This window comes from Sceloporus undulatus, chromosome 2 (genome assembly GCF_019175285.1).
Source record: "Sceloporus undulatus isolate JIND9_A2432 ecotype Alabama chromosome 2, SceUnd_v1.1, whole genome shotgun sequence".
Classification (NCBI taxonomy): Eukaryota; Metazoa; Chordata; class Lepidosauria; order Squamata; family Phrynosomatidae; genus Sceloporus; species Sceloporus undulatus.
Window position 1 is genome coordinate 169,667,540 of NC_056523.1, and position 72,089 is coordinate 169,739,628.

The following is a 72,089-nucleotide window of genomic DNA, read 5'->3' on the forward strand; positions in this document are numbered from 1 at the left end:
ACCTTGGTCTTAGGTAGAATTCTCTGATTTGCTTTTTATCACTATTATTATTAGGATGTGAATTTTACATGTTAATTGTATTTTGTGTCACTTTGTATTTTATCCTACTTCGTAAAATTTTACTCCATGTGTTATTGTTTTTTTATGATAGCAACACCTGGTATAGCAATGGTCTATAGAAATAATGATCACATAATAATAAACTGCATGCAGTACTGTACAACTCTATAATCATGCACCTAGTATAATGGTTAGTGTAAACTACAAATGCATAAAATGAAACATTCTTATAACTAAGATATAAATAATAGATGTAGAAAAGGTAAACAAATATTTACAAAAGACAATATACAATATACAAAAAGTGTGGTAGTATCCAACTGTTAACTAATATGCAATACACCATACACTCTTAGTTCTTATTGGAGAAAAGAAACCCACTTCACAGTAGAATATAGTAGAATGTGCTCCTTGTGAGTAGAATATATACCTTGTAATTAGCCAGATGACAATAAAACATCCACAATTGTATCTTTCCAGGCAATATAAATGGACAGTACAAGGAGCAAAGGACATGTTTCTGAAGAGTGTTTAATCAATAGCCAATGGCTTATCTGAATCTGAAGGAATAATAATCAAGGTAAACATAGATATATTCCTAATGAATAAACCAAAGGTCATACAAAACGCTGTTTGGTTTCAACATGAAAAACACTGTTGAGTTCATGGGACTACTTATCAAAATGAATGTCTCTGATTCAACCCATCGGGCTTGAAGCAATTTCTATACCCAGAGCATATTCATAAATGCAAATCTGTACCTATTACCACATGATTTAATGTAAAAATAAGGAACTCTACATCTCAATACAAACAGTGGATCTCCATAAATAACTGACTCCCATCTCCAGGGCTCTGTGTTCTCTCTGATGAAAGTATCTTCAGTCCAACCCAAAGATGGAATGTCCGCAAATGAGTGTCTCAGCTATTGCTAATTCAACTAATTCAACTATTTCAATGGTTATTATCAGTAATGAATTAATTCCCCAAAGTCTAACAGTTATTGGAAAGTTTTGTTTGTTTGTTTTTACTTTACAAATATGTTCTTTATCCTGTAAGTAAGTGATTAGTGTGGTACAGGTATCTCAGAGTTACAACCTGGGTCTGGTGTTGTTCAACATCTGTGTAAATGACTTGGGTGGGTTACAGACTGCCCAAAAGAGGCGCCTCCTCAGCGCTTCACTTCGCTGCACAGCTGCGCCACAACATACAAATAGCGCGGTGCAGCTGCGCAGCGAAAAAGGAGCCCAAAAAAGCGGCTCCTTTTTGCGATGCCACAAAGTGCCAAAGGTGGGGCTGCTACGTCGCAGCTGCGCAGCTCCGTCTAGAAGCTGCGCAGCTGTGACGTGGCAGGTGCACACGCCGTATGGACGGTGCTGCGCAATTGCGGCGCATGCGTGACGTGCTTGGGTTGCGGGGCATGTGTATGCTCCGCCCCGAGGCCACCCTAGCACGTCGCGGACACGCTGCAAACGGCCCGTCTGTAACCCGCCCCAGAGACTGATGCCATGGGGGCAGTCTTAACAAACTTGCAGTGCTACATTTTGGATGGGAAAGGGGCAGCAAATATCCAGTACAGTCGGCCCTTCTTATACACTGATTTTTATACACAGATTCAAGCATACACGGGTTGAAAATGTTCAAAAAAAGTATATATTGCAAATATCAAACCTTAATTTTCCATTTTTTATAAGGGACACCATTTTGCTATGTCATTATATTTAATGGGACTTGAGCATACTGTATTCAAAAAACCTGGTTGGAGAGCTAACCAAATGAATTTCAATAGGGATAAATGTAAGGCACTACATCAAGGTAGGAAAAATTATATGCACAAATGTAGGAAGGATTACACCTCAATTGGATATATGTAAAGGATTTTGGGGTCTGGGTGTAGTTACAAAAAATGGCAGTGGATGAGCCTTTGGTTTGATTCAGTAGGGCTCCTTAAATTCCTACCAGCTGATGTGGAATAGACTCAGTATAAACATCACTTTTTCGTATAAAAAAGAAAGAAAAGAAAAAGACTTATGATCTACCTAAAATTCATCAAACATTATTGTAAACCAAGTTGAACACTGTCAGCACCACTACATTTTCTTCCCGCACTGAAAAGCACTTGGTAGATTCAGAAGAAACTGGAGACATGACTTGAAATTCAAAAAATGGTTGTTAAATTATTACTAAAAAAGCCCACCACATTTTGGCCTCTGTCTACTCTTAGGACCTATTTTTAGTGTGCTACACAAAATTATAAAAGGATGGCATGCAAACACATAGCATCATGTTGTATAAAATTATTATGCTGTCTACAGCCTGTACACACCTATTTAGAATCAAACTTAAGAAATTTCTGAACCAGGAATTCGCAAATCATTGATGGGATGTAAAGACATGTGAACACAGGCTGAAGCTATTTGGTTGGGTTTTTAAAAAAAAACTTGTAAGAAGATTGTAGAAAAAATATAGATAGAATTCAAATAGTATAAGATCCCTTTGCATGAGTGAATGTAGATAATTTTCAGATAACATTCACATAGATATACGTAGAAGTGTATAGGGAAAGAGACCATCAGAAAATTCTTAAACATTTTTGAAAAGTGGGAGGTCTAGATCCTCATTCAGGCTTGTATTGACCAAGGATTTTAATTTTAAAATCCACCTACAGTACTTCCTTTTTAAGCAGCATTTTCTCATTAGTGTTCACCTTCTCTATACCCCGAAATCGGAAGTCTGTTGCAAAATGTTGTCATTCCAAGAAATGATTCCTAGGGGAGCCGCTATTTAATTGTTGCTTATATCAGAAAGGTGAGCCTCTATATTTGCCAGATCTGTTTTTGTAATATATTTTAGAGATCACACCATGTAGCCTACTTGCATCTGAGATTTTCTCACTGATAGGAATTGCCAAGAAAGCGAAAAGCGTGCATTAGTGCTACTGAACTCAATGAGGAGGGTAGATAAGGGGGATGAGAATCTGGAAAATAACAAGTAAGAGACTGGAAGAAGAGTGGGGAAATCTAAGATGGTGTTGTAGAGAGACAAACAGGGAAAAGGCTAAGAGTAGATAAATGTAAACCGAAGAGAAAAGTGAGCAACAGAGATGTGGGTTCTGGCTTTTGGAGCTCATGGAAGAGAAAAGAACATACACTGTGGGGTACAAAGGGAGGGAGGGAGAGTTATTTATTTATTTATATATCACTGACAATCTAATTTTCAATAAAAACTATGATAATATACATTTTAAAAAAGATTTTTAAAAAGAGGAAGAAAAAGAAACCCCACAAAACATAGCATATGTCTATGCCCCCCAATCCTAGCTGTAATGAAAAGATAAATAAAAAAAGAAATATATTGTTCTACAATTACAAATCCAGCTAAATAATAAGCATAACCATACATTATTACGTAGGGTTTCTTATTGCTCAAAAAGTCCATAAAAGGTTTCCAATCTTTCAAGAAATCTTCAATTGGCCTATTCTTTAGAACCCCTATTACCAGGGAGATTGAGGAATGTGTAGCAGAGCAAGGTGAAACCATGTGCGCTGTGGTGCACAGAGAAAATAATGCATAGATTAAAAAGAGAAACATTGAGCTAGAGTTCTAAATAAGCTTTAAGATAGTTAACATAGCGGCATGGCCCTCTTTGTTTAATAAAAATGGTCCTCACAGTGATTACTGTTGTGCATTCCTGCTCTAATCCATACATTTGTTCACCCAACATTATTATCAATTGCACAAACTCAATTTTTTTTTCAAATCCATTGAAGGATATCAAACACCTATTTTATTATAGAAATATTACTTTCCAGAGGCAGTTTGAACAATAGATTTAGACAGAATATAATTTTAATATCCATTGCAGAACATTGAATACTATGACTGTATCTCCTTGCTCACAAACTTCTATGGGTTAGGAACGTCTAGGCGAGCTGTTTTTATGCCAGTAGGATTAGCCAAAAAAGTGAACATGAAACAGCAGACCAATGTAGAAGAAAGATTACCTCAAAAAACTGCAGTCATACATGAAGTAAATCAGCAAATAATATTTGTTGGACTAAGTTCTAAAGTTATATACATTAAGATAGCAATGTCCAGAGTTGCTATGTAACCCACACCAAATAATTCAAATCTGTGCAAACAAACAAAAATTGATTGCATATTCAGAATAAATTATCTCAAAATGTAGGGTTTTTCAAGAATTTGTGTGTTTTGGCAAGGAGTCTATGGTCCAAAACTCACTGCAGAATTAATCCAGTTTGAGATCGCTTTAACTGCCCTGGCTCAGTACTAGGGAATCCTGGGCATTATAGTTTATTGTGGCACCAGAGCTCTCCGACAGAGAAGATTAAATGTCTCATGAAATTACAGTTCCCAGAGTTCCCTAGCATTTGAGCTACGGCAATTAAAGCGGTCCCAAACTGGATTTTTTCAGCAGTGTGTTGTGGACCTCAGATACTACAGAAAAGCTGCAGACTCAACAGGACAGAAAAGGTACCAGACATGAAAAGTACAACTAGGAACCAAGAAGAAATGCATCCTTGGTTTCCAAAAGCAAGCAAAAATGTATCTTTATTAATACCTAAAGCCAAAAAACATGTTATAAGGAATTCTTAAAGACCATTTCAATAATGAAACGCTTTAACCCTTTGTCAATAACTTTAAGAATTCGAGACTTAAAAACATTTTTCTCTTCAATGAATTTTGTAAAAAGGAGAATCCCACCTCCACACCCAAAGTAATGTGCTTTGCTAGCCAAATAAACACAGCCATTTGGTCCCAGTAAATTTGAAAGTGTGTCATGCAAAACCTCATAGTAATCAGGATTGTAAACAGTCTCTGAAGTGAGTATGATATCATATTTTGCTAAAGGTTTATTACTATTTAAAAGGAGCTTGGTAAACTCTGACCATTCCCCAGAAAATAATCTGCATTTAGAGAGCATGTCTAGGTTGAAATCTTTTCCCCCACAATGTGTTAGAGAGAGCTCAATAATTCCTCCATCATCATCACTCTGATGAGCACAGTTGACCAGAACATTAGGTAGGGTTATTTCTTCAATCACTGAGCTGTTATAGTCCTGAAAGTGGACTTCTTCAGCATTTCTTTTTAATGCAGCTATTCCCAGCAGTCCAGCCCCACAGCCAAGGTCCAGAACCAATTTGTGTCCAAACTGAATCTCAGCTTCTGACAAGTAATTCAGGAGATCAAAGGTACACTCCCAGATCTTCAGACCACCTTCATAGACACCTGGGATTAGGTCAGAATGAGAGGAAATAGGATCTGGGAACGCTACTTCCACCACTGAAATATCTGGGCAGTGAGTTCCCGGTAGAGTCCCCATAATTTTGTTTTCCAACACTTTGCTGACATCTGTAGGCATAGCATGCTCTTTGGCAGACTGAGGATCAGAAGGTTTCTTTGGCAGAGTCACCTCCCTGCTTTGACTCAGAGCAGAGCAGTCTGAGAGAGACTTCTGGCTTATTTGTTTTTCTTCTGAGGAAACCTCCTTGTGCTTTGTGCTTTCATTCTCTTGAACCACCTCCGGTGCCATTTTCCCAATCCCAGCAGTATCTTCTACTGCATTGTTTATGGAGAAGTTGAACTGAAATTCCATTTTCGTCTGAAGCAGGCCTGAGAAAGCAATATATGTCCAAAATATCAATATGGAGACATGATACTACATACCATCTTTTAAAAAAGGCCAAAGTTATATACAACACACTGCAGAAATAATCCAGTTTGACATGACTTTAACTGCTATGGGATTCTGGGTATTGTAGTTTGTTGTGGCACCAGAGCTCTCTGACAAAGAAGGCTAAATGCCTCACAAAACTACAAACCAAACCCCAGAATTCCATAGCACTGAGCCAGAGTAGTAAAAGTGGTATTAAACTGCATTATTTCTGCAGTGCATCTGGAACAATTGTGCCCGTTAAATCTGTTGCTGTTTGCTGTCTCAACCCACAGGGATTGCTAGGTAAGAAATACATGTCATTTCTGAGGAAGTGGGCTGAAGTCTAGGAAAGCTCATGCTACCAACTTCTCTCTTTCAGTTTGTTTCAAAGGCGCTGCAAGATTGCTTGGCATATTGTTTATCCAGATCAACACAGCTATGTCTTTGTATTATTATTATTATTATTATTATTATCATCATTACTAATTTCTATTTGCTTAACCCTTTATTTCTATATGTAGTTTTTAATGTAAAATGGATTTTTTTAAAAAGGCAATTAAAAAAAAGAGCAAAGAAACAACGCTTTTAAAAACTAAAAAACGGAAAAGCAAAACGCGGGTAAAGAGCCTGTCTATTGCTGCGTCCACACTTTGGAAACCATGCGGTTTGACACCACTTGAACTGCCCTGACAGATATGATGATGAGTCTGTCCCTGTCTTCCCACTCCACTAAATGCACCTGAGGAGGAAGTAGAGTTAAGTCTAGGAAAGCGCCTGCTGCCCCCTCCTTTCTTTCAGTGAGTCTCAAAGGTGCTGCAAGGACCCTCTATACACTGATGCCACATGCCTTTGAATTCCTGGCTGGATGCTATGGGATTCTGGGGGAGAGAGAGAGAGAGAGCGCTGTGGTGCCACAACAAACTACAACTCCCAGGATTCCCTCGCAGTGAAAGTGATGCCAAGATGGCCTCTTCCCCAGCAGGGTTCCCCCTAGGCTAGCCCTGGGCCAGGGCAGCCAAAGCAGGGTCAGCCTGGGCGAGAGGAGGAGGAGGAGGAGGCCGGCTTCCTGAGTCCCATTCCTCTCTCCGCAGAGGCCCCAAAACGGGAAGGGAAGAGCAGGGCAGGGGGAAGGCCCCAGGAGGGGCCCCACTCACCTCAGCCTTAATAGTAGTGGCGCTTATTCTTCTTCTCTCGGCGGCGGGCGCGGTGCCTGACGGGAGAGGCCTGGGCGCCGCCTCCTCCTCCTCCTCCTCTCTCCGTCCGAGGCGCCAGATTCGGAAGTAGGCCGCTACTGAGGGGAGCCATGGCCCAGGCTGAGCCCGAGGCGCTGTCGCTGCTGGCCCAGGTGGAGGCCTGGGGGCCTCAGGAGTGCCGGCGCCGGCTCCCCACTGCCCTGCCCCGGCTCCTCATATCCTTTGCCCGAAGGAGGAGGAGGAGGAGGAGGGGCACTAGTGGAAAAGGAAATGGCAGCCTTGTGGGGGCATAACAGCCAGGGTTCTTCTTTGTGGGAAGGGTGGCCTCCTTCTTCTCCAGCAGGAGTTTCCAAAAGGTCCTCCATTCTGGGCGGCTTCCTGGTCTCTTCCAGTTCTATGATTCTGGGGCCACACAGTGAGTGTATGCTTATGCACGCGCCCCTCTCTCTTCCATGCCACCCTTCTCTGAAGATGCCAGCCACAGATGCGGGAGAAACGTCGTCGGGAAGAAGGCAGTGACATTTATGTTAGAGTTTCTAGCGTTTGCAGTTGTTGGGGTTTTTTTTTGGGGGGGGGGTCTGGAAGGGTTTGTTCCTGATGTTTCACCTCCATCTGTGGCTGGCATCTTGAGAGGACGCTGGCAAGGAAGAGAGCGGGGTACGTGATTGTGTGGCCCTAAGTTGGGAGGAGTGATTGACATGTGCAGACTCAAAGGCTTTCATGGCCAGCATCCATAGTTTTTTGTGGGTTATTCAGGCCATGAGGCCATGTTCTGGAAGACTTTATTCCTGATGTTTCACCAGCATCTGTGCTTGGCATCTTCAGAGAATGATGGCATGGAAGGGAGTGGGGTATATATATATAAGTATAGGCCTTGACATTCAAGAACAGATCAACACAGAGATTAACATGTTAAACCACTTCCTCCCATAGCCCTGTTTAAATACTTGAAGGGGTGTCATATTGAGGAGGGAGCAAGCTTGTTTCCTGCTGCTCTAGAGACTAGGACCCAATGGAGCAATGGATGCAAGCTGCAGGAAAAGAGATTCCACCTCAACATTAGGAGGAACTTCCTGACATTAAGGGCTGTCTGACAGTGGAATACATGGAATACACTCCTTCTTCGGAGGGTAGTGGAGTCTCCTTCCCTGGAGGTCTTTAAACAGAGGCTGGATGGCCATCTGTCAAAGGGGATGCTTTGACTGAGAGTTCCTGCATGGCAGAAGGGGCTTGGACTGGATGGCCCTTGTAGTCTATTCAGACTCTATGATTATATTCTACGATTCTAGGGTCACACAGTATATATATATATATATATATATATATATATACACACACACACACACACACACACACACCACTCTTCTATGCCACCATTCTGTGATGATGCCAGCAACAGATACTGGTGAAACACCAGGAATAAACTCTTCTATAACATGGCCTAATAGCCCTAAAACCCACAAAAAAAAACTATGGATGCTGGAAATGAAAGCCTTTGACTTCACATTTCTAGCTTTTTGTTTTTAATGTTGTACATTTTTCTTGCATGTCTTACATTTTGCGATGCCTTGTCCTTCTTGGTGATGAGGATATCTGGTCACCTTCATAGTGTGGGTGTGGGTGTCCCAAAAGTATTAATAGAAGGTGCATCTACACTGTAGAACTAATATAGTTTGACATCACTTTTAAGTGCTATGGCTCCATCTTATGGGATGCTAGGGTTTCTAGTTTTACAAGGTCTTTAGCCTTCTTTACTAAAAGAACGCTGACGCCTCACAAAACTACAAATCCCAGGATTCTATAGGATGGAGGTAAGGCTGTTAAAGTGGTGTCAAACTGCATTACTTCTACAGTGTAGACGCACCCAGAGTGGCAGAATGGTTTCAGTGGAGTGAACTTGTTCTTATCCTCTCCATAAAACTTCACTGAGGGGAATCCAGTCTGATTGAAAAGTCCCAGATTTTATTCTTGTTCTTTCCAATTTTACATTGAAGAGCTATACATGTTAGACTTTATACAAGCTCCCCAGGCAGGTTTATTTTAAGCCAGTACAAAATTGGAAAGAAGAATAAAATCAGACTTTTCAATCAGTATGGATGAGAGTACCAGTCACCCTCAGGCTAATAACACCTAGACAGTATATTGAAGGAATTGGCTTCTGAATCTTCCTTGCCTATTAAAATCCTATGACATTCAATGGGGTCACCATACGTTGACAGGCAACTTGGTTGCATATACACACATGCATTATAAGAATAAAGGGAAATGGGGCAGAGAACCATGTGAAGCAAGGTTGGCTATTAATGAGAAATATTTGATTACATCAACAAGCAGATCCAATGGAAAATAAATTTAATAAATCCTACTCTAAACAGTTTTTTGGCAGTCTCTGTTGACAGATATATGTATTATTTGTTTTCCTTAGTCTTGTACTCTGTTTATCAGTTGGCTAACAATTGGAGCCAGCGTATTTGTAAGTAATTTAAATGCTAACTCTAGTGTGTACTTTCAAATGCTTGTCTGGTTGCAGTTATTGTACAAGTATTCATATGTGTAATGTATTCTGTCTTGCTTTTCTAAGTTGTTTTATGAATTTGCATGAGAAATACTAGCATTACATACAGTTGGCCCTTCTTATCTGCAAAGGATACATTCCAGACTTCCCCTGCAGATAAGAAAAAACATGTGACCTCTAGTCTCATTGTCCTCAATGGTGGCACAATGTGCATGCACCACCACTGAGAATGCTCCAACCCTGCATTCTGGCAACACCACATAAGGGGTGGGATGAGATTGTTCTTTGCTACTGCCAGGCTTCCACTGCTTCCTCCTCCGCCAGGGAGGTCAGGCTTTGCTGGTGCGGCAAGTCCCAGCCTCCAGAGACCACTCCCGGGCCGGGCTTGACTAGGACAGGCAGGGTGACAAACAAACAAAACAAACAGCTTCATTTATATACCGTTTCATACTGAACTAACAGTGTCTAAGCGTTTTACAACTGTAAGCTATTTGCCCCCAACAATCTGGGTATTCATTTTAGCGACCTTGGAAGGATGCAAGCCTGAGTCGAGCCTTATGGTTTTGAGTGAGTGGCTGCAGTACAGGCATTTATCCACTGCGCCACCAGGGCACCAGTGACCATCCCAACTTTCTTAATTCACAATCCTCTTAGTATTTCAGTAAGTATTTAGGAATGGATTTTGAGAGAGGAAAATTGTTGGAATTGAAAAGACTTAAGCATCCATCCTCACTTCTCAAGATTATTATGTTGTTATGGACTCTCAGGTGGGTTTCAATCCTGCCAGTAAGAGACACGTAAGAGGGTCTTGAAAACTCTGGATTGTGGCTTGCTTTATTGAATAAATCCATCTGTAAAGTCTTCCTCTTTTCCTATTGCTTACTGTAAACAAGTAATAGGCATTACCAATTTTTCTACTGACTTATTGTTGTTATAATTATATAACTTCCCCACACATTTGGCACTAGACCTATTCTCAAAAGAAACTGCAGTCCATCATATCTTGTGGATAAGCATACCTGTGTTTCTATACGTCGGTCTGTCCCAGTTAGAGTTTCTGTTTTCAGATGCCATCTTTTTAAAAGTTCTTTTAAGCACACAGCTCAAGTATGTTCTAAGACCCTTTGAGAAGATATTCCACTAAAATTTGAAGGAGAGTTCCAAAAACTGATACAAAGGTAATCCACTTGATTAATGTTGAGACTGAATTAAATATTTGAGGTGAGGATCCAAAAAAAACCTTGAAGGGTGTGAAAGGCAGGGCGTGACATTTGCAGGAAATAACATGGGGACAGGGAACTAAAAATGATAAGACAGGACACTGAACAGGAAGGAGGAGGGGATTTTTTAAAATTTGGAAGACCAGAAAAAAAAGTCATGCCCTGTCTCCCATTTTGGGAATGAGATACAAAACCTGTCCTCGGGCACACAGATACACCATCCATCTACCACCTGTTGCTGAATCCTGCAACATCCCCTACACCAGCTGGCCTGATCATTACTTCCAGATGGGGTTGGGACCTTGGAGCTGCATAGGAATTTGGCAACATGAAGGAGAAAATATGCAACTTTCCAGAAAAACCATGCTCATGGTGTTTTCATTATGTGCACAAAATTTATGCCAATATCAAAAATTAATATTCCCGGCTGAGTGACAGCTCTATAGTGTTAGATCCAAGCTTCTGATGCTGGCCCCAATGTGCTTAAACTTGCAGTCTTTCAAAATGTTATCCTACATCTTTCTCGAAGTGACCACTGAGCATAGGTTACTTATTTACTCCAAAAGTTAATCCTAGATGAAAATGCCAAAATAATACTTTCATATGTATTTGATCACTTATTTATGGTAAAAGGTTGCATTAATATACACAAGCATACAGTATAAGCTTCAGGTTTATTAAGCGTATCCAGAGGAGGGTGACCAAAATGGTGAGGGGTCTAGAAACCATGCTCTGTGAGGAGAGACTTAGGGAGCTGGGTTTGTTTAGCCTGGAGAAGAGAAGGTTAAGAGGTGATATGATAGCCCTGTTTAAATATTTGAAGATGTGTCACATTGAGGATGGGGCAAGCTTATTTTCTGCTGCTCGAGAAAATAGGACCCAGAGCAATGCAATCTACAGGAAAAGAGATTCCAGCTCAACATTAGGAAGAACTTGCTGACAGTAAGAGCTGTTTGACAGTGGTTTTTAAACAGAGGCTGGATGGCCATCAGTTGTGGGTGTTTTTATTCACATGCATGGCAGCTTTATAATTCTATGATTCTAAATAATGGTTTTCCTAAACTTACTTATTTACAGGTGTTTTAAGGACCTTGATGGAGAGATTTCTACCACAAATTAATCTTACTGATTTAGAGCAAACATTTTCATCTATAATATTGCCAAAGGTATGGCACTGTATTTTATGTACTTTTGTGCAAATTGAGAGACATCATCGGGGGGGGGGTTTACGGAGCCACCAGGTGACACTCTAAGAGAGGGTCACTCTCCACTGCTCCTCAAACCTGATGTTTGATAGAAATGGGCTGTGGCATTTGTCTGCATCCTTTTAAAACACTGAAGAGATGGTGTGAGTGGACGAGGCTCAGTGGGAGGAGAATGGAGAGGAGCCAGTGGCATAGAAAGCATTCATTTGTACTTAGAAGACTTTACTAGAGACAGTACTTACTACTTTAGCTTGGTAGTTCAGGTCTGAGAACAGACCAAAGGCTGGACTGACCAAAGGAGTAAACTTTCCCTTATTTATACAATTATACAATCTGTTTATACAATTTTCCTAGCTGTTGGGAGATGGATCACAGCTGTACACTTCACATTTCTTTGCTGTGCTATATAACCCTTGGGAATCTATCTTCCATCAGCCTGTCCTGAGGTGTGTGTGTATCTTTGCATTGGGACCCCACTTTCAAGCCATGGGATGGTCTCAGGCTTGGGTCCAAAACACACTGCAGAAATAATCCAGTTTGAGACCGCCTTTAACTGCCCTGTCTCAATGCTAGGGCATTCTGTGAACTGTAATTTTGTGAGACATTTAGCCCTTTCTCTGCTTGTCAGAGAGCTTTGGTGCCTAAGTGAAGTACAAATCTCAGGATTCCCTAGCACTGAGCCAGGGCAAATAAAGCGGTCTCTGCAGAAATAATCCGGTTTGATATCATTTTAACTGCCCTGGTTCAGTGCTAGGGACTTCTGGGAATGGTAGTTTTGTGAGACATTTTAGCCTTCTCTTTCAGTGCCACAATAAACTACAATTCCCAGGATTCGCTAACACTGAGCCAGAGCAGTTAAAACAATCTCAGACTGGATTATTTCTGCAGTGTGTTTTCAACCTTGGTAGAATTATGTCGCTGAGGGGCCCATTGGTTATGAAAGAATGCTGGACCCCTTTACTGAACGGACCAGAACGTTTCTCTGTTGTAGACCAGCTGCTACATCAGTTACCATCAGTAAATCTTTTTTTCATGATATTAGTGGCTGAAGAAGGGGCAGAAATTGCAACCAAGGCTGTTGCCACCTACAAAATTAATGCAGTTTGATACTGCTTTAATAATAATAAAATAATAAAAAAATGATTTATTTGTATCCCACCCAATCACAAGGAATCCAGGCGGGTAACAACAATTAAAAATACATTAAAAATACAATAAAATTCAAAATAATCCCTTCTCAGTCCCCCATCCCAGCGCTAAAACAAACAATATCAATAAACAATATAAAAACATTAAAATGGGATTAGCTAAAAATTGGGGGGGGGGAATTGGGTGTACAGAGAGAAGGACAGTCAGCAATTGCATTCATATATTCTTGTTCAGGGAGGGGAAGCTAAGTTGGGAGGGCCTATTGGAAGAGATCTGTCTTAAGGGCCTTCTTGAAGGCTGTAAAAGTGGAAATGTGGCAAATCTCCTCCGGCAGGTCATTCCATAGCTTCGGAGCAGCGATGGAGAAAACCCCTTTAACAGTCATGGCTGCACTATATGGAGTCCTGGGATATATTGTGGCACCAGAGCTCTCTGACAGAGAAGGCTAAATATCTCACAGAATTACAAATTCCAGAATTTCATAGCATTGAGCCATGGCAGTTAAAGCAATGTTAAACTGCATTAATTCTGCAGTGTAGATGCAACTAAGTTCTATCTCAAGCAATAGTAAAGGAGAAGGTATCTCCATTAATTAAATTAAATAACCCATAAGAATTGTACATGGAATCACACAAGCCCTGCCTTGGCCAGCAGAGTCAAAGATCCAGAAGGCATATGTATGATGGCCTTCCTAATATCTGGGCTTCTTGAGCCTTCTCCTTTCTCATGGCTCATTTCCTCATTCCAAAGGTGCTTGTGCAGTTCAGGACAGCTGACCACAGTACTGTACTACTGGAAATTTACATGCGTATGCAAAGGTCTTTAACTCTTGGCCTTCTTCACTAGCTGGGTGCTCATCTGGATTCTTCTGAACGTTCTCAAGGAGGGCATCTGTAGCATCGAGTAAACATTTATATTATCTCTTAATATGAAGGTTTTGTGCTTAGTTGTGACGGTTAAAATCACAAATCAGTACTGGGTTTTACAACATTATCCTCAATTTTTTTATCCCAGATTTGTCTTGTACTTAGAAATCATAAGTACTGGCAGTCAGTATCAGTCCTATAATAATGCCCTGAATTATGGTTGCATTTAATATATAGAATACTGTACTCACATTTGGTTCTCTGCTTCTGTTGTTTTAATCATAATTCTCTTTGTTCTAACAGACAGTAGAGTTCTTTGATCTTTTGTTATATGAGATATCAAGCCAGGCTGAACCATTAACAAGCCAGAATGAAGAATTACACATGACAGTAAAGAACCATATACAGGTAAATATAACAAAATTAATTTTGATAAGGGGAATTGCACTTATTACATTTTTGCTATGTTGGCCAAATGTTTCTTTTGTCAATATACTAAATTTATAAAATTTAAATCCATTGGGAAATTTGCAAGTATTGGGTTGTTTTAGCTGTTTTGTACAACATTGGCCTGTTTCTGCTAAAGGAATTCTGTTAAAATGTATAGAACAATAGACTTATTTTCAGGAAAGCAAATTGAAGTTTGTCTCCTCTTTATGTTTGACATAATTCAGACAGCTGCTGAATTATGACTGGCCTACACATTTGTCTTACCTATGCCCATTCTTATCCATTCTGACAATACAGGATAAATATTACAGGCTGTGTTCTCAAGTAGTCAGTTATTAAGCTTGGAGCAAAAAAAAAAAAAAAAAGAAAGAAAGAAAGAAAGAACAGAGAGTGACATGAAATTGACACTTTTTGCAGTGCTGCTGGACTAATTCAGTGGGCTGTTGGCAGCCACATGTTTTAGGTAGCACATGTAATCACAGCTTGAGTCAGTTGTTTAAAACCACCTATGTTAACGCTGGGTCAGTTATTCATACCTATCAAAATATCGTGAAAAAAATGATTATTGCATTTGACTTCTCCTTAATGCATATTAGTTAGCAAGTGGTGGCATTTGTATAAGGGCTCTGCCCATGGCAGTTGTCTAAAATTTAACTTACAAGTTCATGTTCCAGGGACTGAAAGCAGAGAACATAGATATTTACTTTGGCCTGTTACAGACTGCCAAAATAAAGCTGCTTTGGGTCTCTTTGGAGGTATGCTGTTTAAATGATGCATGCATTCTAAGAATCCGGAAGCTGCACCAAAGCTGCACTCCAGTGCTTAGGAATGGAGTGTGGCTTTGGTGCGACCTCCGGACTCTTAGGACCCATGCATCATTTAAATAGCATACCTCCAAAGAGACCTGAAGCAGCTTTATTTTGGCAGTCTGTAACAGGCCTTTATGTTTTTTTTTACTTGACTTGAGACAGTAACCTAGCAAATAGATAAGTTTTAAAATTTATGTTAGACTGTTGTTTCTGCTTGATGCTTTTATTAATAAGATGCTTTCCTATGCAGACCCTGGTACTAGTGCTGGAAGTATTAACAGGGTGTGTGCGACACATCTGTACTTTGCAAGAAGCTTTGCCATTGGATTATGTTCACAGTCTTCCACTCTCTGTTCTTCATATAATCAAGAAGACATATATACACTGCAAGGTTGGTGAATTTAAACATTGAATTGGTCTTGCTGCGTGCCTTCAAGTTGTTTATGACTTATGGTGACCTTAAGGCAAATCTGTCATAGGTTTTCTTGAGAAGATTTATTCAGAGGGTTTGCCTTTGCCTCTCTCTGAGGCTGAGTGTGACTTGCCTAAAATTATCCTGTGGGTTTCCATGGCTGAGCAGAGATTCAAACCCTGGTCACTAGAGTCGTAGTCCAATGCTCAAACCGCTACACTTTTCTGGCTGGTGTAGAGGTGCAATATTCATGATATAACAGAAAATAAACAGTTGTAGGCTTTAAAAAAAGACAATGAAATTTTAGAATCAGTTTTCTAATCCCCAGTATTAGAAACTGAATCTGAATTTGTATTCTCACTTGCTCTTCATGGTCTCTGTGACTCATACATATGGGTAGTTCTGCACTTGTGCAGCTCCATGTGTGGAAAGTTCTAGAGTTAGTTAGTGCTTTTAGCAGGAAGTCTGCCCCCTCTTGCTTTCATCTAGTCCTAGAGCTTTCCAACCCAATCTGCTGAGTTCCTTTTCATCTGCTGTGCTAGCATCATCATAGGGAACTAAGTCCTTGGAGCTTAGACCTGTTTTGCTTCAAATCTTGTTCTTTTTTAATGCTTTTGGTGAATTTTGCTTTCTGTTCTTTTATTTTTCCTGTATTTCCTTTAGTTTTTCATCATGCATTTTTTTTAGAGCTGTAGGTTGGTTTTGTCTACCTTTTCCCCTCTCCTGTTTGCCAGTTTATGTCTTCTGTGGGCCTTTTTAAGAACTGCCTCAAGTGTTGCCAGAAGAGTCTCACTCTGTTGGTCATTTCTGTTGTCTCCTCTGTGTGCTGAGACTCACATCATTGATATCTACATTCACTGCCAGCTTTTTATACCCCAGGCCCACAGAAACTGAGCCTCTTGACAAAAGGCATTCTGGGAAGCTGCCATAAATACATGACTCAAAAAAAAAAAAGCTGAACTAAAAAAAATCTTAAGCAGATGTTTCTTCAAGCTGGAGAGCCATGGAACACCTTGCTGGGAATCCCTGTACTTTGCATTTGCAAGGATCTGTCTCTCACTCTGCTTCTACTGTTTCAGGTAGCCAGACCTATTCATATATTTGGTCAGGTCTTGGTTCTGAGAACTCATGGATTTTCATTCAGTACCACATGACCAAATTGTTAAATTGACCAAAAGTTCAATGTGGTCTGAATTTTCTGTTCTTTCTAGGAGACTTGGGACAATCAGATTCCTCATTTTGTATTTATGTGACATCTATTTCTGCTTATGTTCAACCTTTGTCTCACACCTCTTGGTTTACTCACCCTTTAATTCAAAGTTTTCTCAGGAGATTTTGGTATTTTCATCAAACAGTCTCACCAGTGATACCATCTTGAAGACTATCTGTTGTTTTGTTTCCACTCATCCCCCCCCCTCATTTAGACAGCTCACAATCTGTGACAATTGTCTCTTATATTTTAAAGTTGCCTTTCTAGTGGCAATCACATCTGGGAAAAGAGTGAGTGAACTTGTGGCCCTTTGATCATATTCTCTTTTCCTTCAGTTCCATCATGACTGACTGACCTTATGTCCAGGTATTTCCTTTTTGCCAAAGGTTGTTTTTTGCTTTCAAATATCAAGCTATTGAACCTTTTTCTACAACCTGTCTTCAGAAAAGGACAAGGCCCTAGCCTTTTCTGTTCAGTGTTCTTCATCTTTTGCCACACCCCTCAATTATTTGTCACTGATGGGTATTACAGGAAAGGCTCCACAGTTTCAGCTCATAAACTATGTTAAGTGGATACCTTACACCATTAAATTGACTTACCAACTAGCTGAATTTGAACTTCCCTCTGTTGGTCAGAATTCACTCCAGAAGAGTGTTTGCAGCTTCCTCTGCCTTTCTGGCAGGAATATCTCTGCAAGGCATCTGTAGAACTTCTACCTGGTCATAGCCATTCACATGTCTCTCTCTACAGACTAGATTTGTGCTCTTGTGACTATGCATTCTTTGGCAGAGCAGTGTTATCTCAGCTATGTCATAACCTTTCCCCTCCATTTTAATTAGTAGCTTGCCAGTCATCCATATTTATGAGTCACAAACCACAAAGAAGAAGAGGTTGTTTACTTGAAATTGGTTCTTTAAGTGATTATCTGTAAACTCATAACACTTCCATCCTCCTCTCTCATTGTCCTGCATTGCTTGATTCTAATTCTCGTATGCATGGTGGACTGGAACTATGGAGATTGAGTGGGAAGGACTAGTATTAGATACAACAGGGAGGTGGTAGGATTCCCGCCAAAAGCATTAACTAGCTCTAGAAGTTTCCAAATCTGCATGGGTGCAGAATTACTTGTAAGTGTAAATTTACAGATGACCATTTAACGAAGAGGACACATTGCTTACCTTTATCAAAACGGAGGTGCTTATTCAACACTGCATAGCATTCCCTTCATTTGCCTCTGAGAAGTGTAAATTGATTATGAAATTTCAACAGAATGTAAATCTCATGATGAAAAATATTACTGGAGAGTATAATCTTACTATAAAATTTGTACAGATAATTCTCATTATTGGTTTGTTTTTGCAAAAATCAGTATTAGGAAACCTTGAGTGCAGTTTTAGTTTAATAAATACCCCACTACTATACATTGATATTTTTCTGGGATAAATTGCCCTGGTTTATTTTGCAAAAGCCGGCTTTTATTCTTAGCAGCTATAGGTAATTGAGAAACAATCTGGGTTATAAATTAATGGAAACAGAGACTTGCTAGTTCTTTGAACTTGATTTCCTTCAGAGCACTCAGCTTTGTGTAACATGTTTCTTTTTGTTTCATCTTTGATATTCTATTTTGCTGCAGAATAGTGAGTCGTTGTACAGTGAGTGTTTCTGCTTGTTTTCCGATCTACTACAGTCTCTGTTTAAAGAGGCCTATGCTTTGCAAAAGCAGATTATGGAACTGATTGAGATGGTATCTGTGAACTCCTGTGCTACTGGAGAGAGTGTAGCAGTTATGGTATCAGGTGTGTAAAAGCCTCTTTACAAATGCAACATGCCATATCTTGGAAATTCACAACACTGTCATGTTATCCAGATGCATCTTAACCAATAAAATATCTAAATATACGTTTAGGATGTTTCATAAGTGGTGAAAATTGAAACATACTGACTTAAGATTTCTGTATCTGCTTTTTTGGAATTTCTAGTGCAACGCACCCACAGTGCCTTAAGAAAGAGATCACTACAAGTATTTCCTTCCTCACAAGCAAGACACCAGTCTCTCATCATATCCCCATGTACTAGTTCATCTCAGCCCATAGTCCTTTACTATCCCTTGTAGGACCTACATATGGTCCGAAATGCACTGACTGTCTTCCCCTTTGAACCTTGTGCAAAATGTTACTAAATTACAGTGGATCCTTGTTATACGCTGGGGTTTGGTTCCAAGATCCCCCGTGTATAACAAAATCCGTGTATGCTCAAGTCCCATTAAGTATAATGACATAGCAAAATGGTGTCCCTAATAAAAAATGGAACATCAAGGTAAATTTATACTTTTTTGGAACATTTTCAAACCGTGTATGCTTGAATCCGTGTATAAAAAATCCGTGTATAAGAAGGGCTGACTGTATTTTTCTTTGAAGGTTTTATTCCTAACTGCTCTAACTTCTGCCTGCAAGGTTTCAGAGCTGGGTGTTTTGTCAGCAAGAAAGGAGCTCTCTATCATTAGACCAGACTTCATCATGCTATGGCTTTTATTCCAAGGGCACAGGAGCTTATTCTTCCATCCTTTTGTCTTCACCCCATCTATTGGAAAAGATCTGGAACACATTGAATACCTGCAGTTATCTACATCTACATAAAAAGGAGAAAAGAGCTTCATTTGTCTGACTTTCTTTTTGTTTCTTTGATCTTTGTGGGAAAAGGATGTTTGTTTCCTTGCTCAGCAGATGGATTAGGCCTTGCATCTTAGACCCAAAACAGATGGCCCAAAAAGAGCAGCTTCAGGCTGCTTTGGGGGTGAGGTGTGCAGATGATGCAACCCCTCCCCCCCCAAGCAGTTGGAAGCTGCACTGAAGCTGCTGGCAAAAGGAGCTGTAAAAAACCGCTCCTTCCAGCAACTCATTTGGGATTGTGGCTGCTGTGGGTCCTGGGCCAATCCTAGCAGCTGGTCTGATTCGCCCTTTGTCTGCTATGAAGGGCTGCTACCAGGATCCCTTTCCTGTGGAGGTAGTCTCCCAGTCCACTAGGCGTTTTGCCATGTCTGCAAATTAAACCACCAATACTTCTCTGGTGAACACCTGCAGGGCAGCCAAATGGAAATCAGCCTCTTGTCTTTGTGAGACACTACAGATGGATGAATGAGATAGCTTTTCTTTTGCTGAAGCCTGATTCATCAGTTGGGTGCTCCAACATATATCGTATATACTTGACTATAAGCTGAGAAATGTATGCCCAAAAATTGACCCTAAAATCCTGTTATAGGGGTCAGTACAGTGATAGTGCTTAGAAAGATCCTGAAAGAAGCACCACCCCTTGTACCTCAGTGGTGATTTCAGAAAGAGTTGCCAGCAGGGAGTGTGTGTGTGTGTGTGTGAGAGAGAGAGAGAGAGAGTGTGAAAGAGATGGTTCTTTTCCAATCCAGTTAAAGGCTTCTCTCCCCACCAAACCCCACATTTAAATCCAGCTCCTTTCCAATTCAGTGTTAAAGACTTCACTCCCCACCAAACTTCATGTTTAAATCCGCTTCCTTTCCAATCCAGAGTTAAAGGCTTCTCTCCCCACCAAAACTCACATTTAAATCCACTTCTTTCCCTTTCCAATCCAGGGTTAAAGCCTTCTCCAGCACCAAAGAAAGACACCCAGAAGCCAGCTTCAAGCAGCTCAGCTGTTTACACGGAAGCTAGCTGAATTTACTGTGCATTTAATTTTGGTAGTTCTTTCTTTTGCAGTGATTCACATTCTGCTAGAGATCTGCTCTACTGTTTCCAGTATAGATCGTGCTCTTCATGCAAATACATGGAAATTCATCATCAGGTAGCTCTTTCGAGTAATAATACTAACTGTCATGATACAGAGTTATATATGTATTATATAGCTATCTCTTTATAGACAGATGGTCCAGTCTGCTGTTTAGTTCAGTTTCAGTTTTTTGAATTTGAAGCAGTGTTGCTGTGTTGACCAAAGACTAAACTGCCTAAAAGCCAAGTAGTTCAATTAAACTGGATTGTTGATTAGAGGAGTAATTTAAATCATATTGTTGGAAGGACCCTGAAGATCATCTAGTACAACTCCCTGCCATGCAGGACTATTCAGCTGAAGCATTTCTAAAAGATGTCCATTAAATCTCTGTTGAAAAACTTGCAAAGAAGGAGAGTCCAGCACATTCTGAAGCAGTCTAGTACTGAAGAGTTCTCACTCTCAGGAAGTTATTTCTGATGTTTTCATGGAATCTCTTTTCTTGTAATTTGAATCCATTGGTTCATATCTTAATCTCTGGAGCAAAAGAAAACAAATTCACTCCATCATCTTCATGACATCTTTTCTGATATTTGAAGATGACTGTCATATTACCTCCCCATCTTCTATTCTCCAGGCTAAACATACCCAGCTTCCTAAGTCATTCTTCATTGGGCATGGTTTCTAGCCCTATCACTTTTGGTTGCCTTCCTCTGGACATATTCCAGCTTGTCAATATTCTTCTTGAACTGGAGCCCAGGACCCAGCATAGTATTCCAGATGAGGTCTGACCAAAGCAGAATAATGTGATACTATAATGTTCTTTAATGTCCTGGTGATGCAGCCTAGAATTTCACTAGGGTTTTTGGCCACTGCATCATCCTATTGGTTAATGTTTAGCTTGTGGCCTATTAAAGTCCCTGGATGTTTTGTTTATAAATACGTTGAACAACACTGGCCCTCTTCTAAGTGTAACCACAAGAGGTCACAACAGAAGGATTGGGATAAAAGGATGGAGAGGAGGAAGAACTGTGGTTCTTCAAATTGTTGTCTGCAAAGTCACACAACTCATCTCCCCCCCCCCCCCTTTAGTGGTGTTTAAATGGTTCCTCTCCTGGTGGCTGTACCTGTTTTGAGTAGTGGACTGAGGGATTAGGTGTGAGCTATTCTTGAACGTGTGTGGTAGAAGGAGTAGTGTTCCCAGCAAAATACTATGCTGTGCTCCAGAAGGTTCTGATTTTTATCTGCCTTGACCTGAGTTCAGGTGAGAATCACTTGGGTGCTAAGATGCTAAAATATTTGGACTGCTTCAGCTCCTGCTTGCTTAACCAGATGTACGTGAACTGAGGCTAGGGTTTGCTATAAAAGTGAGTGTAGCTTCTTTATTCCTGTATCCTAACTTTTGCTGTCACTATCTTGGTATTGCTGTTTTGATTATCCTGATACTATTATCTTGAGACCATGCTTTGAACATGTTGGGTTATTTAGCTTTCTTATTTTTTGTTTGTTCTTAGAATTCTGCAGAGTTCATTGATCTCACTAGTCTCACTGATTCTTTTGTTTATTGGATATCGTCTTTCCTATTTTCCAATCCTTGTAATACCTTGCTCCATCAAGTACTTGCTACATCTTCTTATACTGTGTGTGTGTGTGTGTGCGCGCACATACATATATACACATGTTCATGCATTATTGGGAAGAGCCACAATTCTGAATCTAGCACTTGAATGCCTGACTAAAATTACTAACAATTATTTGTGTTTTTTCCTGAAACATGTGGAGACACAGCATGTGAGGCTTTGTTTCCTGTTGCAAAGGAGCCCTAGAGATGTCCTGTAAGGCCTGGGATTTTCACAACTCAGACTAATTTGGACAAAATGCATGATGTTATTACCTTGCAGGTTTTTTGATGGCACTGGCTGGCAGAATTCATCCCTTAGGATACCTTCCTGGAGATGACAGGGAGTGAACTTCTTGCTTAGAAAGCATGGATTCTACCACTGAACTGCAATCCAGTCTAGGACCATTGTTAATCCTGTTTGTTTCAGTGTTAACCATAGATTATTGCTCCCTTCACAAAAGCAGCTTTGAGGTTTCATTGATTGTGGTTTTTCTGTTGGTAGTTACAATTTGAGTTTACTGTTAGAGGAAGTAATGAAGAAATTTATTAATTTTCTTATTTCAGAATTGTCAAATGTGTGTTCTTACAGGCAAAGTCTCAAACACAAGTCACTGATCAAGAACAGCTTGAAACATTCTGATATCTTAAACAGCCTTTGTGAGGATATCCTGTTTTCTTTCCAATCTTGTATGCAACTGGCTGAACAGATGAAATGGTCTGGAGCTGAGGTGAATTATTATCTTGAGTAGAAGTTGACTTCCAAAAGTACCACTATTAAATTTTCAAGGAGAGGATGCATGAAAATACTAGCATATTTTCATATTAGAGCTCAAATATAAATCATGTACTTCAGGTTTTTAGGCAGCTCATAAGTGATCCCAGTTATTTTTTTTTATCTGCCTTTTTGTTTTGTTGTTGTTGTTGTTGTGGGGTTTTTGTTTGTTTGTTTGTTTGTTTGTTTTTTGTTTTGTTTTGTTTTGTTTTTGGAAACAGAAAGTGGCCATTTGTGGTTCACCCGAATACTGTATACATGGCTAGGGATAACTTGTTACCTTTGAATCTCTCAGTGATTCAATCAGACATTAAGCGTGAGAAGTGCAGACCTCAATAGCCAGATTTTTGGACTGTTAACGTTTCTTCTTCTAATTTGTGGATGGCTTTGCCTGGTGAAGAGTTCTGGAGAATCTGAAAGCTTACACACTTTTATGCCATTTTAATTGGTTCTAATACAGGCATACTTCAGTTTAGAAAACCAGTGGTAGAGATTATTTTGATAAAGCAATAGCAAGTACATTTCTATACCGCTTATCAGTGCACTTAAGCACTCCCTAAGCAGTTTACAATGTGTATTGCCCCCAATAATGTGTAAGCTAATTGCCAGGTTGAGTCAACCCTGGAGCCCTTGCCTGGTATCTAACTCACAACCTTGCGACTGTGAGTGAGTGTTTGCCGTACTGGCATTTAACCACTGTGCCACCAGGCTCCTTAAGAAGAATCTGAGCAAGGAAGAAATCACTCTACCACTCCCTCATCCATCCCCAACAAAGTAGCCAGTGGGGTACAGCGTGAAGTCTTCTGTGCTTGAGTAGTTGTAGCATCCCTAGTTTCATCCCTCCTCAGATTTCCTGCTTGGACTCTATCCAGCCTTCTTCAAAAGCTAGTGCTGGATTTATTACTCAGCTGACTAGGTTGACTCTTCCTACCTTAAAAGGTATGCTCTACCTCTCTCACCCCCCTCCCTCCTACCACTTGCCTGCTGTTGTTGCAGCATAGTCACAACAGAGAGCTGCAGTTGCTTTTCAGATAGCCAAGGCATAGAACACTTAGCCATGTGTTGCAAGTGACCAATGGGGAGCACACAGAAGTATGTTACTTCCCAGTGTACAAGCACACATGCTGCTGTGTGAAAGAGAAACGTTTCCCAGTGGTGCCATCCTACAGGATCCCACCTTCCATGTATTCAAGCCTTGTGCACCTGTCTGGCTTTTAACATTCATTTTAATGTGATGATTTTGTTTTTAGGCATCAAAACAGATTCTTGTTGTTTGATGCCATACTTTAGCCAGAGCTTCATAACAAATTGGTCAGAGCCACAGATGAGGTTATTCCTAGGTTGAATGCAGAACAGTAAAAATACTCTGGCAGAGAGATCACCCAAACTATAGCACACCTGAAAATGTGGTGATTGGTAATGGAATAGTAAAATAATAAAGCCAAGATGCCCGTTTTTTACTTCACAGAATTCCTAACTGCAAATATCAATGTATTAAATGTATGCAATTAAAATTAGTATATTAACAGCTATAACAGCCTTTATGTGTAAATATGGTTTTTCCCTATTCCGTATGTTTATCACTGTTAACTTTCATTGTACACACAGATTAAGTGACAAAAAAAGGCAGAAATACTACCTCAGATGAGATCTGATTGGCCTTTCTGAGGGTCTGTGATGGAGAGGTAGCTTTAAAAATTACTATACAAATTTTCTAAGAAAATACTTAAAACGTGTTTTTTGGGTTTTTTTTACTTTTGTATAGGAGAGCACTGATTACAGGTTGTTCCAGAGGATGAACAAACTATGTAGATTCTTTGCCAATTCCCTGGTGCACTATACCAAGGTAAGAGTTAGCAATAGGCTTCCACCAGAAGGAAAAAAAAATAGTTTTCTGACTGTTTTTCAGGCTATGTGGCCATGTTCTAGAAGAGTTTATTCCTGACGTTTCGCCAGCATCTGTGGCTGGCATCTTCAGAGAATGCTGGCCTAGAAGAGAGCTGGATGGAATTCCTCCAGACCCAGGGTCACACAGTATATATATATATATCCAGCTCTCTTCTAGGCCAGCATTCTCTGAAGATGCCAGCCACAGATGCTGGCGAAACGTCAGGAATAACCTCTTCTAGAACATGGCCACATAGCCTGAAAAACCCATAGAAAACTATGGATGCCGGCCATGAAAGCCTTCAACTTCACATAGGAGAAAAATACTTTGACTTATGTATTTGTCATCACTGTATTATAAAATATTCTGTGTAACTTGGAAAATACAAAACTAATAATTGATAGTATTGTTTCACTACCACATTAAGCTGACAGGGCTTAATATGTAGGGAATCCTGAACTATACTCACTATAAGATAATCTTTTATTCAATATTTCTACCTACTCTTTTTCTTTCTTTATATAAAAGGGCAAACTGAGTGAGAGCTATTGTATAAGCAGTGTCTAACTTTATACTCCTACCATTTTCCTGATTTAAATTGCCTTGAAGCTATTATTGATGGTAGTTACAGAAGTGAAAAGTCCAGTTTGTGCTTGTGCAGTTATACATTGTGTTCTGTAACTGTATCTTCAAGGGGACTATAACCTCATCCAGCTCCAGCCAAATCCCTGTTTTCAATCTACCTTTCAAATTACCACAGGCACCTCCATCTTGTCTGAATGAAGCTTCAGTGTTGTTTGCTCTCTTCCAGTCCATTACTCCTGCTAGATGCCAATTTAGAACAAAAATAGCTTCCTTGGAGTTTGATGGAAAGGAGAAATAGAGTTAGGTGACAGTATACTGGTGGCACCAGACCCCAAGATTCTGGACAACCTGCCCCAGTGGATTCAGTTAAACATTGGCACCCTGAGAAATTCCAGAGGACAGTAACCAAGAAGTCGGACGTGAATTCTCCATCACCAACTTTTGGGCTTGACCGTCCAGGAAGGACTGCAGCCCCTGTAAAACTGCCTCCCTTACCAGCAGGTCAGCCCAGGACGATCCAGTTGCTGATGGTATTAAATGCTGTCAAGAGTATAGGGTTGTCCACCTGTCCTGCCACTGCCACCAGATGTGGGGACCTCCTAGATGTCTTTGTGTTTCCTGTGTGAGACTTTAGTCTTATAATCTCACTGCTGGACACCCCACTGTTTAATCACTGCTGCTGCCACAGACACATCAACCACTTCCACAGCACTACTGTAGCATTATCAGAACCACATGTGTATAATATAACAATAATTTATCAAACATAAATTCATCATACATTTAAAGGTTTCTTGGTGTACAGAACCTTATGGTTATTACTTAATACATCTAAAGCTTAATTTATTTTAACACAACTCATTTATTCTCTCATTATCTTCTCAATCCTAGCTGAACCTATCTACCGGTAACTGTCTAATTTCAGACTCTGACATTCTCTTACTCTAACACACTCATATCTCTTTCTCTGACTGTCATACTGCCAGCTTTTTAAAAATCCCATTCAAACACTCTTCCAGTCACCAGTCTGTCCCAACATTCCATGCTCTCCCTCCTACCAACAGATCGCTTACCTTATTCAATGTACTTTACATCACATGCATAACCAAACTGTACCTTAATTTCTCCGATAAATGCAACAACCTTTACAGAAGTCTAGTATTCTGCAAAGAGGTGCAGAAGAACCAAACAGGGACACGCTCCTCCTGTCCAGTTCCCACAAAAGATTGCCCACCCAACCCAAGCTGTTTCTTCCCCATAACAAGTCTTGAACCAGATTGAAACAGATCAAGATAATTTGTTCATCCTGGAACCACTGGATCTGGGAAGCTACCATCTGATCCAGTACCATGTCAAAATAAAATCTTGAATTCCGTCTGTGGTTGTCTAATAGTATGGAATCCAGGAAAGTTTTGTTTAGTGGAGGTGTTACAACAGCTTCCTTGACACATATTGGGACCACTCCTTTTATCTATATAGGTTCCTTCTGATTTCATATGATAGAAATCGCCAAACCAAACCCTAATCAGTCAATGTCCAAATCATGTATGACACAGGCTGAAACCATAAGTATGTTAGCTTTCTTTCTTTCTTTCTTTCTTTCTTTCTTTCTTTCTTTCTTTCTTTCTTTCTCTTTTTTCAAAAAGGGGAAAAAAGAGGATCCCAACAATTATCATCCAGTTAGTCTAACATCAATGGCAGGAAAGATTCTAGAGCAGACCATTAAACAGAAAGTCTGTGAACATTTTAAAGGGAATGCCTTAATCACAAAAAGTCAACATGAGTTTCCGAGAAACAAGTCATGGCAGACTGATGTGATCTCTCTCTTTTTTTCTTTTATAAAATTACAGGCTTGGTTTTTGTTGTTAACTGCCTTCGAGTCGATCTCGACTCATGGCGACCCTATGGATGAAACATCTCCAAAACTGCTTGTCCTCTACTGCTCTGCTTAATTCCTACAACCTCATACCCGTGACCTCCTTAATAGAGTCCATCCATCTGGCACATGACCTTCCTCTCTTCCTACTTGCCTCCGCCTTTCCCAGCATTATTGTCTTTCCAGTGAGCCCTTCTTTTTCATGATGTGTTGGAAGTATGACAGCCTCAATTTGGTCATCTTGGCTTCCAGGGAGGTCTCAGGCTTGATCTGCTGCCCTAGGACTCATTTGTTTGTCCTTTTGGCTGTCCATGAGATCCTCAGCACTCTTCTCCAGCAACACATTTAAAATGAATTGATTTTCTTCCTTTCATCTTATTAACTGCCCAGCTCTCACATCCATACATGGTAATAGAGAATACGATGGCTTGTATGATTCTAATTTTTGTACTGAGTTGTATATCTTTGCATTTTAGAATCTTTTCTTTCATAGCCACCCTCCCCATTCTTAATCTTCATCTGATTTCCTGACTGCAGTCCCCATTTCAATCAATGTTTGATCCTAGTTATATGGATTCTTTTACTATTTTTATTTCTTCATTGTCTAGGTTGAACTTGTGAATGTCCTCGGTGGTCATTAGTTTGGTTCTGTTTATGTTCAACATTAAGCCTGCCTTTACACTTTCTTCTTTGACCTTCCTTAGTAGGTCATGGGGATGCTTTGATTTGGATTTCCTGCATGGCAGGGGGTTGGACTGGATGGCCCTTGCGGTCTCTTCCAACTCTATGATTCTATGATTCTAGGTGTTCCAAGTCTTTGAGGGTTTCTGCTAATACTATGGTGTCATCTGCATATGGTAGCTGAAGGGAATGCTGTGGATATAGTATATTTTGATTTTGTGGGCTAAACAATGCAACTGTTAAATGGATTTGTAATTGGTTGACCAGCTGAACCCAAAGGGTACTCAGCAATGGCTCCTCTTCATCCTGGAGATAAGTGACCAGTGGGGTGCTACAGGGTTCTGTCCTGGACCTAATGCTGTTCAACATCTTTATTAGTGACTTGGATGAAAGAATAGGGGACATATGCTTATCAGATTTACAGATCGTGCCAAATTAGGAGGAGTAGCTAATACCCAAGAGGAAAGGATCAAAATTCAAAATGACCTTAATAGTTTAGAAAGCTGGGCCTAAGCTAACAAAATGAATTTTAACATGGAGAAATGTAAGGTACTGCACTTAGGGCAGAAAAATGAAATGCATAGATTGGGGACACCTGGCTTAACAAGACTACGTGTGAAAAGGATCTAGAAGTCCTCATAGATTACAAGATGAACATGAGTCAACAGTGTGATGCAGCAGCTAAAAAGGCCAATGCGATTCTAGGCTGCATCAATAGAAATGTAGTGTCTAGATCAAGGGAAGTAATAATACCACTCTATTTTGCTTTGGTCAGTCCTCACCTAGAATACTGTGTCCAGTTCTGGGCACTACAATTTAAAAAGGATGATGAGAAGCTGGAGCATGTCCAGGGGAGGGTGACCAAAATGGTGAAGAGTCTGGAAACCATGCCCTGTGGGGAGTGAATTAGGGAGCTGTGGATGTTTAACTTGGAGAAGAGATGGTTAAGAAGTGGTATGATACTCCTGTCTAAATATTTGAAGGGATGTCATATTGATTGTTTTCTGCTGCTTCAGAGAATAGGACCCGGAACAATGGATTCAAGCTACAGGAAAAGAGATTCCACCTAAACAATAGGAGGAACTTCCTGACAGTAAGAGTTATTCAATGATGTTTGATACACTTGGACTTTGTAGCTTGTAAGGATTCTGGGGAAGGCTTCAGTTTACACAAGAGAATGAGAGGAATTAAAGCAGTAGATTTGAAATTAATTTGAAATTAAAATATTTGGTATGTTTGGCTTTATAGGAGTTTACTCATTTCCTGACAGATTCCTGTTCTCAGCTTCATCAGACATACCTTCACATATATAGGTGAGTAAAACACAAGTGGTAATAAATTTGATTTTGCTGCAGGATTATCACCCTATCTATGTTTTCTTTATTTTGGAATAGTTTGAAAGCTACCTTACAGGCAGTGTGGATGAGAAGGGTGTCTTGATCAGAAACAGATGTTTCCATGTCTGTATCTGGAACTTCCCCCTTATTTTCAGTATCACAGAAATTCATGTTAAGATAATTCGTATACTGTATGGTCTATCTGTATGCATGTGTGCATGGATGCATGCTTTGGATCATAACTGCACAAGGGACATCCTCTAGCAGTCTCAGGGTGGGGTTGTGTTTGTTACCAACGAACGTCCAGTCCAAATTTTGAAGTGTCTCTCTGGCATGCCAGAGCTTTATTCACAAACTATCCACTGAGCTGCAGAAACCATTATGTTGCCTTTCTGTTGTTATCAGATGTGCTTATTAGTTGACAGGGGTACATACAACATAGAATCATAGTTAATTTCTGTAAACTTAGGAAAGGGCAGGGTATAGAGAAATAAAAATAATAGGAAGAAATTCTTACTTGTATTCATCACACACATGTACATCGGACAAATTTTCAGCTAGTTCTGCAATCCCTGGCATGTATGCTACCAGGAATTTTCTTTGCTGATCTATACTTTGTCAGATTCCAAGTACAGTATTCAGAAGGCAATTTCAAATTTTAGATGGCAAACATAAGGCAGGGAATGTCTTGTTTGTTTTTAACTGATATTTTAGCTGTTTTGAGAATCTTTCCTAAGGTAGAGTAGGGCATAAATGGTGTAATTTTTTTAAAGGGAACAGAACGTAAACTATTGAAAGGCCCTTCATTTGAAATTAGTAAAGTGGCCAACATTGTCTCCAACCAAATATATGTGGAATACACACATTTAGTGCTTCCCATGCCATTGATGTGCAAAGAAAGAAATAGGATAAAGACTGCTGCTGTCGATAGTTGTGCAATACACTCTAAATAATAGAAATAAAAAGTGTTATAAAATTAACATTGTGTGTTAAATTGTATATTTGTATTTCATATATAGTTGATAGTACTGAGAAATGATGGCTGTTTCTTGATACAAATAAGATCTGTTAATTTAGTGGACCTTGCTTTCCACAATTCTGTAGTGTGAATTAGACCTACTGTAGATAAGGAGATGTGCTGAAGCAAAATAATTTGATTTGTTCTTGGAAGGTACTGTCAATGTTCTCATTTGCTGTGTATTTCCTCTTTAAACCGTAAGAGGGCAACCCTGAAGCATTTCAGTTTATCTACTTGGAGAAGAAAGACTGAATTGTGAATTCTCTCCTCTCAGTGAAAAAGGGATATACCATAAGCTTTAAAAGAAGCAGTTGAGAGACCTTTGCTGAAGACGTGCTGATTGGACCAAGCCCACGTGGATAAATTCCAAGCAATCTCTGGCCCGGTCCAGATGGATGGGAAAGGGCGCCCTCATCACGTGCGAGGAGCGGCGCTTCTAAATGCCCCTTGCACATGACGAGGGCGTCAAAATGGTGGGGGGGTGCCGCTATTATGACGTGCCAGACACATAGGCCTGTTACAGACAGCCAAAATAAAGCTGCTTCGAGTCACTTTGGAGGTATGGTATTTCAATGATGCATGAGTCCTAAGAGTCTGGAAGCTTCACCAAAGCTGCACTCCAGTCCTTAGGACTGGAGCGTGGCTTTGGTGTGGACTTCGGACTCTTAGGACGCATGTATCATTGAAATACCATACCTCCAAAGTGACTCGAAGCAGCTTTATTTTGGCTGTCTGTAACAGGCCATAGTGTCCGCATGTCGCAGTGCCATTATGATGTTGCGAGTGCACCATTGGCGCACTGCGACATCATAATGGCATTGCAAGAAGAACCTGCTTTTGCGGGTTCTTTTTGGTCCACGGGGAAGTCCCGCAGCCTGGAGGCTGTGGCTTCCCCACGGACCAAAACTAGGCGCCAGGAGACCATCCTTTTTGGACAGTCTGTTCCGCGCCTCTAATTTTTAGACAAAGTTCTTTAGTGAGTGGTGGCTAGATAATACAGGGCCTGAACAGACAGGCCAAAATAAAGCTGCTTTGGGTCACTTTTGAAGTATGCTGTTTAAATGACACACACATCTTAAGAAGCCAGAAGCTGTGCCAAAGCTATGCTGCAGTCCTTAGGACTGGAGCATGACTTTGGCGTGGCTTCCGACCTCTTAGGATGCATGCATCATTTAAACAGCATACTACCTCCAAAGTGACTCGAAACAGCTTTATTTTGGCTTGTCTGTTGAGGCCCACAGTTGCATGGATAACTGTGCCTAAGCTGTCACTTTTCAGGAAAGGTTGCAATTGGAATGTTAGCCTAGAGCTAAGAAATGGTTCTTGCCATTAATCCTGCTTTAGGCTCAAGTGAGAATGCTGGATATAACAGCATAGTGCTTTTGGCTTGAATCTTATGAATTCATCCTTAGTGTTGTTTGCATGCAAATAGTTATGAGATACTACATATTCTTTCCTGACAGCAAATTTCCTCCAAGTCTCCATGCTCCAGTGATTTCCAAGGCTCATCAGGATGAAATAGCAAGGGGATTCCTAGTGACACTGGACTCACTTCTCAGTCTGCTGATTTCCTTTAGACCTTTCATTGAAGTGGTGTTAAGTAAAACTCCAGGTATGCTTGGATGCTCTGATTGTCTGCACTACATTCCCTTGCATGAGAGAACTAAGTATGTTGCCAGCATCCCACAGTTTTGCCTGCCCTTGGTAGCCTTTTTTAGAGGGTAGGGGTATTTTTGTTAATTATTTTTGTACATAGTATAGTTATACTAGAATGGATGTTGGTATAATTGAACTGAAAAACATAAGCATTATCTAAGCTTATGAAATGTTTTTTGTGGTTTTGGACATTTTTCCTTACTAATTGTTGAGGATGGTCACTTTTGTCTTCATTGTATATATCTTTTTAGAAGGTCAAATATTATATATATTTACATATTTATTACGTAACATTTAAAATGGGCAAACATGAATTATGATCAGTAAAACAACTTTTAGTTCAATGTTCTATTGTAAATGTGATGCAAGAATGAAAAATCTTTAAAGAAGCCAGAGTTTTGTGGTCCCATAAAGCCTAAGAACTTTATCTCCCCAAGCTCCCCAGTGAGTAACTCCCCAGTGAGTCACACTGGACTTTCCTCTTACCCCAGTTATAGAAGGGCTACCTCTCCAATCCAATTCAGAACTGGTGGACTGGATTTTGCTGCTCATAGCCCCCAAAGTGGATTCTAAAGGGAGAAGGCACAGTGGCAAACTGTTGTGCCACGTCACATTGAAAGTCTCCATCTGTACTGCCCAGAAAAAGAGTTCCCAAGTGTCTCACCAGGGACACTGCTAGTTTCTTCCTCCCACCCCAACCTGCATCAGTTGTGACTCAACAAAATCTGAGATGGAATGGATAATGTTCAGACCATAGCCTGCTTAATGCACGTGCCATCTCATGAAAAATGGAGAGGGAATGACGAAAAGGTAAGTAATGGTCATTTTGGTGGATGTCTTATGCTGACAAATGGACGAGGAGGTGTGTCTCGGGTAGTTAGCTGGACCTCTCAGTGGCTTTCAGCCATAGTATCCTTCTGGATCATTTTCGTCAGATAGAACTTGGAAACACTGTTTTGCAGTAGCTGCAGTTCTTCTTGGTGGGGCAGACTGAGAAGGTGGTTCTGAGGGACTCCCATTTGACTCTTTGGCTGTTGGCCTGAGTTTTGTCTCCATGTTTATGTATCAAGTATGAAGTTTTGTCTCCCTACATTTTAACATATACTTGCAAGAGTTTCGGGGTCAGATGTCACTAATATGCTTATGACACCCAGTTCTCTTACTCCTTTTCACCTAACTCCTGAGAAGCTGTTTCTGTGCTAAACCAGTTCCTGGAATATGTAATGAAGTGGATGAAGACAAATAGAGGCTTAATCCAGAAAAGACTGATTGTTCAGTCTTTTCCAGCTAAATTTAGATTGGGGGTAATGATCAAAATGTTTGCAGAATACTGATTAATCTCGTGTAATTTCTTTAAAGTGTTTTAAAACACTATGTTTCTGTGAATGAAGAATTGCACTCATGCTGATGCAGATATCCTCATTTAAAAAAGCAGACCTCAGATTTCTGCTTACAGTTGTGTTAATGAAATCCAAGATACATGTATTATGGTACTATAGGATCTGAATTCTAGGATAGCAATAGTAATTACATTCTATATCGCTTTATAGTGCTAAGCATTCTCTAAGTGGTTTACAGTGTGTTAGCCATTTGCCCCCAACCAGCTAGGTACTCATTTCTCCAGTGTGCAAAAGGATGGAAGGCTGAAGTCAACCTGGAGCCCTGCAGGATCACAATGTTTTGGCTTCAGTACTGGCGTTTAACCACTGCACTACCAGGGCTCAGGATTTCTGAGCTATTTACATGGCGATGAGTTCCTAGATTCATTCAGTCTGTCAGAACATGTGAGCTCCATTAATTAATTTCAGAACTCTCTCCTGAGCTGCACTTTCCACAATGCCGATTTCTGCTTTCTGTAATGGACACATTGCCATCTCAGCCTCAGGATGTGAAAGCCATTTGGAACACAGAAAGTCATTTCCCAGAAGAGATTCCCAGGTAATTCCATGCTATTGCAAGCTTTATTTGATTTGACATATTCGCATCAACTAGCTGAATATCTGTGTTACTCTGAATGTATTTACTAAAAGGGGTACTTCGATCTGTTTAGCATTGTTTTCCTTTGGGGAGACGACTGAGGCAAAGACGATGTGAGGGGTTTAGCCTTCTTTCTGTCCCTTGTTACCATTTTTCCATCTGGGCCTACAGAATAGTTCAGGAAAATGTACGATGTATTCCTCCTTATTGTTCTTGTTGTGTGCTTCAAGACATTTCCGAGTTATGGCAACCCTAAGGCACAGGATTTTCTTGGCACAATTTGTTCAATTTGTTTGCCATGGCCTTCCTCTGAGGCTGAGAGCATGTGACTAGCCTATGTTCACCCAGTGGGTTTCATGGCTGAGCTGGGAATCGAACCCTGGTCTCCAGAGTCATAGTCCAGCCCTCAAACTACAACACCCACTGGCTCTCATACTCTTCCTTATAGTAACCTATTTGACAGAAGGGCAGCATCAACAACATTGTACAACATGTTTATACAAAATGGACAGTGTATATTATTTTTTTTAATGGTCAGTGTCAAGATAGGTTCTAGCCTTTTCTTTTTTCTTGCTAAAATGTATGTTCTTTTCAGTATAATTATTTTGTTTTGCATAAGTGCTTTTAAAGGTTCTGTTACTACTTGATTTTTCTTCTTTATTCACAAATAATTATTTTATTTTGTATTATTGTAATTGATGGTCACCTGTGTTGAAATGCATGATGGGTAGCTCCAGTGGTCATTTGGTAATAAGGTCGCCTGTTAGTAAGGAAGTAACACTGCTGTTCTCCATTTCTTTGCAGAAAGCCCTTGCTTGCAGCCCTCTTCCGTAGTCTTCAGCAGTGCTCTGGTGAGCTTTCCCTTCCTGTCTTTTTTCGAGGAACAATCGGAACAGGGCAAGATGAAGATCATATCACCTTTTACCACTATGTCTGCATCCACCTCTGTACCTTTATCACAACACTCTCTGTATCACATTTTCATCTACTGGTAAGGAAGAGTCTTGTAAGCCAAGACTGACCTGCTGATTTCAAACAGTTGGAGGATCCTGGTGTTTTAAACCAAGATTTCAGTTTATCAGATGTAGCTGGGTCAATATATTAGGAGGCACTAAACTTACTTAAAAATGAATTATATAGTTTTAATTGTTACTGTTAGGCCCATATCTTTATAATGGGCTCTGTTTTGTCTGATGATTTTTTCTGAAAATATCCTAATTTCAAGGACAATGGTACTAGTCTTTAAAATCTGCAGAATTCAGAGCCATTTGAGTTGATCCTACTTTCATTCCAGGCACCATTTGTGATGGTATGGGCTTTTGAGAGGAGAGTGTTGTTGCATTCATTAGGTAAAGTATAGTTATGAACGCACTGTGTAATAGATGTTATAAAGTAAGGATCTATTGGGAGGGAGAAAAAGAATGAAATGTTGGGAGTGAGTGATGATTAAGATTAGTTAGAGTTAAGGTAAATTAGGATATGATTGAGAAAGAGAGATGTGATTTAGATGTATTAATTAAATAATATGTTTTATAAGTCATTATTTTTTTTAATTATACACTTGAGCCTCTGAGGAGGGTACATATTGGAAACTTTAAGTTCAAACAAATAGTGTCTGTAGTAGCAATAGTTAATAAAGAGTGGTGGTGTCCAGTGCGGATAGAAGGTGAATAACATATCACACAAGAGCCACAAAGGTATCCAGGAGGTTCCCACAGTTGGTTGCCATAGTGGTAGGATAGGTGGTAGCCCTCACATTTGGTGTCAGTGGAGGAATTAATCGAAAACCTCAGAGCATAATTTTGCAGATAAGTGAAATCTCTTCAGTTCTTTAGACAAAGCTCCTGTATAAATTGGATCTTACCTTATAGAATCTAAAATTGGAAAGAAGGATCTGAATGACGTGAGTTTATTCAAACTATTTTCTGGGTTTTTCAGAGTCAGTAAGGAGTCAGATATCTCCAAAATGTAAAATCTGAATCAGGCAAATTACAGGATTGAAAGATTCAAGAGAATGGCAAAATCTAGAACTTGGTCCCTTCTGTGACACATCCTCCAGACCCAGATTTGGTAGTAAGAGGTGTCCAGGATAGACCTTTGAGCTCTACATTTCACATTATTACAGGCTGTGGTTTCTTCTAAGAGCTAGATCCTGGAGTGTTATTGTGCAGATTTTTACTTGGCTGAAACACTTTATCTGGTTAGTTGGCAGAATAGCAATAAAAAGCCATTCTAAGGGTGTATCCACACTACAGAAATTAGGCAGTTTCACACCACTTCGACTGCCATGACTATATCCTACAGAATCCTGAGATTTGTATTTTGGTGAGGCACCATAGCTCTCTGACAGACCAGGCTAAATATCTAATCAAACAGCAAATCCCAGGATTCCACAGGATGGAGCTAAGACAGTTAAAGCTTTATATTTTCTGTGTAGATACACAATAAACAAAATTGTGTTTGTGTATGTTTTTTTCCTCCTTAGGAATGCTCCTTGTTGGAGACCATACTTGGTTCTAATATGATCACTGCTCTCTTGGCAATGGATGCTTGGTGTTTCCTTGCTCGGTAAGTTGAGAATATATTGAAGGACTAGGTTGTAATGTAGTACTGAGGGCCTGGGGCCGATTTTAGGGGTCAGGGGAGCGGAGCACCATTTTGGCACTCGTGCTGATGACATGCATTGTGTGCTGCGTCCAAACTGCATGGCGCACAATGGACATCCACGCGCCGCTGCAGGGCGCTAATGATGCCTTGGCAGCAGCCGAGAAAGGAGCTGCATTTCGCAGCTCCTTTTTCCAGGCGCATCAATGTCGCGGCATGTAGTCGCCGTGGCAACGATACAGGGCAGAAAGGGGCAGCGTCGCACCGCTCCTTTCTCCCCGTCTGTATCCCCCTGAGCTGCTAAGTTATCTCTCCTGGTAAAAAGCAGGAGAAACAATCTGATCTTCAAGAATGGTAAAATGGCATGAATGGCACTGTTCCAATTTTCTACATGCATATTATGGTAAAGTACAGTAGCTTATCAGAATAATGAATTTCAACATCATGAAACAAAACATGAACCCGAGTCTTTCCCATTCAAGATCAACACAGATCAAGAGGAGATCAGCTAACTCATATCCTAATCAGTATTTTACTTGCTCATTGTACTCTTTCCCATCTTACAGGTATGAAACAGCCGATCTGTGTGCTCACCATACATTTATAGTAGCATACTTGGTAAGTTAAATGTATTTTTTTGTAAATAGATATATTAAACCAGAGTAAAAAATGTAACTAGAACAGGGGTCGGCAACCTATGGCCTGTGGGCCGGATCCAGCCCGCCGAGGCCTTTCTACCGGCCCCTGCGCAGTCCTGCCGCTGATTGCTGCCAATTGCCCCCGTTTCCACGCCACTCCGGGCGCCATTTTGTTTTTCAAAATGGAGGAGGGCCATGCAGCCTGGGGTGGAGGAGGCAAAGGGTGAAGACCCGCGCCGCCCTCCCCGCCGCTCCGTGGGGCCCTTCCTGCGGGGCTCTGCGCGGCCCTCCACGCGGGGCCTCGCACCACTCTCCTTGTCTCCCCGCGGGGCTCCGCGCGGCCCTCCCTGCAGGCCTCTTGCCGTTCTCCCCGCCTCCCCGCGGGGCTTCATGCGGCCCCGCGCTGCCCACCTCCTCCTCTGTCCCCTCCATCCTGCCCCCAGGCCGCGCGGCACATGGAGGAGGGGGAGGAGAAGAAAGAGGAGGAGGAGGAGGGAGGAAAAGCAGGAGGAGGCAGCAGGAGGAGGAAGAGGAGGAAGATGAGATGGGGCAGCAGGAGGAGGAAGAGGAGGGAGGAAAAGCAGGAGGAGGCAGCAGAATGAGGAAGAGGAGGAAGAGGAGATGGGGGCAGCAGGAGGAGGGAGGAGGAGGAGGAAGAGGAGATGGGGCAGCAGGAGGAGGAAGAGGAAGGAGGAAGAGCATGAGGAGGCAGCAGGAGGAGGAAGAGGAGATGGGGCAGCAGGAGCAGGAAGAGGAGGGAGGAAGAGCAGGAGGAGGAAGAGGAGGGAGGAAGAGCAGGAGGAGGCAGCAGGAGGAAGAGGAGATGGGGCAGCAGGAGGAGGAAGAGGAGGAAGGAAGAGCAGGAGGAGGAAGAGGAGATGGGGGCAGCAGGAGGAGGCAGCAGGAGGAGGAAGAGGAGATGGGGGCAGCAGGAGGAGGAAGAGGAGGGAGGAAGAGCAGGAGGAGGCAGCAGAAGGAGGAAGAGGAGATGGGGGCAGCAGGAGGAAGAAGAGGAGAAGGTGGTGAGTGGCCAGAGGCCACATGGTGTTTTTTGTTTGTTTGTTTGTTTGTTTTGGTGTTTTGTTTTGTTTTGCATTCTTTTTAATTGCTAACAAGTCTCCCTGCTTTGACAATGATAGTGTGATGATGATGATGATGATGATGATGATGATGATGATGATGATGATGATGATATAAGCCAGCTTGAGAGGCATGGAGGCACTGTTTCTGAAGCCAAGAGAGTGTCACCTTCCAAAGTGTGTTTTGTGTGCTTTTAATGTTAACAAGTCTCCCTTGCTTTGACAATGATAGTGTGGTGATGGTGATGATGAGTCAGCTTGAGAAGCATGCAACTACTGTTTCAGAAGCTGAGAGAGTGTCACCTTGCAAAGTGTGTTTTGTGTGTCTCCCTTGCTTTGACAATGATAGTGTGGTGATGGTGATGATGAGTCAGCTTGAGAGGCATGCAACTACTGTTTCAGAAGCTGAGAGAGTGTCACCTTGCAAAGTGTGTTTTGTGTGCTTTTAATGCTAACAAGTCTCCTTTGCTTTGACAATGATAGTGTGGTGATGATGATGATGATGATGATGATAATAATGATATGAGTCAGCTTGAGAGGCATGCACGCACTGTTTCTGAAGCCAATAGAGTGTGACTTTCCAAAGTGCCTTTTCTGTGTGTTTTTGGTTCTTTAATGGTGATATTGATATCAAAAAGCCTCTGAGGCATGGTCAATGTAAATTGCTGTGATTTTTACAAACTCATGCGTAGTGAAGAAAAACCAAAGTCCCTTGACCAAGTACACACTTCTGAGAAGTACACTTGGTCCAAGAACGGTGAAACCACCTTGACATGTTCAATATGCATAGCCATGTTAAACCATGCTAAGTGTTAAACCCAAGGGGTTTGGTTATGGAATAAGCCTCTGAAATATGCAAGAGGCCATGTTAAGTAAAGCCATGTGAAATGCACAACTGTGCTGTTGTGTGTGTTTTGGAATGCAGGTTGGGGGGTGTTTGTCCAGAAAGGGACCGAGGAGGAGAGGGCGGGCACACGCCTCCTCCTCCTTGCAGGGCTTCGGTGGAGGCTCCGCCCCAGAGGGTGGCTCCGCCCCTGGAGGGTGGAGGCTCTGCCCCCAGCTGTCATGCCCAGCCTGGAGGACGGCTTGGAGGACTCAGGATGAGCTAGAGCCCCTGGGACCTGAACCTGTAATGGAGGAGCCAGAGGCTGGCCCTAGTTCTGCTGGAGCAGAGTCTATGGCCCCTCCAGAGGTTCAGCAGTCAAGTTTGCCTGGTGCCGAGGCTGTGGACATGGAGGAGGATCTGGGCAGTGTGCCTACCTTCAAGGAGCGTCGAGCAGAAAGAGAGGGCCTTCGAAGATCTCGGAGGCTTTATCAGAAGCGTGTTCGTAATCAGACACAGCTGAAGGCCGACTCCTTGCCTTCTTAAGCACCTGGAGCATGTGTGGTTCTTTGCCAGTGGATATCTGACTCTTTTAGAGGAAAGACTCTGTCTCTGGCTCCTTTGGCTTCTTGTCTTGACTACCCGGAAAGCTTGACCTTGGACTGCTTTATCGACCTGCCTATCTGTTACCCTGAACCTCAGACCGTCTGACAATTCTCTTGGTAATCCCTTTTGGTAGAACTACTGTGAATCTCCAGGACTGTGTAGCTTACACTGACTTTGCTGTGCTGGGAGGGGGTTTGTTTGTTTGAGAACTAGCTGCCTTATCAGCCCTTTGGCTGCTTTCCCAGACACCAGCATGCAGCCCCGCCCCGGAGGGTGGAAGCTCCACCCCCCGGCTTTGGCCCCCCGATTTGTCTGAGGGACAGCAACCCGGCCCCCGGCTCCAAAAGGTTGCCTACCCCTGAACAAGAATATCATAGAATCTTAGATTTGGGAGGGGCTCCATAGATGATTGTATCCCACCTCCTGCTCAGTGCAAGAATCCCAGCTACAGTATCCTCAGTTGGTAGCTATTCAGCCTCTTTTTTTGAAGATGTCCAGAGAAAGAGACCTCCACCACCTCTAGGTAATCAAAATATCATGGGGTAACCTTACCAAATGATTTGCTAAAATCCAGATAAATATCATCTACTGCATTCCTACAATCTACCTGATTTAAAAAAAAAACAAAACGATTTTGGACAATTTGGCTTTACTGGAATTGAGAGGAAAAAATGAATTTTGTTTGAGATTTGGAACAATTTTGGAAGATCCACAGAGGATATTAGACAGCCAGATTTCTTGGAATTTTGTGAAGCAGGTGTGGATACAGAGATCAACAGAATTTTCAGGATTAATTTGAGATCTGCAAGAAGAAAAAATTATTTCCAGAGATGTGCTTGTTTATTTTGTTAGGGAAAAGGCAAGAGATTACAACAGCTCTTTGAGACTAGATTGAAGATTAATGATAAGGGCATCATACTGCTTAAGGAGATTCCAATTAGGATACTGAGCAAAAGAAAGAGAACACCTTTCTGACAGAGAAACTTAAACAGAAAAGGGTTTTATTTAAATGGGATAAACTGGAAAGAGGGGGTTCGACTTTCAAACAATAATGGTTTTGATTGAATTCTGTACAGAAAGCGATATATATATATATATATATTTTGAGAAATTTAAAGGAGAAATGGATGAAAGTCAAATGGCAGAGGAAATCACAGAGAAATCATAACAGAGGCAACAAGAAGAGGGGGGAAGAATATCCTTCTGTGTTGGGTTCAGTACCTAGGGACTACTCTGAGTCACGCTTAATTATGGATTACAAATGTTTAACTTGGAACGTTAATGGGGTGAATGCTCTACCAACCAGAAAAAAGATATTTCATTATTTGAAAAAACTTAAATAATATATGATTTGCTTACAAGAAACACATATTAGGAAAAATAATACAAAATATTTGATTTACTAAAGTTTGGGTCAGGAACTTATTTTTGCAGGACTAAAAAAAGAAATGGAATTGTTTTGAATATAAACCTCAGTTATGTCCAGAATTAGTACTGACTGATGAGCATGGTAGATATGTGGGTGTGTGAATAAAGCTGTTATGAGTGGGTGTTTTATCCAACATAATCCTGTACTTAAGGAGATGAGGCAAGAAAAAAATGAATCAGATTCTGGATGAAATAAAAAGAATGGAAGAAGAACTGAATACATTTCCATTAAAGAACACTACTGTATTATGAATCAAATTAAGATTTTACAGAGACAGTTATATTTGCTAATAGTGAGAGAGATGGAAATAAATATGAATTATGTAAAACAAAAACAAAAAAAATTGCATTTGCAAATAAACCAGGAATGTGGTTGGCACATAAGAAAAGAAAGTGATACTAAAGCTGCAAGAAGGAAATGCAGTAATAATACAATGTAAAGATACAAAAGGCGTTTCATAAGTATTATTCTTCTTTATGCAAAAGGCAAGAAATCTCTTTGAAGAAAGTGGATGAATATTTAGGTGAGCAAAATTTAACAAAAGATTACAGAATTCCAAAGACAGATTCTAAAAGGAAGTATAACAGTAAGGGAGATTTGTGATGGTATTAAGGAGACTAAAGTAGGAAAGAGATCTGTCTGATGAATTGGTAGGTTTGACTTGTTACATCTCTTACATCTTTTACAGAATAAATTAAACCAATAAGGTAATAAAATGCAAAGCTGCAAAAATTACAAAAAGATTACATAATTGGAAGCAGAAGATGGAGGAGCGCCATTCTCTCCAAAAATAAGACTAGAAACAAATTGTGGCATAGACCATGAACTATGAATGTCAAAAAATAGACTAAAGGAAAGAAGCACACAAAATCAGTCATTATGCCAAAATGCAACCTGAAGAACATCCCTGTAGAATTTAAAGACCATGTAAAAATAGATTTTGCACTGCAAAGCTTAATTAGCCAAGGTAAGACGAGCTCTGAACTGAAACGAGGGACCATTGTCAGGGAAGAATACAAAAAGATACTATCTGCAGCCCAAAAGAAACAGACGCCTCAGTGGATGACAGAGGAAACTTCAAACCATTAAGGACAGACAAGAAGCAAAAAAAAAAAGGTGACAGAAATAGGTCAGAATCCTGAACGCAACTATTCAGCAACATGTGCACAGGGGCTAATATAACTACTGATGCTTGATCAAATGGATGTTTCTACTGATCAAACTGCTGTTTTATTTAGAAGAGCAGTCCTTTCTTCTATTTTTGATTGACATAGACCCCATCTTCCTGGTAGGTAAGCTAACCAGTCATCCATTTGTGTGATTTCACAGATACCATGAAGAAGAACAGGTTGCTTACCCACAACTGTAATTCTTTGGTTATCTCTGAATTCATACAACGTACCAACTCCCCCTTTCCATGTCTGTTTCTTTGTGTTGGGCACAGAATCAAAGAGACATGCTGACATATACTAGGACATGGGTACACAGTGGGTAGATGGGGTGAGGTTCTGACAGAGAACATTTAGCTTTGGAATGTTCTAGAAGGTACTTCTTTGCAATTGACATTTGTGTGAATTCACAGATGACCACTGTGAGATGGTCCACACCAGAGATGCCTAAAAATGGAAAGAAATAGGGGGCTCAAAAATATGAGCCAGTTCATGTGCTATAGAAGAAAAGAAAATCCCCAGTTAATAAGCAATCAGAAATAAATGCTTATCAAAATTGTGGAAAAATGAACAATTGGTAATCTCCAAAAGCTATATTCTAGAATTTCATCCATGCTGTGACATCTAATACATGCTTTCCACTATCTCACCTGGTCTCTCTCACCTCTCTGGTAAAAAAATGGATGAAGCAGGTTTGCTTGTGTGCTGCTGTCCATATGCTCTGGGAAATAAGTTCACCATAAGTGGTATATTTGTCTACTTCTTCTGCTAAATTACGGTACTTAATTTATAAACATGTTCTTTAAACAAGGTTGCTTACTTGTAACTCTTGATTCCTGTTTTCCAGTTGTGGAAGGAGGTTAATTCATACAGTGCAGGCTATTCAAGGGATAGTTGGAGTTAGCCTAGATAAATTTCAGATCTGTGACTGCAGGCATAGTGGTGAATCTATAGATTTAAGAAGGAAATTGTGATACGTCTTGTTGCCTAAAACTGGACCCTTGGCTATGTACATAAACACTGTGAAATTCATGGGGATGCCATCAGTAATCATGCAACTTGAAGACACACACTCAGATAGAAAATACTTGGTGCATATGAAGAAAAGGATTGTAAACAATAAAGTTTGTTAGTTCTAGATACGATTTTCTTGTTTTGCCAAATATAGTGGGCCCTTGGTATCCACTGGAATTTGCTTCCAAGAGCCCCCATGGATACCAATATCTGTGGATGATGATGTCCCATTATGTACAATGGCATATTAAATGTTGTCCCTTATATAAAATGACAGTCAAGGTTTGCGTTTTTGAATTTATTTTTTTTTTAGTATTTTCAAGCCATGGGTGCTTGAATCTGTGGATACAGAAGACTGACAGTACTGTCTTCTTTTTAAAACCCTATTTAAATATTTCTTTATTTGAGCACTGAAAATGTATTTGTTATTTGATACAGATAAAAGCTTGCCCTGCTGAGAATTACCAAGTCACTCTGCTGGGGGTCCTGTTACGACGTTTGCTCTTTTTGATGGATGCTGATAACCAGGCAAGTAGAATCATAGAATCATAAAGTTGGAAGAGACCACAAGGGCCATCCAGTCCAACCCCATTCTGCCATGCAGGAACCCACAATCAAAGCACCCCTGACAGATGACCATCCAACCTCTGTTTAAAAACCTTCAAAGAAGGAGACTCCACCAGACTCAAAGGGAGTGTGTTCTACTGTCAAACAAGCTTCCTCTATCCTCAGTGTGACACCCCTTCAGATACTTAAACAGGGCTATCATATCACTTCTTAACTGTCTCTTCCCCAGACCAAACAATCCCAGCTCCCTAGGTCTCTCCTCATAGGGCATGGTTTCTAGACCCTTCACTATTTTGGACTCTGAGATCCCTTTCACATATAGCCTTGTTAAGCTAGGTGTCCCCCATTCTATATCTATGCATTTCATTTTTCCTGTCTAAGTGCAGTACCTTAACATTTCTTCCTGTTGAAGTTCATTTTGTTAGTTTTGGCCCAGTTTTCTAATCTATTAAGGTCATTATAAAATTTGATCCTCTCCTCTGGGGTATTAGCTACTCCTCCTGATTTGGTGTCATCTGCAAATTTGATAAGCATACCCTCTATTCTTTCATCCAAGTTGTCGATAAAGATGTTGACTAGCAATGCATCCAGGACAGATGATGGTGCATTCAAACAGCTGTTCCATCGTTGGGGTGAATGGGACTTGAGGTCCTATGATATTTGCACCGGAGGGAGGGGGGTTGAAATGGAACCCCCATGCTACAAAGGGCCAACTGTACTACAGTTACAGTTTTTAAAAATCCAGTTATCTTTTTACCAAAAAAATAAAACAGCATATTTTAAAAACCTACATGAAATAATTTCCAACTGGTAGCACTGTGTGGCCTATGATCTTCTCTCAAAAACTTTCCTAAATACTGGGTGAGGAGAAGAGGCTGGTTCCCTGGGGAGGAATTGCAGTGGGCCTTGAGTACTAATAGCAGCTTACTTAACCTAACTCTGAAAGTAGGGAAACTAGAAAAGCTGTCATGAATATCCAGGAGATTGAGGTATTTAGATATCCTGATCTTAGACTCTTTCAGGCAGCAGAGGGTAATACATGGAACCTGGGCTGTCATTTTTATGCCATCTCCAGTCACTGATGCTGCTGCAGCCTCAAATTTCATTCGTTTTATGATGTACAGTGCTCCCTCGGGTTACGAAATTAATTCGTTCCGCGGCCGCTTTCGTAACCCGAAAAGCCTTCGCAAGCCGAAAACCCATAGGCGCTAATGGGGAAAAGCCACGTTTCGTGCGAAAAAGCGCCGAAAAGCACCAAAAATTTTTTTCGTAACCCGAAAAAACATTCGTAACCCGGAACAGTTATTTCCTATGGGATTTTTTCGTATCCCGGAAATTTCGTAACCTGGGTATTTCGTATCCCGGGGTACCACTGTACACTTTTCTTTTCTGATGGTTCAATATAAACTGTTTCATGCACAAATTAAAAAATACTCCATGAAAGTATCTTCAGGCTATGTAGTATATGAAACATAAATTAATTTTCTGTTTAGACTTGGGTCCCACTGCCAAGACAGCTGATTATGGACATATATGCAAGTACAGGTATTATGAAATCCAAAGGAAATGGGAAATCCCAAATACTTCTGGTCTCAGGCATTCCGGATAAAGAATACTAAACCTGGAATAATGGGAATGAAGACGTGTGTATCGTTGCAAGGCTGCAGTTCAGTGGGATTGGGACAGGGCAAGCAGAGCATTCCCTACCACTGGTTTGAGGCCTTAAAACTATATTAAGCTTGGGTTTTTCTTCTAACAATGAGTAGTAACTATATTAATAGGAGATGTATTCCTGGAAATTTTACAATTGTTCATTCAACATTTCATTCAAGAAGGCATTTAAACATAAATGGCAGAGGGGAGATGTGTCTTGTCTTCTTGGGGTGCTGCTGGTCTTTAGCTTCCCTCTCCTTACTGCCTACTTTAACACAGTGGGAATAGAATATATGGCTTGCTATGAATTTCTTCTCTTTTGAGTAATAATATTAATAATGTTTACTTATAACACCCTTTTCACCAAAAGGAAGAACATCAGACATACATTATCAAGAGCAAAACAATACAACAAAACACTATAATATACTAAAATACTAAAATAATATATTAAACAAAATCTTCATCAGTCACTACACATCTTGGCCACCAAAGGAGTCATGCAGACTAGCAGCTTGATGTGGCCTGCTGGGCCCAGGCATGATGGAACTGTGCTTAGCTGCTATTTCCCTGAGTGACCAGAACAATGTTAATTGGAATATGGAGGGAAGGACTCTCTCTGGCCTCTGTGGTCCAGGCACAATGGAGGTGTATGCCTGACTGCTTTTCTTCTTATGAGGTCAGAATAATGGCAGTGGAATAGGGAGGGAGGGATGCCCAGACATGATGGAGCTTTTTCCTGGCTCCTTTTCTTTTCACTCAGAGGCCAAAGAAGTGGGTAGCTGGAATATACATTATTTATATTAAATTTAATGAACATCATTATAATATTAAATTAAGAATGTAAATTATTAATTTTTTATTAACAAACCATAATGTTTTGGGGATCTTCTTACCATCATAAAGCCATTTGAAAGTTGAGTTATTTCATGTTCTTTTTAATATCATCTACCCCTCTTTGCAGGTGAAGTTTGCTGATAGATTTCCTCCTAAAGATACAGAGAACCTGCTGTTATGGCAGCATCTTTCTCTCCAGGCCTTTATGCCTCTGCACAGGCAACAGGTTGCCCAGGAAATTTTTGAAGTAGGATTCACACAATGTCAGAAATGGCTGAGCACTGAAAGATCTTTAGAGGAGCTTCCACAAGTGGTAAGGAAAAGGCTTCACTGAACAGATTTCTGCTATTGAACTAAGAATTCTAATAAAGTTACTCTTGTCATATTGAGCTGCAATTTTTTCTTGGAAAAATTGGATGATGTGCAGAAAAACAGAAAATAGGTGTTTTTTTTGCACAAAAATCTCACATGTTTTTTCTCTGCAGAATAATTCCTCTATATGATTTCAAAGTTTTCAAATACAGGGGGCACTTTCAAATACTGTGGAGGGCTCTTTGTTTTCTGCCTCAGTTGGAAGAAAACTACCTTAATTATTTGTCTTTGCATGTGAGGTTGAAATAGCAAAGAATTTACATTTCTAACTTTCCAGTGATCAGAAGATACAGGCGGAATTAATTTTAGTCAATTTGCTTTAGTTGTTGCAGTATATGAAAATATTTAGTTGCTGTTTGTTTGTTTTTAAGTGTTGCCACTGTGGGCTAAACTGTTTAAACTCTTCTAAGGCTTCTTATTATCATTGTTGTGATGCTAAAATTCAACTAATGAAGTGTTCCTAACTTTTCACAATTGTTTCCTTTTCTGCCAGAACATTGCTTTCTCTGCCTTGCTATCTGTTTGCCAGACTGCTGGAGAGACGCTGGAGATGGAACAGCGTACATCCATTGTAGGAATTCTTGGCCAGTTCTTAGCAGTTCTACATGCCACTCAGGTGAGAAAACTATCTTCCCACAAGCTGCTGCATTATGTGGTTCTTGTTTCCACACAAGAGAGATGATATGTTAGAAAAGTTAAATGCAGTTTCCCTGCTCTGGTGAAAGGGCATATAGGAAAAATTCTGTGTGCAGAGTAGGTGTGGAGAGCATTGTTAGTAGACTTTATTGATGCTTTTGTAATAGCTAGATCATGTTGTTGTACCTCATTTTAGTACTTTCCTTCCCATATACAAGACAGTATTTGGTGCTGCTTTTGTGATAGCAAATTCTCTCATGTACCAAAAGAAAAGAAAAGTCCTGGTTTCTGGTTTTTACTGCAGCCAGGTGGGCATTAGTCCAAAAAGTGTTTCCCAATTTGATTCTACATTGAATTCAATTCTTACATTATTTACCATGATATTAATTGTACCTAATTGTAATATATGATACACTTGGCCTCAGTCACTATGTCTAGTTAATTGCCATCATATCTCCTTCAACCTATGCCAACCTTATTAATGATAGACCTCCAAGTCATGCTGAAGGCTGTAGCTTCCTTGATTAACTCTACCGACCTGTAATTTGTTTCTTTCTCTTTTTCTACTGCTTTTTACCTTAGCAAGCATTATGGTCTTTTGTAATAAGTCATGTCCAAAATACCAGTATCAATTTAGTCATCTTGGCTTCTTGGGAGAGTTCAAGATTGATTTGCTCTGGGACATATTTGTCTTTGGGGGGAGAGCAGTCCATGAACTCCTCCAGCACATTATAAATGAATTGATTCTCTTTTTATCAGCTTTTTCTTCACTGTCTTCAGCCACTATAGATCAGGGGTTCCCTCCCTGGAGTGCCTGTACCCTAAGGAGTGCAAGATGGAATTTTAGGATGTGAATGATTGTGTCCTTGAGTGATGAGTCATCACTCATTTTTCCCTGAATACACTAGAATCAAATTGCTCAATTTAGATTTTCATTTTATACCCTGAGTTAAAAGCTTTTTTTAAAGTTCAGTTTGTTTACCCACAAATTGTATGTAGTTTAAATATTAGAAATTAGACTTCTTCATCTTCAAATGTGTTATACCTTTTGTAGGGAGTGCAAATGTTAATGAAACCTTTCCTAGGGGTGTGGGGCATAGCAAAGGTTGGGAACCATTGCCATAGACCAGAGAATTGTTTTCCTTTGTTATCTTGGTGGCTCTTTTATGTGGCTTTTGTGCCTCCCCAAAATCATACATAATTTTCCAGAGCTAAATAGTCCCCACACTTCCAGTACACATACTAGGGGACATCAAAGACTTTTCATCAACCACAGGAGCAGCAATGTAGGAATCCTTTTCTGAACAGTAGTCTGTCTAGGAATACTTACTGCACTGTATTCCCCTTTACTACTTCTTGATTCTTCATTGTAATCATTGCCCTTTATCTTCCCCCCCCCCCCCCATTACTTGGGATTATTATTTGTAAATTATGTACAGATTCTAAAACCCACTTCACATAGTGGAGGAAAGATTCCTTGTTATTTTTTTCCACCCATTGTTGGGTTTTTGGTCCAGTTCCCCCTGTATCACTAATGCTTTCACTTTTCTTCCTCAGTGGACTTAGTTTGCTTTCAATAACTCACCTTTAAGAAACTCTCATATGTCATGAACTCCATTAGCTTTAAGCATTTCAGACCATGGGATCTCATCCAGTATTGCTCTTAGCTTACTTAAATCAAATTTCTTCAAGTGTGCTTAACTATGTTTAGTTTCTCCTTTCGTCTGTTTAACAAATCTCGAGAGGATGAGATCGCTCTCATTCAAGAATTCTGCTACCTTCACCCAATTTGATCAGTTCGTCTCTTGTTAGTTAGGATCAAATCCAAAATACTGTAGCTGATCCACTTGTTGCCTCCTCAGCCTCCTGGACAATGAAATTGTCTGCAAGACTAGGAAGAATTGGTTGCACCTAGCACTATTGACAGACTGTGACTTCCAAAAGCTATCTGTCTCTACTGTCTCTCTCCTTTTTTTAATATTTCGTTATTTGTTTTTGGAAGGCATCAGCTAAACCTTCAGTCTGGCTGGGAGGGGGCTATAATAGATGCCCACAATGAGGTCATTGTTGTTGCTTTCCCCTATAATTTTTACTCAAAGGTTCTCAACCTGATTTCCGTGCTCTAAATCATGGGTCTTCTCATGGGTGCATACATCCTTGTCATATAATGCATTTCCTCCTTATTTCCTGTTTGGTTTATTTCTTCAGAATACATTATATTATTCCATTACCATGTCCCACCTGGTTTCAGTAATGTCTATATTTGCCTTCCTGTGTTAAGACTTCATCTTGCTTATTTCCCATGCTCTGTGCATTGGACATCTCCTACTTTGGTGTCATTGGAAGATTTGATGAATGTATCTTCTATTCCTTCAGCCAAGTAATTTATACAGACACTGAACAAGTGCTAGTCACTGCTTTCTGGAACCATTGATCAGTACTCTTTGGTTTTGGTCAACCTAATCAAAGCCAAAATTTTACCAGCTTGTCTAGAAGAATATCATGGGAAGCCTTGTTGGAAGCTGTACTGAAATCAATATAAGTTATATCCACAATATTCCTCTTATCTATTTATCTTGTAACTCTAAAGAGAGGTAAGGGAGGGGGGAGAGGTAAGAGTAGTCTAGCATATTTTGCTTATGAAAAACCCATGCCAGCTCTTAGTAACCACAGACACGGGCACTGGAGGTGTGAGAGTAAGACTCCCATGAATAGCTACTCAGTTATAGAATATTCCATGTATGGCTCTCTGTAGACACAGGGTGCATATGTGTGAGTTTGCATATGGTCACTTCAAGAAGTTACAATTAAACAGTTACAGATAAGCAATCTGTTTTTGTCTCCTTCAGCAAATATCCATGTAAGGGAACTGGGTTAGGATGCAGCAGTCTCTAGTGATGTACATCTAATCTAGCCTGAATTCACACTTTCAGTCTATGAGAGTACATATTCTACAATTTTTAAAATAGGAATTTTAAAAAGTAAATATTTGGTAAATAAAAACAACTGATTTCTTTGGTCTACCTTCCATAGTATTGACCCCAGTGGTGGTCACATTTTGCAATTCCCAAAATTTTAAACTCTTTTATTTAACTGGAAATGGTTTTCTTTGAGGGCCATAAGATGTTCTTTTTATCTGATGAAGGTGTCCAGTCTGCCGCATCTACAGCAGACCTTTTGCTTGATGTTTCGACTTCTGCAGCTATTCATCCAGATGTTAGAGCCCCAGATGCTAATTCAGGTAAGGAAAGCGACACCATAGTTAAGGCTGACAAAAGCAGTGGGAAATTCAGCAGTGGGGGGGAGGGGGAGCATGACTCCTGGATTTTTAATGAGCAATCTTAGACCTTCTTTCTTCTTACAGATATTTACACTGCAAACATCCCTCATCGAGCTGAATCCACCCGATCATGTTCTCATCGCAGTATTAGATTTTCTCTCTTCAGTGGGAAAAACCTTTATTCTATCAGACTTTCAGGTAACTACACTGGGCCATTCATTTTGGCTAACCTTCAGTAGGTATTATTTATGAGTGAAAAGAATAGTAAGATCAGTGCATGGGCTGGGGGGAACAAGGGTGCTCTTAAAGATAGACTGCATCCTCCTTTTCCTTCCATGGGAGCCCAGAGCAATCAGATCATCATCGGAATTGTCTCCCCTCTCCATCTCTTCTGCACTGGTAAGCCTTCTCCGGACTTAACAGCTGCTGGTGTGGGGAAGTGGGAGAACGCAGAAGGCTAGAGAACAACTCCCTATACCCTGTCCAAAAAGAGACATAACCAAACATAAGCCACATTTAAAATGCATGCATGTTACTAACAGGGCACTTGCTATAGATAAATAGCAACTTTCCTTTACTTCCTCTTGAATATAATCAGTCAGTATAAATGTATGAATATTGTCAATTAGGTTGATATATTGCAGGTCTGTTTGCCACTTTGTTTTTAAGGTAGGAAATGCTAATTCAGCGAGAATGTTAGAGGATTTCATCCTAGGAGATATATTTGGCTTTTAAAATTATTTTAATTATGATTCCCAGGAAAATACATACAGCAGCCTCCTTGGTATCTATTGGGATTTAATGCCAGGATTTCCCGTGCATCCCAAAATCAGTGGGTGCTGAAGTCCCATTAAATATAGTGGCATAGGAAAATGATGTCCCTTATATAAAATGGCAAAATCAAGGTTTGGTTTTTGGAGTATATATCTACAGCTGGCCCTCCATATTCATGGGTTTAACATTCATGGATTTGATTATTTGCAAGTTTGACTGTGCTCTTCTCTGCCCCCTAGCATGGCCTGGAAGGGTGCACACATGTGCCCAGGACAGGAGTAGTTTGGAAGGGCACATGCCTCCTCCTCTTGTCTAGAGCTTTTTCCTCCTCCCAACAGGAGAGGGGAAAGTCAAGCCCAGGACTGGAGCAGTTTGGAAGGGTGTGTGCACTCCTCCTCTGTCATGAGCTTTTCTCCATATTTGTGGTTTGTTTGGCAGGCAGGCAGATAGAGAAGGTCAACTGTATATTAAAAACCCAAACAATAACTTTGTTGTTGTAACACTTAGGCACAGGTCCTGCCTGAGTTATGTTGTGTGTTTGCTGCGTTGCTGGCTTACAATAATTGGATTATTCAACAGCATGCCATAGAGGTGTTCACTCAGTTTGCAGAGGTAAGAGAAACTTCTTTTGTCCCCATCAATATAAAGGCACCCAATCCAGACATAACTAAGTAGTTTTAAGCCCATATTTAATCATTCATTTGGATTGGCATTTTAATTGTAATTTTTGCACTGTTTTCAATCTTCCTTAGATAAAGTAGAACACTGGTACAGTATTTTAAAGTAGGAACACTAAAATAATTATCTTGATGGGAAATGATGCAGGAAGAGAAGATGTAGGAACCTGAACTTTAGTTACCTAAACTTATCATTAAATTTTGTGCACAATTGTTTTAAGTTCTACTAGTGCCAAACATTTCCAATAGTTTAGTAGAAATGTCTTGATTCAGCTTGATCCTTACCTCATTAAAGTAATTGAGCACTCAAGTTGGGTTAGGTATCACCTTCATTGTATTTGTTTGTATGAAGGAAACAAGCCATGAGGATATTCTTCCCCAGTGCCTTAACTCTGAAGAAATCAAAAGTAAAGTTATTGACTTCCTCTCAAAGGTAATATTTCAATAAAATTTCTACTTCTGTCAGATTTTTTAATTTTGACATTAACATTTCCTAAACAAGCATGCATATTTTTGTTTTCTGCATTGTTTAACACTATAGCTGGCATCTTGTTAGTGACATATGCACACATAGATTTCCCTTACACCTGTACGTCTTTTGAGGGGGGGACTGTGGAGGTGTGGTAATAGCAACCACAACACCCAAAGCCCCTCCCAACTTAGCATACAGTCTCTGAAGTTGTTCCGTCCCCATCCTCCCCGCACATCTTTTCCATGCCTCATGGGGAGCAGATAGAATCGGCAAAGTATCAGGCTATGTCCTTGTGGCCAACTGTAAATTAATTGCAGCAGCACTGAGACATCCAGAGGACCTTAGTGAATCTCAGCCATGATGTAATCATTCAGACTTTGGCTATGGGGGCATAACCAGACACATCTGCTATGCTGCCCTCTCTCCACAAGTCATGAAATGGCCATAGAAGGTGGGGGCTTCAGAGACTGTACAATAAGTCTGTAGGCATTATATGGGTCACCCTAGTGTTAGTCTGCATGCTAATCTTTATGGATTCTGAGATCAAAATCTTAAACCTTTATCTATGCAGTGTGTTACCTTGTTCATTGAAAAATTTGATATAGTGACAGGATAGGATTTTTTTTTCTTTCTATACATGTGTGGTCACTCAATTACCAAAAATTATTTCAGTATAGTTTCTGTGTTGCTTATTTGATATATTTATATCACACTTGACAACAGGTCTCTATGGCACTTATGAACCTTCAAAAATTAATGTGGTAACTGCATCTGCAGAGGGCTAGATTTAGAGCTGGTGTTTTCCTAATAGTGAGGTTCTGAGTATATGCACACAACTGGGATCAACTAAATCTAAGACAATAACCTGCACAGTCATAGCAGCAGCTGTAAATTTAACAGCACGCTTTTCTTGTGGCTTACCTCTCAGACCCATCATATAGAGGAGTCAGCAGAAGCAAGAGCAGAACGAATGAAAGAGGAAAATATTCTTCTTAGCTCCCACTTAATGGAAGCCATAGCAGAGACCAAGAGGTCCTTGATTTTAGAGGTATGTTGCAGTCTTGAGTGAGGGAGCATGAATGCAATGTTTTAATGGTACCCACTGCTACTTTCACTACTTCCTATGGATCAAGGCAGGAAACAACACATTAAAATACAACACCAAATAGACACATAACACATTTAAATATATGAACACCAATTAAAAATACATAATCAGTTAAAAGAGCAGAAAGTTAGTGTAAAAAGCATACATATTAAAAACAATCAATTTATAATTTAAAAACACGTAATTTAAAAACCATCTAGATAGGCCTGCTGTAAGAGATTAGTCTTTAATGGTGTTTTAAACTCATAGAATGTATCCAGTTGTCGAACCTGTTCTGGTAATTCCACAGTTGGGGGAGTGGCTCTGGAAAAAGTCTTCTGGTTAAGTTGCCATCCTGATCCTGGCTTACTGAAGTAAATGTCCCCCAGAAGACCTGAGTTTCAGGGCAGATTATACAGGAGAATGTGATCCTGTAGGTAACCTGGACCCAAACCATGTAGGACTTTAAAGGTAATAACCAAGACAATACTAAGGGTGGTTATAAACATGTGCCGGCAAACTTAAGGCAAATTTATGCCAGACATTTTTGTCACCACTGGCAATCTATGGCGGGTTACAGACCGCCAGAAAGTACACGACAAGCGCGTACTAGGGTTAGGAAGGGGTGGTGCTTCCACACCTCCCTAACCCTAGTACGCGCTTCGCGCGCACAAAATGGCAGCGGCCGTTCCACACGGCCGCCGCCATGATTACATCACGACCGCGCCACCTCCACACGAGGCGGCATGGTTGTGACGTATTGAGGCCGCACCACAGCGCATAGTGCACCTTTTTCTCCTCGGAGCGTCCAGGAGATGCGCTGTGTGGCAGCTGCAGCTCCCAGATGCTGCAAGCGGCGGCGGCGGGAGAGCGCCGCTTCTCGGCGGTATGTAACCCACCTATCTCACATGTGTGTACATGTTAATAGCTGTTGCCAGCAGCCACCAACATGGTCAAACCAATTCTTTCAGTCAGTTCATATCTTCTGTTAGGCAGTGTGAAGTACCCCCTTAGGCAGTGAAAGGTGATTTGTGCATCCCTTCCCATGGAGATAGCTCCCATCATCACTATGGAGTGCTTGCCAGTGCTGTCAGAGTAAGACATGACAGATAGCACCAAATACTTATTCTCTATCAGATGGTGGAAGAGCTTGGGCCCTTATTCCTTTCTATCTTTGTCCAGGTCATGCATTTTATATGTGAAGTCTTTAATGAAATTCTAGCAGGAAACTTTACCATAAGATGATTAGATAAGAGTGTCCGGTTGATCTAGCTCAGGTCTTAATACAGGAGTGGGGAACATTACTGAGCAGCCTCTGACACTTCCATGCTTTGTGGGGTGTGTACAAGATTGCAGAAGAATCTGACTATGTCCTCTTAACCAGATACAAAATTATGACATCAACAATGATATCCACTAGCGTCCTCCAGAAGTCTCTATGTTGCTGTAATCATTTCACATATGTCTAACAGGACATAGCCACATGCTTCTGCAATCCTGCCTGTTCCCCAGGAGGCATGGAATTTAGAGTTGGGTCATCAACAGTGGTATACAGCTCAGCATAGTTAGGTCTGTGAGGACCCTATGCTGAGCTATATAGGATTGTAGTGAAAAAATCTATCGACACTTAAAATGTAACTGAGATTGTATTATTACCTTTTATGTTCTTGCCTACATCTACATCTTCCTACAACCATTGTGGCATGAGAAGCATTACCCATTGTCATTTGATGATGACAAGAATTATCTGTCACCAGAAAAACTAGTCAGTACTCAGTATTAGCATGGCAATGAAGTGTCTATCAAGCAGACTCTATTGACAGTATTCACAAGGCATACAAAGGGTGACTTGCAATCACAAAACAGTGTATCAGAGGTGTGACTTGTACACAGATTCCTGTTGTATCCTTGTGATGCACAGTTGAAAATAGAGAGGTAACACCTCTGTTAATGACAATTGATGACATTGCCAGGTGCTGTAGTGATAGTAGCTCTAATGTGTGGTGGGTGATGATACCAGATAAAAATGTAAAAGACAGTTAGATGTGATTAAGTAGCTCTGTGTGAGTGGGAACCCCAGTGCATCCTGGCCCATAAATAATGAAATGAAGGATCAGGGTTGTAGTGCATCCCCCAATATGATTCTGTAATGTCTAAAGAAGGTTATTAGCATTGCAATCCTTTCCTGGCTGTGGGGAATCAGAGGCCAAGGGTCTGGCTTCTAGGAGCCTCTGCCTAGAGTTTCACATTGGGTTACCTTAAAGCCAGCTTGTAAACTTAACTTCTATGAATCAAAGAGCTGAAAAGAGCTGTGTAAGCTCTAATGGCCTTGATTGCATTGACTGGTTTCATTTTACATTTATTAGCATCCCTCTGTTTTGAAAAATCACCATATAGAACTCTTCTTCTGCTTTCATTCTGCAGCCATCCGCCAAAAGAACTTGCTACTCACCTAGCGAGGTGCAGTACAGATCAGCCATTGAAACTGCTGAAAGAACACTGGAGGTGGTAAAGCTTCTGCTACAAAAGGGTCCACCCCCAATTTGGCTTGCAAAGAAATTAGAAGCATTACAGATGACAATCAGTAACCTAAAGAAGAGCATATGTTGATAAATTTAATCCTTCATCTCAGGGTGATTACAGTATTGTATTGCCTAATACAGGTCTACACAAGATAATTACACAGCTGGAAGCCCAAAATACAAGGTGCATCCCACTATGGATGGTTCCAGGTATTAATGTTGGACACTCTGTTTATTTATACAGGTTGCAGGTGTAGAATGGGAAAATCCCAATAGGAGGCCAAGGCCCGATACATACCTTGTTCATGGTCCGGAGCAGCAGCGGCCTTTTTTCCTCCACAGGGAAGCCGCAGCCGCCAAACCTCACAGGTTCTTTTAAAGCCGCAGGGGAGGCATAACAAGTGCCCTACTGGCGCATTGGTTAAATAAGTGCTGCGCGGCACTTATGTAACTGGCAGCACCCGTGTATACAGGGTGCCACCATTGTTATGGCGCTGCGCTGTACTAGGGTTAGGGACTGTGCAGTTGCTGCGTGGTCCTTTAACCCTAGTATGGTGCCAGCACGGTGCATTAGCACTGTCTGTACCGCACCCAAGTTAACTAATTGGTCATGGATAAAACACATGCCAGTTTTAGATGCCATTCACTTTCACTGTTGTCCCCAAAATCCTTTACTGTTGGTAGGAAGGATGCATTACAGACACGATCTACTGTTGCTCTAAGGGCCTTCCATCTAGAAATGAAAGTGTCCAACCTAACAATGAAGAATTGCTGCTACATTGTGATTTTACTCTCCTAGCTTAAGCACACAGCTGCTCACTGCATACAGATAACCTTGTGAAAAACATTTGTCCTAGAATTATGTGTGGAAGCAATTGGAATGTTTTTCCCCCATAAAACAAATTACAGAAATTTTTCTTGTTGAAAAATAAAACCACACATTTGCAATATCTGCTTCTCTCTAAGGACTCTTTATCAGCCAACAAGGCAGGAGATCCCAGTGGCAGTTAAGGTCTAAAGATTGCAGAGTAGAAATGCAAGTTTTTGTCGTGGCTGTGAAGATATTGTATTCTTGCATCCATGAGGCTGTAGAAAGAGCTCTCTATCGCCAAGATAACTCAAGGTTTCAATTGTCACTAGTTGGCATTAGTCCCCAGTTCAGTGGCTCCTGTTCTTCCCAGCCAACAGTGTTCACATAAAATAAGGCTAAATTTCGACAACTGGATTAATGCTAAATTGGCTGCACAGCTAAACTGCTGAAAGCTTTTTCTTGGTAGTAGAAGATTGCAGGCAAGCTTTTTGCACTTTGTCCACCTCTTCTTCCACAACAGCCATGGGAGCAGTTCTTTCTAGGTAGCCTTTACTTTCAGCAGTGATTCCTCTTGTTCGGAGTAGTGCCACACGTGTTCTAAGTAACACCTTAGAAATAACCATATTAGTTGTATTGCTTTCCAGCTCTGTATAGGAGGTATGGGAGATGTCACCTGTAGCCCTATGAATACTCAAGTTCTGTAGTGGCAAAAGAACAGCTTGCTTTTAACAAGCAACCACTCAAGAACAGCCCCACATTGTTAGTGGTTTAATTATTGGGAAACATTCTGAACAATTCTATATTGTATACTGTAGACTTGGATATTGTATTTACACAGTGTCCAGGTCTGCTGTGGATTCATTTTATGAATGATCACACTAGCTGCCAAATTTAACAGTCCTTCATCTGACACTTCCTCACTAATGAAGGGGTCTTCTGCTGTATGTCTAGCTCTTATGTCCCCTAAAGAAGAGACTGGCTGTGAGGAACAGAACTCACTGGCTAGTTCAGGCAAGGAGTGCAAGCATCCTCCTCATGGCAAGCAGTGAGGATGCATCTTTGGTACCAAGGAAAAATCCAAAGCTACCCATGGAGTGGAGCTCCTAGGCTACCTTTTCATAAGGAGAGTGATAACATGCCAGATACTGTGTCTCCATCTGAGATGGCAGCAGTACAAGAGCGTTTGGGGAGTGGGCCAGCACAGAGGCAGGTTGAAGACATCAGATCAATTGGATCTGTTCCAGCCATTTTTGCTCAGCAGTTAGCTTCTGTAAATAAGTTGAGCTCAAAACAGACCGTGGATGCTAGAGGCAATATCCATCACTTCTTGTGGAAGATGCCCTTGCCAGTTTAGAGACTGGTCTTAAGGGATCTAAATTATTCTTCAGAGTGTCTTTACCTGGTTTGTTTTCCTGGCTTCTGACTGACTTCTTGGCCTTAACAACCAATGCTGACAGCAGCGTATCACTCCACAATATTAGTTTGCAACACCAGAGGAAAAACACTTCCCTTCAGCTGAAATTATACCCAATTGGTTTTGAAGAAACTCTGAAGCCCTCCCCTGCATTTAAGGATACAAAGACACTGCAAAATAGTAAGTAGAACCAAACATATAACAAGCAGCATAAACCAGGCCTCTTTTTCTTCTCTCATTCCTCAAATAGTCAGTAATGAAACCCCTAATCACCTACTGTCCAGCAAAAATGATAATGAATGCTGGTCAGATATTTGGAATTGAATTGTCCAACCTAACAGTAAAAATCTTTCACCAAAATTCTCCTTCCATCCGAGCTCCTAGTTTTAGATGCTACCTGACAAAATAGGGGCATGCCATTTTGCACAGAGCAGCACATGATCAACACAGAGTAAGCCGACATTGCAGCTTTCCAGATCCCTGGAGTTGATCCCTCATAAACATTTTGAGGAACAGTAACAACATCTCAAAAACATCCAACCAACCCACCCAACACATTGTTTTTAGTTGGTTTTTTTAAATCTACTGGAAATATTTTTAAATCTTAATTTGCAGTTTTTGAAAGCCACATTGAGTCCCATTTTGTGATGGCATATAAATGAAGTAAATCAAAACTATATTATAAAGACATCTTATTTTGGTACAAGATGAAGCAGCTTTAATTCCTAACAGTAAACCCTTTTTAGTATCTGATTCCTACCTCAAAATTAAGAAAATATGCTATTTGGGGCAGGCAGACAGTGACCCTCCAGATGATGCTACCATAAGTCCCAATAAGCATAGCTAATGGTCAGGATGACAAGAATTGTAGTCCAACAATTTCTGGAAGTCCATACGTTTTTCACTCCTAAGCTAGGCTCTTCAAGCATTCTTTGTGACAATGCAGACACACAAAATGAAATGCCCCCTAGGATCTCCTCTATTCTTCACTCCACAGCACTTCTCTCCTGGGTTTCCCAAAATGTGCAAATGTAATTCCTTTAGCTCCTTATTGTTGAAAAGAGTAGTTTCTAGGCTGAAGCTATAATGTATATACAAGTTGACTGAGGAGGGGGTCCAGTGAAGTTGGAAAGAGATGTAAAGTAGGAGAGAGATGGCTGGAGAGACACAAGAATCTATGAAATGGCAAGAAGCATAGTTTCATACCAAGCACTATGTTTGGATTCCTGCCATTTCATAGATCTGTCTCTCTACAGTACTATACAACTTGTATTCCAAAATTCTCCCCCCCCCCCCCCAAAAAAATCCAACTCTGAAACACTTCTGGTCCTAAACCTGTAGTTGAATCTCTATAACCTCATTTTCATTTTTTTAAAATACCTTCTGCTAAACTATACTCCATAGAATCTATACACTTCTCAGAGTTCTTACAAGTCGCTGTGGCACACACTCTTATGGATGACAGCACCCTGGGCCTTCTTCCCCCACTGCTGTCCCCAAAATAAAACAGACCCTTTTAAAAATCTCTGTTAAAAAGGGCTTTGCAATGGTAATGTGGATCTAATTCAAGATGTAGACAAGCTTTTTCCAAAACAAGATCAAAACTTTATTGTACAGATGTTTCTAATAAAAGTTACTTGAATTAATATAAATAAATAAATGTTGTTATTTCAGATGGTAGTTTTTTTCTTAGTTATGATTAGTATAATTAAGGTTTCCTTATCTCCACAGAATCTGAATGTTATAATCTTTGAGGACACTCACACCGTCCTTATAAAGAATAATTTCCTAAACCAAATTAATAGTTCTGCCACTCAGGCTAACTATATCTCTCCCGATATCTTTTTCTCCAAAACTCCTTCACTTTGAATTCTACACAGGAACTAAGTCCTTCTTCTTCTCTGGACTATAGCCCTGAGAGTCCTACCCTGGAACCCTCCAAAAACCTGTCCCTTTCTGGACATAACAAGACTCTAACGCTCTGAAGACCAAACTCTATGTAACCTTTCAACTGTTGGGGTTTTTATCTTCTCCCAGCCAGCATTTCCTTGGCTACTGTCAGCTGGCTCATGATTGACTGTTGCTAGTCTAACCCACACCTGCCTTTTCTCTACAGTCGCTTATCAGCTTTTCAGTCTTTTAAGGGACTACATTTATGAGTTTCCTTTTGAGATGACCATAATTTCAGTCCTCCCTTCCTGATCTATGAAAAAAGAAAAATCTCTCTTGTTTACTTAGTCCTATTGTGGACTATTTCTGTTTTGTAAAAGTTAAAAGACTGCTACCTTCTTTTCTCCTCAAGAAGAAAGTATGGTATGCACACAGTATGTGCATTCACAATACAGTTGGCCTTCCGTAGCCACAGATCCTGCACCCACGGCTTGAAAATATTCAAAAAAAATTCGAAAAAGCAAAAGCCATTTTATATATGGGACACTGTTTTACTACTCCTATTGTATTTAGTAGGACTTGATCATGTGTGGATTTTGGCATCCACAAGGGGTCCTGGAACCAAACCCCAGCAAATACTGAGGTCCCATTGTATAGGACATTTGGTTCCTCCCCCACTCACCCCACATAGTCCCAACATCAGTTCTGCTAAACACTGATAATGACAAAAGCCAAAATTAGGACAAGTTTTCACAGCTTTGGCAAAATTTCATTCCTGCTGGTTCCCTCTTCCTTCCTGATTTTCCTCTTCTCTCTTTCTAGCATCACTGAGAATTGATAGACACATGATGGATCATACAAAACTGCCACAGTTGCTATCAAAATTTGCTGGCAACTGTAGTAGCATCAGCAGTCAATGCTGTCTAGCAGTGGTGTGCCCCTCAATGAGTTTCAGAGTGATCCAGTTCCTTTCCACAACCCCAGGAAAATTCCAACCTCAGTGTACATTATGTAGATCTGGAAATCAGGAGTTGTTAAGTTCCTCCCGCACTTCCACTATGAGTAAAAAATTTCAAAGGTATTGTCCAGGTTTTTTAAAGAACTTTATAGAAGTGATTTCTGGTTTCTTTTGGTTTTGCAAAAATCATGGCAAACAAAACCTGGCAAAATTCCCCTCTGTTCAGAAATCAACACACAACTTCTCTTTAGCTTAGACACACATCACTGTCCAAAATGAAACACAATTCTGGAATACATGATAAAAGAAGAACTTTCTGACCAGCACAACTACGGTAATACATGTGCCCATTTAGACTATTTACAGGAACAGAGAGCTCCATTTGTAGGGAACCTGTACAGTTCTAGGTACGTGAGAACCATAGCAGGGTGGGTGAGGGCGATGTGAAGTCATCAGCGAGACAGAGACCATTTTCTAAAAAGCAGTACTATTCTGATAGATGCAAAAGCACCAATACTTTCAATATAAGCTTAGCTTAGCATTCCTTTTGCATTCACAAGTGGTCTCTTCTGGGCTGAGTACTTTAGTTTCTGCTCAAGACTTGCATTCCCAGAGGAAAATTTCAGGGTCTGCCAACAGTGCCCAATGCCAGCCTGAGTAGGCATGGGAGCAGAGGTGCCCCCAACCACCTTCTGTTCTCTTCCCGGCACCCTGACACTTCCCATTTATGCAGTCACACACATATATATATATGCACATCAATTTGTGCATAGCTGCTTCCATTTGAGGCTGAGTCCTTTTTGCAAGTAGAGAAGACCTTGCCCCTCCAGTGCCACCTCACTCCCACCCTCATCACATTTATTTATTTATTTGCTTATTTTATTTCAAGGAATTATCTCCCACCTTTCTCCCACAGCAGGATTCATAAAACTACAGTTGCTGCCAATTAGTAGCGTAATGGCAAAAAAGAAAAATTATACTCCAAGACCCCTGTGCAAAGTGAGAGGGGGAAGGGAGGCAACTGTCTTATTATTATTATTATTATTATTATTATTATTATTATTATTATTATTATTATTTCTTACCTGCCTCCCCTCATGGATTGAGGCAGGGGACAACAATTAATAAACAACATTGGTTGAATCACATCATAGAATCATCAGTTAAAACACACATCAATTAAAAAGACAAATAAGATGTGCACATATTAAAACAATCCACATCTAAAAGTCATCATTTAAAAATTACAATTTAAAAATCATCTAGATAATGAGGCGATTGGTTTTCAATGCACTTTTAAATTCAGACAGAGTATTCAGCTGTGGAATCTCTTCCAGAGGTCATTCCACAGTCTGTTGGGTGGCTGAATAAAAAATCCTCTGGCTGACAGTTGTCAACCTAGTCCTGGCTGACTTGTTTCTTGGAGAAAGCGCAGCCCCTTTTCCCACAGAACACCAAGAGGCCTGATGCCACTGACTTAACTGCCATAAAGTCTTCCATCCATTAGGAAGCAAGACTTTGAGGAAGTCTTCCTTGAAACCTTGATGGTCATGGAAAGATGTTGAGGAAGATTGAAGGAAAAGCATCTTTGTTACAACATCTCCCAGCTAGTCCGTTTCCATGCTGGCAGGTGAGCCAACACAGAAGCTGAAGGAAGTGCTAGGCCTGCACCTCTTCCGGCCTCACCATCACCACAGCCACTATGGGACATACAAAAGAGTACATCCCTAGTCCACAGGAAGATATTGAGAGTTTGCAGACTAGATAACAAAAGCTTCTAGGTCTGGGTACTCATCTTGCCAAGCACACCCTGCACTTTCTCTGAAGATGCCAACACAGATGCTGGCAAAACGTCAGGAATAAACTCTTCCAGAACACAGCTACATAGCCTTTAAACCCCGCAAAAAATTAGGGATTCCGACTGTGAAAGCCTTTGACTTCACACCCTGCACTGTTTAACATTTTCATGCCTCCCTACAAAAAAAAAAAAGCTCTTCAAAATCAAATAGACTTCCAAACACTTGAGGATTTACATTTTGGACATACCATGCAGCCCCTGAAGTGTCCCAAGAGAAATACAATGGTCCCAGTACCCACGGCCATGGCCCATCCCTGTGTTAAGAGCATTCATAGTGCACAGCAGACACTTCCATCACTGGCTGGACCCTGTGCCGCAGCCTTAAGCATCCCACTACCTGCTCAGACACTAACAGCTATATCCTATTTTGAAGACTGCAGTTGCTATGACAACAGAACCTGCCTGGTACCCAACTCCACATATCCTGATACAACCCGGCCCTATAGTGAGAGCAGCTATCTAAAAATAGCCTGGGACCCTCTTGTCATTGTCAGGCTCTCTTCCACCTGCATTGACACAGAAGCTGCTTCATTTCTGCTGAATGCACAGAACAGGAAAATGAATGCAGTAGGCTAAGATGAGGAGAAATGGAACCAGGGTTAAGGTTTACTGAGTAGCTCATCAGTTATACTTGTAATAGTTATACTTAGTCTATCATCTTGGGGCAATGAGTTCCAGTGGATGTCCATTGTGTGATTTCATTATTTTTTAACGTGGCACTTTCCCCCTGTCCCTATACCCTGTTGCAATTAGTGCTAGCACAGATAACTGAAATAAAACCAATTCTTTTTCTTTGTTTACATCTACCTTCATCCCACTCACCCACCTGTTGGCTTCCTTAAGTCTATGATCTAATCTGTACTGCACAAATAATGCAGTTTGACACCACTTTAACTGCCATGGCTCCAATATATGGAATCCTGGGATCTGTAGTTTGTTGTGGCACCAGAGATCTCTGACAGAGGCAGCTAAATATAGCAAAGAATTACAAATCCCATAATTCCACGGCATTGAGCCATGGCAGTTAAAGCAGTGTCACATTGCATTATTTCTGCAGTGCAGACTTATTTCTAGATTGTAAAACTAAAACAGCAATGAGAATGCATGATGCCAGTTGATAGCCGTTGCCAGTTGATAGCCAAAGCACAGTTGGGACTTGAGGGTATGCAAGGTTCCAGATCAATTGTGAGTTGCTAGCATTTTAAGTGATCCAATAGAAAAACAAAGAAGCATTAAAATAAAGCACAACAACAACAAAAAGTTTCAGAGAATAGTCAGTCTAGAGACAAAAGAGGTGAGAAAGAAGAAGTCATCTGTTATGACCTAAGATACCATAGACAACATACAACTTCATCAGATGCAATGGAATGAACAAAAACTTATCTGCAAACAATACAGTCCATGCTTGTGCTTTATTATGAATGTTGTATTCAGATGACTTAATCCCTTAATATTAAATTATAAATCTAGTTGTTAATTGTGACTGTTAATTCCCATTAAAACCATTTGAAAGGCTTCACTCTAAGCTGGACAAACAGTGGATTTAGCCATCTACACACATAAATAGACAGAAAAATATAGTTACTGACAAAGCCTTTTTTAATTACAGCATGGCTTTTTAAAAGCAGGCTTGAGTCCCAAAATGGGAGAAAGGTCGGATAACAACAACAACAATACTAAGCAATAGTAAAACATTTCAGCCTCCACCTTCTTCAGCTGCTGTGATTTAAACAAACATGTCTCATGAGCTATTTGATGGTAAGCTCTTGGCAATGGAAGTACAGTAACTGGAAATAGGACTTTTGACAGGTGAGTGTTGTCCTGTCTTAGGTGGTTTTTAAACCCTGGATCTCTCTCATATTCTCTGTATGTGCCTGTGTGTATATTACATACGAGCTCCTCTTAATTAAAGGGGGTTAAAATAAAATGCATTGCCTCATTTATTCAGTTTCTTGTTGCAAGGAACTAACAGCACTACTAAAAACTTAATCTGCTTGGGGCCTCAGACAAATAGAAAATGCAAATCTTGTCAACATGGTGGTAAAAATATCAAAAGAAGAGAGATAAGTGTTCATTTAAAGTTCATTTTTTTCAACCAAATACAGTAATTACACTATCCACCCTTTAAGGCAGTGGTAGAAAACCACTAACCTCCGAGCTGTTCAGAGTCCATGGGACCTCCCAGTTTAGCTAACCAAGCTCTAAGTTTAATGACACTTTGAATCTGCATCTTGAAATGGGTTTCTGCATCTTGGTCCAGAACACACTGCAGAAAAAAAATCTAGTTTGGGACCACTTCAACTGCCCTGGCTCAGTGCTAGGGTATCCTGAGAATTGTACTTTGTTGTAGCACCAGAGCTCTCTGATAAAGAAGGCTAAATGTCTCACAAAACTACAGTTCACAGAATTCTGTAGCATTGAACCAGGGCAGTTAAACTGGTCTCAAACTGGATTATTTCTGCAGTGTGTTTTGGACCCTCGGGTAATTGAATGTGGTTAAAACAAACTGTTTTCTATGTGAACGGTCAGTTGATAGAAAGACTAGAGCCCTTACTGCCATGCTCTACCAGAAGCAAAAGAGGGACAGAGAGGTCAGAATGCATATTTCCAAAGTGTTACATGACCACCCACAATATTTGAGGCCTTTCAGATAACATTCTACCACAACTACCTTTTCTTGTGCATGAAAAATTCAAAATAAACTAATACCACAAGGTGGCAGTACTTCCCATTGTTGTTGTGTGCCTTCAAGTTGTTTCTGACTTATGGTGACCCTAATGCAAACCTATCACAGTGTTTTCTTGGCAAGATTTGTTCAGAAGGAGTTTGCCAGTGCCCTCTTCTGAGGATGAGAGAGTGTGACTTGCCGTGGATTCCCCATGATCTAACAAGCCAGGTGTTTTAACAAAAAAGCCAAATATTTGCTCCCATCCAGTACCTTCAGATCAGTCGAGTTGTTCTCCAACTTTTCTGGGCCTTTGTTTTAACAATTAACCTCAGCTTATCCCTTGCCCTATCAGTACTGTCACTTTTCTGTCATACTCTTGTCCTGTAACTGATAAATGGTACCAACAACGAAAAAAACCTTGTTTTGTGCCTTCAAGTTATTTTTTACTTTTGGCAACCCTAAAGTGAACCCTTTGTGGGGTTTTCTTGGCACGATTTGTTCAGTGGGAATTTGCCCTTGCCTTCCTCAGGGGCTGAAAGAGTGTGACTTGTTCAAGATCAACCAGTGGGTTTTAATAGAGATTCAAACCCTGGTCTCCAGAGTCGTCTCCAATGCGCAAACACTACACCATGCTGGCTCTCAGAAAAACGTGGGAAGCCTGAAAACCAAAGATTTCCTGGACCAGTTTGGACTATCTGTAAACTATCTGTGAATGTGGCAATGTGACTGCATAGTAAAAAGCCTTGCCCGGAACAACCACATCTATGACAAAGTCTGGATCCAACCCATTATAACATATTTTATGGGTTGTTAGGGTATTTTTCAGGTGTTATTAAACTGTTATTTGGGAAATTGTGTATAAACACGTTGAGGCCTATCCGAGTAATTCTTACAATAACCTTGCCAAGTTGGTTCATATAATTCTCCAGAAATGTCAAATAGATCAGAGAAATTATTGCTTGCTTAAGACGATCTAGGAAAGTGATTGCTAAGGTGACATGAAATACTATGAAATTCCTATTGTCTGTTTGCCATTGAACTAGTTCTCAACAGGAAAGAAAGTTGCATGAGATTGCTTTTTTAAACAACAGGGATTTCCCCTTCTTTTGATTATTGTTCTTATCTGTACATTCCTTTCTATCAGAGCAACCAAGCAAGACGCTTTCTGCTCTTAACACGTTTACCCAGAAATCACCAGATTTACCACTTGTCGGGTCTCAACGCCAGGAAAGCATTCTTGGAGAATGAATTTGCCTTCTCCTTTCTCTTGCAGTTGGTCAACACACTTATAATTTTTCCATTCTACAGTCCCGGCCACTTAGACTGTGCAGATTGAGAAGGGGCTTCTTGCTTCTGTTTGCAAAACTAGTCTTGGTCTTAATAATATTAATTCAATTTTATGTACATTTTTTTAAATGCAGGATATGCATTTTTTAAATGTAAATACCAGCATGACTATTTACATTTCACTGAATGCAATTAATGGGAACATATTTTAAAAATGTAAATGGCAGCAGAAATGCTAATTGTTTGTATTAATAGGGGGATTCTGAGAGGTGTAGTCCAAAACAAGTAACTTTTCCAACCTCTGAATAGCAGCCATGGACTTAAAGCCAATTGCTAGTCCCAACTAAAGTACACCCACTGAATCCATGGGAATTTGGAAATCCAACATTTACAAAACTGCATTCATTCAGGGGGTATATAGTTGTTTTTACCAATTGGGTTCATGATGCCATGTCTATTTTGCCATCAGCTGCTTCACACACACACACACACACACACAACCATGTGCATATATCTTCTCAGAGGTTAGTCCCATTCAATTAGGTTAATTTTTTCCTAAGTGATTAGGTACTATTACTGTCCACTAGATGGAACAAATCCAGGATTTGGGCATGACTTATCTTTTCTATTTTTACTTTCATGTTTGTATTTCTCAACATTTGTTGGCTGTTGTATTTATATCTCTTTCAAATGTGTTTATGCATTATATAGTTATTTAAAGCATTAATCTGTCTGACGCCTTTCAGTTTGCCAAAACTCCCAGGGTGGCTCCTGATGACATAAAACAATCTCAATACAATCATATTTAAAATTGACACAGGAGAAACATTACAATATAGAGTAATAAAACAAATTAAATCAGTTGCCATCCCTGGCTAAAATAAAAGATTAGGTACCATGCCATAAGTATAATTATTCATGTCTGTCAAAACTAGGCATTGCTACTTTAAAGATAATCTGATAAATGTTAACTAGGAGATATGTAAATGCTATATTTTGACAGAAGAAAGCTGGGACATATAAGGCCAAGCAACATCAGAGCATAATCAAGATGACTAAGGGTATTAATAAGGAGACAGCCAGAGTGATGTACTGGTTTTAATAGTGGTCTAGGATGCTGGGAGACCAAGTTCGAATCCCCACTTGGCCATGGAAGCCCACTGGATGACCTTGAGCACACCACTCCCTTTCAGCCTCAGAGAAAAGCAATGGCAGCACACACACCTGAATGAATCTTGCCAATAAAACTCTGTGATAAGTTTGCTGCCATAAATCAGAAATGATTTCAAGGCAACAACAAATGAATGAGGAAGAATAGACAAACTATAAAATGCTGCAGCAGTTTGCTTTTGCCTAAGCCTATTGGGAAGGGCAAAATTCAACCTGTCACTCTCCTTACTCCTGAGTTAATGAAATGCAAGCTACTTTTGCACTTTGAAGCCACTAAAGCAAACTGAGAAGAAAAAGGGAAAGTGGAAAAGGGAAGAGAGGAAGAGAGGGAAACCAGGACATTTTAAAAGCAGATGAAAAAGTGGGATGACAGAGGATTAATCGGGATTATCCCAGCCAAATCTGGACAGTTAGAAGATATAGTATTATCTATTAGCATGAACCTGACACTATTTTATTGGTCATTGGGGTTAGAGCCAGACTTTGCCATGCTTAGGGAAGACCCATTGAAATAAAGAGGACTTATATTTATTGTCACAAGTAACCTTCTTATATATTACAATGGGTATGCTATTAGCATAATTAGAATTGGACTAACCCATCTTTCCTTTTTAGTTTATCCTCTGAGTAAGAATTGCTTTAGCCCAAAATATTATTGAACTATATTATTGACTGCATGCACATAAAAAGTGAAAGAATGAAAGGAAATAAGTCCCATGTGCTATGTGATAATCAAAAACTTTTATTTATTTTTTAAAAAGTCCCACACATTTCAGTCTTATCACCAACTGATCTTTTTTTCAGGCACTATTCAATCCTCAGAAATTTCTAGAATTGCAATATCCACTCGCTATTCCAGTGGACATTTTATTATTAGAAGAAATAATATCCACTTGCATAGAGTATGAAGAAATGTCTGAAGATTGAATAGCCCCTAGAATCATAGAGTTGGAAGAGACTGCAAGGGCCATCCAGTCCAATCCCTTGCCATGCAGCAACTCCCAATCAAAGCATCCCCGACAGATGGCCATCCAGCCTCTGTTTAAAGACCTCCAAGGAAGGAGACTCCACTACCCTCCGAGGGAGTTTGTTCCACTGTCGAACAGCCATTACTGTCAGGAAGTTCTTCCTAATGTTGAGGTGGAATCTCTTTTCCTGGAGCTTGCATCCATTGTTCTGTGTCCTAGTCTCTGGAGCAGCAGAAAACAAGCTAGCTCTCTCCTCCCTTCAAGTATTTAAACAAGGCTATCATATCACCTCTTAACCTTCTCTTCTCCAGGCTAAACATCCCCAGCTTCCTGATTCATTCCTCATAGGGCATGGTTTCCAGACCCTTCACCATTTTAGTCGCCCTCCTTTGGACACGCTCTAGTTTCTCAACATCCTTTTTAAATTGTGGTGCCCAGAACTGGACACAATATTCCAGGTGGGGCCTGACCAGAGAAGAATAGAGTGGCACTATTACTTCCCTTGATCTAGACACTATACTTTATTGATGCAGCCTAAAATTGCATTATCCTTTTAGCTGCCGCATCTCACTGTTGACTCATGTTCAACTTGTGGTCTACTTGGACTCCCAGATCCCTTTCACACGTAGTTTCATTCAGCCAGGTGTCCCCCATCCTATATCTGTGCCTTTCATTTTTCTGCCCTAAGTGCAGTACCTTACATTTCTCCCTGTTGAATTCCATTTTGTTAGCTTTGGCTCAGCCTTCTAATCTATTCAGGTTATTTTGAATTTTCGTCCTGTCCTCAGGGATATTAGCTACTCCTACTAATTTGGTGTCATCTGCAAATTTGATAAGTATGCTCCCAATTCTGTCCTCCAAGTCATTGATAAAGATGTTGAATAACACTGGCTCCAGGACAGAGCCCTGTGGGACCCCACTGGTCACTTCTCTCCAGGATGAAAATGAGCCATTGTTGAGCACCCTTTGGGTTAGATATTGATAATACGGCCAAAAAGTAAACATTTTGACCATCACATAGCACTTGGGACTTTGCCTCCTTTCATTCTTCCACTTTCCAGTTTTTTATTTTGTTCCTGAATGCACATAAAGCCATGCACATTTATAGATTCTTCATTAATAATAATAATAATAATAATAAACTGTTTATTTATAGCCCGCTTTTCCTTGGCAGATCAAAGCGGGTTACACAGAAGTACACAAATGTACACTTTACAAATAGTAATTACGTAAACATCCAAATCAATATATAAACTATTAAAAACAATGTTAAAATTACAAGATTAAAACCACACAATAACTAGCTTAAAGTGCTGGTGCAACGGGTGCAACGGGGAGAGAGCAGAGCTTACAACATCTGGGGGAAAGCCTGTTGGAAGAGGAAGGTTTTTAACCTCTTCCTAAATAGGTCAAGGGAGGTAGCCGAGCGGAGCTCACCGGGAAGAGAGTTCCAAAGCTGCGGGGCCGAGATAGAGAACGCCCTCTGAGCAGTCACAGAATATTTCGTGTCTGGAACCCTCAACAGTTGCTTCCCGGCTGACCTGAGAGCGCGGGGCGGATTATATGGAGAGAGGCGGTCCTTCAAGTACCCTGGGCCCAAGCCATTTAGGGCTTTATAGGTAATAACCAACACCTTGTATTGTGCCCGGAAGCGAATGGGCAGCCAATGCAGATCGTATAAGACAGGCATTATATGGCCGGTCCTGGAACATCCAGTGACCAACCTCGCTGCCATATTCTGCACCAATTGAAGCTTCCGGGTTTGGTACAAGGGTTGCCCCATGTAGAGCGCGTTACAGAAATCCAACCGAGAGGTCACCAGAGCATGTACCACCGTTTCAAGGTTCCCCCAGCCCAGGTAGGGTCGCAGCTGACATATCAGCCGAAGCTGATAACAAGTGCTCCTGACTGTCGCATCCACCTGAGATGTAAGGTGGAGCAACAAGTCCAGAAGCACCTCCAGACTGCAAACTGAGTCCTTCAAGGGGAGCGTGACCCCATTCAGGACAGGTGGACAAATCTCCATCCCCGGGGCCGGGGAACCTATCACAAGTACTTCCGTTTTCTCTGGATTCAAGCTGAGTCTGTTTTCCCTCATCCAGCCCATTACTGACTCCAGACAGGCATCTGTTTATGCATAACAGACTGTCCTGGGTCTTATTAATTCCAATTACAGAAGACCTATTGACCATAAAAAGGCCCTGTTGGAGCATATGAGGATGTTCACTCCCTCTCTGCTTTCACACACACACACACACACACACATTTTCTATGCTGTTTTCATATATGCTGGTTCTATTGCTGCAACAGTAGCCAGGCTCAAATGGGATGAAGCAAAAGTCCTTCCTGTCAATGTGGAGCTTGTTTGCCTTATTCTCTGGGAGTAGAAAGAAAAGGGGATGGGACAGAAGGTGTTGTGAAACAGATTGTTAAAATATTTGTGTGGGATTGTTATCCCAAATTAACAGCCTTAAACTGGAAGTGACTGTTGCTTTCTTAGAACCAGAGCTCAGTTTCAGCCTTACATCTAGGGTCCTCCAGATATACTGTATGACAACAGTCATAATCCCCCAGCCAGTGGATGCTGGAAGAGGTAGGCCAACGCATCTGGAAGGCAACAGGTTGGGTACAGCTGTAGGACTTTTAGGGATGCTGGCAGGACACTATGGCAGCATCTGCACTGCAGAAATAATGCCTTTTAACAATGCTATAACTGTCATGTCTCCATCCTATGGAATCCTGGTACAGTGCGCCCGTGCCATACGCAGGCGCGCCATACGTGGCCTTGAGCATACGCGCTCAAGCTGTTGGGCGCGCGCGGGGCGGAAGGGGTAGCACATCCTATTCAATTGAATGGGCACGCGCACCCGTTGCGCCCCACGTGCACCCGCGCCACCGCACACAAGCCCCATTGTTT

The 72,089-nt window shown here is 40.7% G+C and overlaps 2 protein-coding genes across 5 annotated transcripts; one reads left to right on the top strand and one right to left on the bottom strand.

Annotated features, from left to right (window-relative positions):
* The first annotated feature begins 549 nt into the window (after positions 1-549).
* Positions 550-60,046, top strand: C2H1orf112 (chromosome 2 C1orf112 homolog). Of its 4 annotated transcripts, XM_042451408.1 has the most exons (24): positions 7,019-7,145; positions 9,364-9,403; positions 11,743-11,831; positions 14,189-14,293; positions 15,395-15,535; positions 18,400-18,562; positions 20,492-20,576; positions 22,709-22,847; positions 24,657-24,737; positions 29,170-29,234; positions 31,740-31,888; positions 33,741-33,870; positions 34,714-34,900; positions 36,395-36,477; positions 37,080-37,131; positions 43,710-43,799; positions 46,456-46,641; positions 47,194-47,316; positions 50,482-50,577; positions 50,701-50,814; positions 51,898-52,002; positions 52,420-52,500; positions 53,468-53,587; positions 56,051-60,046. In XM_042451408.1, exons 1-24 carry the CDS (start codon positions 7,041-7,043, stop codon positions 56,234-56,236), a joined length of 2,715 nt encoding a protein of 904 aa, XP_042307342.1. In that variant the 5' UTR covers positions 7,019-7,040; the 3' UTR covers positions 56,237-60,046. The 4 variants fall into 4 exon arrangements, with proteins under 4 accessions (XP_042307343.1, XP_042307342.1, XP_042307344.1 ...); XM_042451409.1 differs by lacking the exons at positions 7,019-7,145; positions 9,364-9,403 and adding an exon at positions 550-640; XM_042451410.1 differs by lacking the exons at positions 7,019-7,145; positions 9,364-9,403; positions 11,743-11,831; positions 14,189-14,293 and having other exon boundaries at positions 15,408-15,539.
* METTL18 (methyltransferase like 18) lies at positions 3,226-7,017 on the bottom strand. The gene is made up of 2 exons (XM_042451417.1): positions 6,892-7,017; positions 3,226-5,694 (listed from the first exon to the last, which is right to left on the bottom strand). The coding sequence occupies exon 2, from the start codon at positions 5,675-5,677 to the stop codon at positions 4,661-4,663; it is 1,017 nt and encodes a 338-aa protein (XP_042307351.1). The 5' UTR covers positions 5,678-5,694; positions 6,892-7,017; the 3' UTR covers positions 3,226-4,660.
* Positions 60,047-72,089: the final 12,043 nt, after the last annotated feature.

What these genes read in the sequence shown, in the direction of transcription:
- METTL18 (XM_042451417.1), bottom strand. Translation starts at nt 5,677, where the DNA reads ATGGAATTTCAGTTCAACTTCTCCATAAACAATGCAGTAGAAGATACT.
- C2H1orf112 (XM_042451408.1), top strand. Translation starts at nt 7,041, where the DNA reads ATGGCCCAGGCTGAGCCCGAGGCGCTGTCGCTGCTGGCCCAGGTGGAG. An exon ending in AGACATATATACACTGCAAG is followed by an intron (nt 15,536 to 18,399) that starts GTTGGTGAATTT and finishes ATTTTGCTGCAG; the next exon opens with AATAGTGAGTCGTTGTACAG. An exon ending in GGTGTTAAGTAAAACTCCAG is followed by an intron (nt 31,889 to 33,740) that starts GTATGCTTGGAT and finishes AATTAATTTCAG; the next exon opens with AACTCTCTCCTGAGCTGCAC.